Source organism: Nicotiana tabacum, chromosome 1 (genome assembly GCF_000715075.1).
Source record: "Nicotiana tabacum cultivar K326 chromosome 1, ASM71507v2, whole genome shotgun sequence".
In the NCBI taxonomy this organism is placed as follows: Eukaryota; Viridiplantae; Streptophyta; class Magnoliopsida; order Solanales; family Solanaceae; genus Nicotiana; species Nicotiana tabacum.
Window position 1 is genome coordinate 107,686,275 of NC_134080.1, and position 72,089 is coordinate 107,758,363.

The following is a 72,089-nucleotide window of genomic DNA, read 5'->3' on the forward strand; positions in this document are numbered from 1 at the left end:
GTGGTACTGCTCTCATGCAGTGTATCTACGGTCGCCTGAATAAGGAGTTGTATCTCATGTCTCCTTAATGGAATTTGGCATTTTGGGTCGCACCGACCACGTTGACTGGGAGAGTGATCTCTCTTTTTGTTATTTCTATCACCCTGTTGAATACGTTAAGGACTCGAGGGGTGGGCACAATTTAGTCTAGCAGTCTGCGCTGCTCTACTACCCTCGACCTGATAATATTGGTCGAGCTACTTGGATCCATGAGCACATGTTTTATTCGAAATGAATTATCAAGGAAAGAGGTTACCAGCGCATTGTTATGAGGTTAGGCGAGGTTTCGGAGTCCTCATCGCTGAATGTGAGGGCATCTTTAGGTACGTATCCCCGGGCTCGCTTTTCTGGTGATGGATATTTTTGTCCTTCTTATCACGGGTTCCTGGGGAGTGTCGAAGCCCACCAATATTGCGTGGATAACATGTTGTGGCTCATTTGCTTCATTTTTCTTGGTTGTGTGTGTTATGAAGTTCACATACTAAGTTGTGATTCCTCTGGGAAGGATCCAACTAAATAGGACTGGGCCATTTCTTGTCCCTGATTTTGCTGATGGCGAACACGATGTCTGACACTTCGACGCTGAAGTTGTATTCTGAATGGCGAGGTGCCCCTGTTGGCCCCGTGTCCCCATCGAATCAACCTCTGTTGATGAATCCCCGAGAGTTCCGTCCTTGGTTTACCAATCGAGCATTACGAGGCAGATTGCGTCTCGGGGCATTCCTCATATCTTTGGGGTACGGCTGATACCTCTCTCTGTTCGGTTTCGACTCCTTCTCTAGGAGTCTGCTCGGATATACTGAGCCCGAGGGGGGCTCCCAGCTGGTCATCCTCGACCTTGATCTTTGACCGACACCAGTTGTGGACGTCCGACCAGGTTACAACGGGATACTTGATCAGATTCTCTTTCAGCCTCCTTGAGGCCACTGAGCTTCGTTCATTTAGGCCTTGAGTGAAGTCCTGCACCGCCCAATCGTCGAAGACTAGGGGCAATTCCATTCGTTCCGTTTGGAAGTGAGATATGAATTCTTGCAGCATTTCATTCTCCCTCTGCTTAATCTTGAATATGTCAGACTTCCTTGTTGCTGCTTTGATGGCACCGGCGTGTGCCTTTATGAAGGAGTCTGCTAGCATGGCAAATGAGTCTTATGGAGTTAGGAGCTAGGTTGTGATACAATATCATGGCTCCCTTCGAGAGTGTTTCTCCGAACTTCTTCAGTAAGACAGACTAGATCTCGTCATCTTTTATGTCGTTACCCTTTACTGCGCATGTATAGGCAGTGACGTGTTCGTTGGGATCTTAGGTCCCATTGTATTTCGGGAGTTCTAGCATTCTGAGCTTCCTTGGAATGGGTTTCGGAGCCGCTTCCTCTAGGAACGACTGTTGCATGAACTTCTTCGAATTTACACCTTTCAGGATCGGGGGTGTGCCCCAGATTTGGTTGACCCTAAAGTTATAGGTTTTGACCTTCTTATTGTTGGTTGCTATCATTTTCTCGCCCGATTCTATCCGTTTGGTGAGGTCGTCGAACATTTTTACGATGGCAGGGTCTGCTATCGATCCGTTATTGCTCGATCTCTCAGGCATATGTTCATCTGGGGGGAGCTGTCCCCAGTGCTACCGTGTTGGCAGTCTTCGGGTGGCTTTCCAGCTAATCGATAGCCAGCTGTTGTGCCTGTAACATTTCAAAAATCATAAGAAGGCTAACTTCTCGTTCTTCCTGCTGGGCTTCCTGTTGGTTGCCGTGTTGTATGCTCTTGTCGACGTGTGAGGTTTCGCTGACTTGTTGTGCGTCTTGCGAACCTGCATCCGCTGGAATCGGTCTTGGTATGTTATCGGAGTTCTGTGGTGGTGAGCCAATAATTGGAACAGCCACACTATTTTCTCCGTGGTTTTCAAGGTCGTCATTCTCAACTATGTTCACTGAGCCAGACATTTTGACTTAAAATCGAAGATCTTGGACAAGAAAAAGTGTGAAAGATAACTTGCGTTGAGCCCCACGGTGAGCACGAAACTGTTTACCGTGAAAATGGTAATAACAATTAAATTTGTTGATGGGACTCTAAAAATACATGATCCATTTTTATGCTAGTTGTTAAAGCAGTTGATGCTAGATATCTGGAGATAAAGATGAAATACGAGCTAAAATGGAATTATAATCGAAACGGTGGGTTTAGCTATTCTGGAATCGGACTGGCCGATGAGGGGCCTCGAGGTCGATGCTTGGGCTCAGGCTCGAGCTATCAAGAATAATCGGGAAGGGCTAACAGTTAGGATATAATTAAAGGAGGCTCTTTATGGCCAATGATGACCAGTAAATGAATAACAAGTATGAAAGCAATAAGCAATAGCAATAGTGTTGGGAGAATATGTTAGAGAGAAAAGAAAGAGTTCTTGTATATTTCATGTAGAATAGTTGGAGCGCTAGCCGAACATTTATAGAATGGCAAGAATCCCCTTTATATAGTAGGGGAATCCAACATAGTACATATTGCATTAATTGTAAAGGTATGTAGATGGGATGGCTAGACATGACACCAGGCTCTGCCAGTGCTGTCTGCACGCCTTGGGGACTCCCCATCCTCGGCATCATCGTTGGGTCCAGCGTAAATGGACATCGAGAGAGAGAACTCGACCGCAACCTCACAGCCTCGAGATCTCGAGATGACTTCCCGAAAATACCTTAATGACGAGGAATTGGACCCTCCGATTTCACCGTATACATTGCTCTTACACCTTCCTTTATATTGAAAGAAGTTTTCAAATTTGTTACTTTTGGAAATTATATATTTGAACCAGAGTTGAATTAGTACTCAACTATTATCTGTTGGCTCGTACGTCTAATTGAAACATTGTGCATTTGATTTTCAGTGTTGCTTTCTGATGCTTTTTGTCGAATACTACCACAAGAGAAGGCTTACTAAAACTACAATGGTTTGTGCAATTATCAATTTTCAGAAAAGATGCATTCCTTTTGTTCAGTATGTCTCCAGAAAACAAGTTGAAGAATGCACTAAGAAATTGTCACTCTTTAGAAATTCTTTAGCCAAACTTTTATATATTATTTCACCAATGTCATATTCTTCAGTAACTCACAATTTTATCACCCATTTCACTGTATAAATTGAATAGTTGTAACATTTTTTCTTATTGTATTCTTTAACATTTTACTTAGTCAGCCAACAATCTAAGAGTGTTCCATGTTCTTATGAGAGACTTAACATGTTTGAGAAACAACAATTCAACAGCTTAGCTTTTTTAATTACTTTCTGAGAATTATATTTGAGTTTATTTTTTTGACATTTGGCAATTTGAATGGGAAGGAAAATAAGACAGAAGAATTTACAAAAAGCAAAAAAAAAAGGAGGGGAAAAGATGAACGAAAGGTATAGTTTCGCTGTATAGATTATGAAGAAGAGTATCAACTATCTCTAGAAAACAATAAAACCTCAAATTTTGAGAAATTATTGAATATATAAAATTCTATGATAGGAATAATGTGGAGTAAAATTTGAAATTAGATTTGACGTCTATTATACTTCTAATATTTATATATATTAAAAATATATTATTTATTTAACTATTTTATGACCGACGAAGCACGGATAAATTCTCTAATTAATATATTTTTTTGGCTAAACAGATGCATATTATAATTAAAACAAATTACCCGTTAGGGTTTACAAAAGAGTGTTTGTGGGTGGGTATGTGATACCCCCTGTAGCATGCTACTGATATCATTATTACAGTCCATTGTTTTTCTTTCAAACGCAGTTCCTGCGATGTCTGCCCAAAAGACAGATTGACAAACACCGGAGGAACTGTTGTTACAAAAACATCTTCAAAAAAAAATTCCTTGCCCCTTCCTTCGCCAGCATGTCAGCAACTTTGTTAGTCTCTCTGCAACTGTGCTTCACCACCACCACGCCTAGTCTTTGGACGATTGACTTGCATTTCATGAATAATTGACTCAAAATAGAGGTTTCCATTAATTAGCATTCTAATTACCTCTGTTGAGTCAGTGTTTATTTCCAAAGGAGTGAGTTGTCTTTCTTCTGCGATTTGCAGTCCTTTAAGGAGAGCTAGTAGTTATGCTTGTGTGTTAGTGGTGTGTTGGATTGAGCCCATATAGCCCAATACCCAGTTTCCACTTGCATTTCTAAAGACTCCCCCCAGTCCTCCCTTGCCCGGATTCCCTGTTGCTGTTCCATCAGTGTAGAGCTTGTAGGAGTTGTTGTTTGGTAGCTCCCATTTTACCCAGATATTCTTCATGTTTTTGGGTTCTTTATCCAGCATCATTGTAGCATATTCAGTTGCCTTTGCTATTGCACATTTTGAGTCTGCCCTATCTTTTCTTTTATTGAAGAGGTTATTATTCCTTGTTAGCCATATTTGCCAAAAACGGAAAGGTAGGAGCTCTTCCCAAGTAATAATGTTGTTGTAGGATTTTTTTCTTTAGAGATGCCCAAGTGGTTAGCCAATCAGTGGATGTGAACGTAGGGATAGGAGTATTTGTTTCCCCATTGCTTTGGGAGATGATATCTTGCCATAAAGTATGTGAAAAGGTACATTCAAAGAAGATGTGTGCTGATGTTTCTTTGGCTTGACTTCATTGGTGGCAACTGGGGTTTGATTGTACCCCAACATAATGTAGGTAGGCTCCAGTGGGGAGCCTTTCATGGAAAAGCAACCAGAAGAAGGATTGGAATTTTTTGGGTACTTTTAGTTTCCAAATCCATGTGTAATTGTGGGTCATGGTTTCCTGTCCTTGGTCCAATATTGAATAGGCAGATTTTGTGGAGTAGAGACCATTTATATGGCTCCCCATATCATTCTATCTTCGTTGACTGGGTTGGATGGGATGAAAGTGTTGGGGATGGAGTTTTGGATATTTTGGGGGATGGTGAGAGAGAGAGAGTAGAGAGGTCCCAAACTTCATTTTGATAGGCATTTACAAATGTTGTGGACATGTCTTCTCTTGTCAGAGGACCTTGAATTAGGGACCTTATAGAAGGGAGGTTATTTATTCAAGGGTCATTAAAGAAACTAACTCTGTTTCCTGTATGAACTACTCATCTTTCCGCTTGCATGCATGTTTCCCATCATTTTAGGATGCATTGCCATGTGTGGGACTTTGCTTTTTTGGGAGGGTTCCTCCAATTGCAGTGTTTTGCAATAAGAGTTTTTGCCCAAAGGGTTGTGGGGTTTTGGTATAGCCTTCAAGCAAGGCCTGAGTGCTGAGCTTTATTTTTTAATTCAGCTTTCTGAATCCCCAGTCCCCCCTTATCCTTAGGCTTTGTAACTGTGGTGCATTTTCTTCTTAGTAGCAGTGGTGCTCCAGATGAAGTTCCTCTGAACTTTATCAATTTCTTTGTTTGTTTTTTGATGGAAGCTTGATGTATTGCATGACATGATTAGGGATTGAGTTTAGTGATGCTTTTGTCAGAGTGGTCCTTCCAGACATGTTAAGCATGCTTGTTTTCCAACCTGCCATTTTTGAGTGGAGATTGTCAATAATGAATTAAAAATCACTGTGAGTGGGTATTTTGTGGAAAATAGGGAACCCCAGGTACTTCCCAAAGTTTGTTGATGCTTTTATGGATAGAGTGTTTGAGATGAGCTCAATTTGATGAGGTTGACAGTTAGCACTGAAGCATACTTTGGACTTGTTGAGATTGATCTTTTGCCCGGATGCTAGATTGAAGGAGTTAAGGGTATTCATGATTGTGTTGCAACTTGAGAGGTTTGCAGTTGCAAAGAGAGTTTAGTCATCAGCAAAGAAGAGATGGGATATTTTAGGGCCATGATAACTAGGGATTTTGATGCATTCTATGCTCCTTCGTGCTTGCGCTTTGATTATAAATTCATACAAAATAGTCCCAAAAGGCTCATAAGTTGTGCTTGATTGCAGGTTTGATCAACAAAGTGACAAGATGTCAAAGATCAGCTCAAAAGGAATGAAACTTGCACAAGTACCAAAGACAAGACAAACTCAAGAAAAACAGGCCTAGTGCGGCCGCACTATACTTTGTGCGGTCCGCACTAGAGAGGTTCAGAGACTCAGCATTTCAGGCTTCAAAGCAATGCGGCTGCACTACACTTTGCGTGGTCCGTGGTGGACCTCTGCGGTCGCACTCCCATTCTGTGCGGTCCGCAGAGACAAGGTTCAGAGAGATGCCAAGTTTAGAGGTTCAAGCCTGTGCGGTCCGCGGTCGAGTTTGTGCGGACTGCACTAGAAGACTCCGCGACCGTAGTCCATTTTGTGCGGTCCGCGGAGCCTGGGTTCAGAGAGTCAATATTGCAAGTTCAATAGCCTAGTGCGGCCGCACACCATTTTGTGCGGTTCGCACTAACTCCGCAGGGGCAATTTTGTCCAGTTTTTCCAGCTTAGTATAAATAGAACCTTTTTTCATTTTTAGGGTATCAGATATTATCAGACGTTAGCTGCGCTCGTGAGAAGACTTTTCTTAGCCATTTTGGGCATTTTTACTTAGTTTTTATCATTGAATCTTTGTATTTACCTTAGTAATTCATTAATATGTTTTTTTCTTCATCTATTTCTCTGTTTTTCTCTTCAAACATGAGTAGCTAGACCCATAAGCTAGGGTTGTGGCTCAACCCTAGTGTGGGTAATTGATGGGTGTTGTGATTTAAGGTTATATTGACTATGGGTGTTTGTTATTTGGGTCAATTTCATGGTTTAATCTAATAATTAGTGGTTGCAAACATTAGTTTGTGCTAAGTTGACTTAGATTCTTCTTGAGAAAGAGAGCCTAAGTCTCCGAAATTGACATAATAAGGAATTGGGATGGACTCAAGAGAATTGATAGTCCTAGTTAAAGGGTTAAACCTCGAGAGAGTAATACCCGACTTGAACCCCAGTTACTTGAGCAAATTTGCCTACCCTATTGGTCTTGAGAAAGTCAATTGGGCAAAATCACTTTCTCTACCGAGAGGTGTGAGAGTGGATAAAATTGTGCAACGGTTATAGCATATTCCCCAATCTTGTGAATCATGCCTTAGGTTCAATTACCCGTCAATTGGCCACCTAGGAGGATGCCACTACCCTAGTGTCTTTTAAACTATTAGATACAATTGTAGCAATTTACTCGTAGTTAATCTAATAGCAATTATAAGTTGTAGTTTTATAATAGTAGAATATAAAGAAAACCCAAAAATGATTAGAAGTGATATTTGGAACAAATACACAATTCCAACCTAAATAGATACTCGACTCCATTCCTAGCTCTCTATGGAAATCGATCCCGACCCACAAATCGGGTAAAATCTATTGCGACACTCTCTTCCTACTTTTTAGTAGTGTGGAGTAGGTTGCGATCACTTTTTGGTGCCATTGCTGGGGAGCTAACGGTTTTGGCTGTCTATTTAGTTAGTTTTGTGTATTGTTCTTCTTTCCTTCTTTGTTACTTACTTGTTTGTCTCACTACTCAGGTACCAATATTACTTTGAACAATGCTAATGACTCTCTTGGAAACGTGATTGCGGGGGAGGAGGTAGATGATGTTTAGCAAGATGAGGTGCCTCTTGTACCTCAAGGACAACGTAGAGGCCGCAATACCAATGCTAATCTAAATGACAATATTCCAGACCCTCCTCCGCCACCTCCAAGAGTGGCTCCTAGAGCACTTCCGAACCAGGGTTATGCAAGTGCTATTGTCCCACCCAGAATCCGGGCGGGCAACTTTCAGATAACCAATGTGATGTTGACCTTACTTGAGCAGCGTGGGTACTTCATGGGCGCTGCGGATCAAAATGCCTACAAACATCTCAAGGGGTTCGTAGATACATGCTGGTGCAAACAGACGAATATGTCCGAGGATGCTCTTAGGTTGAGACTTTTTCCATTCTCACTTCGGGGGAAGGCATTAGATTGGCTCGAGAGACTCCCCAACCATTCCATCACAACTTGGGATGAGTTGGCGGATAAATTCATTTCGAAATTATTTTCACCCGGGCATATGGAGGCACTTCGAGATGATATATTGACTTTCAAGTAAGAGCCCATGGAATCTTTGCATGAGATTTGGGAGCAGTATAGAACGATGGTGAAGGAATGCCCCAATAATGATATGACCGACGCTATGATCCAACAAAATTTCTACCGGGGCATCAATACAACAAATTAATGCATAGTGAACCAACTTGCTGGGGGAAACTTTATGAAGCTTTCTTATGATGAGGCAGGTGATGTACTTGATGAAATAGCGGACACTTCTTCAGCATGGCAGAGTAGAGCAAATATGCCTCAAGGTGACCCTACGGTTATCCATTTGCAGAAGGAATTACATGATCATGGGCAAGCGATAGCTGAGCTTACTACTACTATGAACCAATTGGCTAAGGTGCAGTTGCAACAAGTTCAGAAACCTCGCCAAGTGAATGCCATAGAGGGTGTTAGTATGCTTTCCAACAAGAGAAGGCAAAGGAGGCAACAAAATCAAGGGAATTCTGAGCAATATGATGATACATGTAATGGGTTTCAAAATAATGGTTATGATGATCAAAGTGAAGAGGTACAAAATTTCAATAACTATCAAGGCAATAGAGGCAACTCTTCAAACCAACAATGGCGACCCTAAGGAAATTGGGGCAATCAGCAACAAGGTGGTGGTAATTGGAACTACAACAACCAAAACAACAATTAAGGTAATCAAAACAACAACCAAGGCAATTGGAATGGAAATAACAACAATTGGGGCAACAATAACAATCAAAACGGGTGGAACAACAATGGAAACCAAGGCAACCGGGGGCAAGGCTTTCAAAGGCCCCAAATGTACCAACAACCGAACAATCCACCACTATTTCCATCTCTAGGTCCTAGTTCTTCGGGTAATAATATGGGTATAATTGAAATGATGTTCGAACAGATGATGAAGAGAACTGTGGATTCTAATGCACAGTTAGCTTCTTACAATACCTCTATCCGAAACTTGGAGATGCAATTAGGCCAAATCTCTCAATCATTGAATACTCGCCCGAAGGGTGCTCTACCAAGTGATAGGGTAGTGAACCCAAACGGTGGGAATAATCATGTTATGGCGGTCACAACAAGAAGTGGGAGAGGCGGTGATGTGAATGCCTCTAAGCAAAAGCAAGTCGTAGATGATGATGTTGAGTTGCAAGATGACGAAGTCCCTTTGGTAGTTGAAGATGTGGTTGATGAAAATGTGAACAATGAAGTGAGGATTGATATTCAAGAAGTAAAGGTGGAAACTCAAAATGATGTGAACCCGTCTAGGGAACACATAATTGACATGCCAGAGCCGGTTGTGCCAAAAGCCAAGGCTCCTTTCCCAAGGCCACCTCCACCTTATCTTCAAAGGCTCGCAAAGCAGAAGAATGATAATCAGTTTAAAAAGTTCATTGACACGATGAAGAGCTTATCTATTAATGTGCCTTTGGTGGAGGCACTTGAACAAATGCTGGGTTATGCAAAATTCATGAAAGACTTGGTTACAAAGAAGCGTTCTATGGATTGTGAAACTATAAAGATGACTTACCAAGTTAGTACTATAGTGCATTCAATGGCCCCAAAGCTTGAAGATCCCGGTGCTTTCACCATTCCTTGCACCATTGGGAGTGCGGATTTTGCCAAGGCTCTATGTGACTTGGGAGCTAGTATCAATTTGATGCCCTACTCGATTTTCAAAACTTTGGGTATCGGGAAACCTAGGCCAACCTCAATGAGACTTCAAATGGCGGATCGATCGATGAAGCGACCTTTGGGCATTATTGATGACGTACTTGTTCGAGTGGAAAAATTCATATTGCCAGCCGATTTTGTGATTCTGGATTGTGAGGTGGATGATGAGGTTCCTATTATCTTGGGAAGGCCTTTCCTTGTAATGGGGAAGGCATTGGTTGATGTTGAAGCGGGTGAGCTCACTTTCCAAGTGGGAGATGAAAAAGTCATCTTTCATGTGTGCAAATCTGTAAAGCCGCCCAACAGTACCGAGGTGTGCTTTTTTGTTGACCTCGTCACACCAGTGATAATTGATGACACCAGTGCAATGATCAATGTGGAGGACCCATTGGAAGTCATATTGTTAAATCTTGATGTCAATGAGATGCAAGCCGAGTGGAGTGCGTGAATGCTTTACATGGAATGGGCTCTTATTCTTATGAGCCTAGAAAATTGTCTTTGGATCTGATAGCTCATGGACTTCTCCGATGCAATGTGTACCGAATAAGGGTGGTATGACAGTGGTGACCAATGACAACAATGAACTTATTCCTACTCGGACAGTCACAGGTTTGAGGGTTTGCATGCACTACCGGAAGCTAAACAAGGTGACCTAAAAGGACCATTTCCCATTGCCATTCCTTGACCAAATGCTTGATCGTCTCGCGAGGCGTGCTTTTTATTGCTTTTTGGATGGGTACTCGGGGTATAATCAAATCATAATTGCCCCAGAGGACCAAGAGAAGACCACTTTTACTTGTCCGTATGGAACCTTCGCTTTCTCTCGGATGTCGTTCGGATTGTGTAATGCTCCAGTGACATTCCAAAGATGCATGATGGCTATTTTCACCGACATGGTGGAAGATATATTGGAGGTCTTCATGGATGATTTCAGTGTGATTGGTGATTCCTTTGAAGAATGTTTAAGAAATTTGGATAGAGTATTGGCCCGATGTGAAGACACAAACCTCGTACTCAATTGGGAAAAATGTCATTTCATGGTTGAAGAGGGTATAGTGTTGGGTCACAAAATTTCAAAGCATGGAATTGAAGTTGACAAAGCCAAGATAGAGGTGATTTCAAGGCTTCCTCCCCCCATTCCGTCAAGGGGTGAGGAGTTTTCTTGGGCACGCGGGGTTCTACCGGAGGTTTATAAAAGATTTTTCAAAGGTGGTAAACCCCTTGTGCAAGTTACTAGAAAAGGATGCAAAGTTTGTGTTCGATGAGGGTGTATGCAAGCATTTGAGCTCCTCAAACTTAAGTTGACCACTACCCCTATCATTACCGCACCAAATTGGAGCTTACCTTTCAAGCTCATGTGTGACGCAAGTGACGTTGCGGTTGGGGCTGTTTTGGGTCAAAGGGTTAACAAGATGTTTCATCTGGTGTAATACGCAAGCAAGACCATGAATGAGGCTCAAAGGAACTATATAGTCACCGAAAAAGAGTTGTTGGCTATTGTGTTTGCTATGGAAAAGTTCCGGCCGTATCTTATGGGGGCCAAGGTCATAGTGCACACCGATCATGCCACTCTTAAGTACTTGATGACAAAGAAAGACTCCAAGGCAAGATTGATGTGATGGGTGTTACTACTTCAAGAGTTTGATCTAGAAATTGTGGAGCGGAAAGGTAGTGAGAACCAAGTGGCGGACCACTTGTCCCGTTTGAAGGAGGAGGGGAGGCCTTGTGATGGCCTTGAGATCAATGATTCATTTCCCAACGAACAACTCCTTGCGGTGTCAATGAATGATATGCCATGGTTTGCCGATGTTACCAATTATCTTGTGACCGGAATAATCCCGTATGAGCTCTCTTCTAACTAAAGGAAGAAGTCAAGAGGGATAGTTTGGACTTTTATTGGGATGAGCCGTATTTTTCAAGATTGCACGGATGGTGTAATTCGTCGATGTGTCCCTGAGGAAGAACAATTGAGTATCTTAGAGGCTTGTCATTCCTCACCCTAGGGTGGCCATCACGGTGGGGTGAAGACCGCCTCGAAAGTTCTTAGTTGCGGGTTCTATTGGCCAACCATGTTCAAAGATGCAGGTGATTTTGTGAAGAGGTGTGATGAATGCCAAAGAGCGGGTGGAATTTCCAAAAGGGATGAGATGCCTCCCAATACCATTCTTGAATTGGATATCTTTGATGTTTGGGGCATCGATTTCATGGGTCCATTTGTTAGCTCTTGTGGGAATACTTACATTCTTGTGGCGGTCGATTATGTCTCAAAGTGGGTTAAAGTCGTGGCTCTGCCCAACAATGAAGCCCGGAGTGTTGTTGCATTTCTTAAAAAGAGCATTTTCACAAGGTTTGGCACTCCTTGCGCGATTATTAGTGATGGGGGGTATCACTTTTGCAATAAAGCTTTCGACACGTTGCTTTCCAAGTACGTCAATCACAAGGTTTCTACCCCTTATCATCCCCAAGCAAGTGGTCAAGTGGAAGTCTCCAACAGGGAAATAAAAAGTATATTGTCAAAGACGGTCAATGATAATAGGACCGATTGGTCGAATAAGTTGGATAACACTCTATGGGCTTATCGGACGGCTTACAAGACTCCAATTGGTATGTCTCCGTATCAGTTGGTGTTTGGGAAAGCTTGCCATATTCCGGTTGAGTTAGAGCAAAAGGCCATGTGGGCTTTGAGGAAGTTGAATTTGGAATGGGATGTTGCAGCTAATCTTCGTGTTGAACAACTTAATGAACTTGATGAATTTAGATTCCATGCCTACTCCAATTCGTCCTTGTATAAGGACAAGATGAAGTTACTTCATGATAAATATGCTCATGGAAAGGAGTTCAAAGTTGGTGATTTAGTTCTCTTATTCAACTCTCGGTTACGTCTATTTCCGGGAAAGCTCAAGTCCAAATGGATTAGACCGTTTGAAGTTGTGTTTGTGGCACCTTTTGGTGCTCTTGACTTGAAAAACAAAAATGGTGAAGTCTTTAGAGTTAATGGGCACCGGGTCAAGCATTATCTTGGAAAGTTTGATGATAGCCATGTGGTCGCACTTCTTCATCCCAAATGATGTGGTGGTAACATGCGTCATGTCGCGACGTTAAATCAGGCGCTTCTTGGGAGGCAACCCATGTGTTTTTCTTTTTGTTGTTTTCTTTGATTTTCTTTGTAGTATAGGATTGATTTTTGGGCTAACTGGTTGTGAGATGTTGCAAGGATTGTTTTGATGGAGTGCAAGACATAATAAAGAAATTGTTCAGTCTCTGAAGTTGCCAGTACGGCCGCACTACACTTTGTGCGGTCCGGTGAAGACCAAAGTGATACCTCTCTGAAGTTGGCCACTGCGGCCGCACTACATTTTGTGAGGTCCCTAGTGGACCACTGCGATCGCGGTCTACTTTGTGCGGACCACAGTGGGATAATTGGCCAAGTTTGATCATAATAGCTCAGTGCGGACCGCGGTCCATTTTGCGCGGTCCGCACTAGTAGGTGAGAATGGGCCCCAGGGGTTTTTCTATAAATAGACCCCGAGGGCCTCCTTTTACCCTTTTCGCAAAATTGAACCTCAGAGACTTTAAATATTGTTCCTCTTCTTCTTTGATCGTAATTGCTTGATTGGCACTGTTTAACTTCACTTCATCTCATAATCTGGTAACATTACACTCATTTCTTCTTTGTTTAATTTTGTAATTTTGTTTAATTTCCATTTTTCTTAAATTCTGTTCTTCTTCCTCCCGTAATTAGTTTGATTTCTAGGTTAGATTAGTTTAAATGTTGATTCCTATGGACTTAGTAGTTTAATGGACTGGGTAATCGATTAGGGCCTCTAATTAGGTGGAAATATGACTTTAAAAGCAAAATCTCAAGCCCTAACTTAGTGCCACTTCTGGGCGCCCTGTGCAAACCGTGATCATTTTTGTGCGGTCTGCGGTGCCCCAGTGCGGTCCGCAGTACCACTTTGTGCGGACCGCACTAATAAACTTCTGAAAGATAACCCCTGGGTAGTGTGGCCACACTGCGGTCCGCACTGGGCTATTTTCTGAAACTGTCTACAATTCTTCATGCCTGATCTGCAACTCATTTTGTAACACTGCTTTCAACTGCTGCAATGATATTAACGAGTTCGTTTGATTGTGCTTGCAGGCTAAGGTTAAACAACAAGGAAAAGGTTCGAAACAACCTGGCAGAGGTGAATCCTCACGGGGTGGAAAATAGAAAATGGTCAAACTCACTCCCTAAGATAGGAAAAACTTCAAAAACATGAGGAAGGCCCTAAAAGCGGCTGACAGAGCCATTGACATGTCGGGGAGTGAGTACGAGCCCTCTCGGGAGATCTCTTCAGACTCAGTCCTGGAATACATCCCGTATCTGGAGAGGGCCAGACATAGAGACACTCCTCCCTCTTCCTCCGATGCCCAAGCATCAGTGAACATTTCTTCTCGGTCGTTTGAGGGCTCAGGTGAAGGTAGTGGGGATACTCCACCTCTCCCACATCTTCATTATCTGGGGAGGGTGCAGTAGGACGTGAGGATGATATACAGGGATATGAGGGAGTAGCTAAAGGTGGTGAGCCTCAAGTGGGAGGCGTTGCTAGAACTAGGAAACCCGAAGCTTGGGAAGATAGATTTGTAAGTGAGGTAGCATACCATAAGTTTCGGGAGTGGTGGCCAGTAAGGAGGTTGATACCGGAGCGGAGTTTCATTGACAATAATCTACTACCCCACAACCCCAACGTGCAGAGACAGTTCAGAACTAGAGTGGGTTGGGAGCATTTCTTAGATAACTGTGTGGACGCCAATGAGCATTTGGTCAAAGAGTTTTATTGTAATGTAGTCCACATCAAAAAGGGCTTTAAAGTGACCAAATTTCGTAATTTGAAAGTTTTGTTCGATGGGAAGTTAATTAATGAATACTTGGACTTCGATAAGGTGGATGAGACTCTATATATGGTGAAGATAGAGATGGGCAAGAAGATCCGTCCATGGTTAACTCAGTACTTGTCAATCCGAGGTACCGTTCCTGATTGGTTGATAGTTGGGGTCAAAATATTGCGAAGGACCCTAAACTTTAAGGCGAGGGGTTGGGAGACCTTTGTTTGCAGCTGATTGGACCCGGCCATTCATGACTAGACCCTTCCTCTCCACCGGGTTGTTTTGGTTGCTTCTATTATGGCGGGGTACCCCATCAACGTGCGGAATGTGATGTCCAGAGTTATCACAATTGTGGGAGCAGAGCATGACCGGAACTACCCTTTCCCCAGCTTCCTTACTGAGTATTTCACAGATCTAGAGGTGGAGCCGAGGCCATATGACGTCAAGGTCAAGGCGACAGGCCCATTTTCCTGGTATAGCTTGAAGGGGAATGACAACCCCAAGGACAAGAACTACAAAGCCCCTACTTCTGGCCCAACTGGCCAGTCTAAAGAGCCAGTTGTGGTAGAGGTCCCTGCTGAGCCTACCTCCACTTCTGCTGACTTACCCCCTAGACCTTCCATATCTTCATCCATTCCTCCTGGCCCTTCCACATCAGCAGGCATGGAGATCCCATCTACCTGGGCATATCCCATTACTGCCCACTGGCTGAGCCAGGCCCTGCTAAGTATAAACAACTGGATGTAGACTGCCTCATCCAAGTTGTCCACATTGACTACTACTGTAGAGGCTCAGTCGGCACCTCAGCCAACACAGGTCCCACAGTCGATAGAGCATGCTTTGAAGGAGATACTTAAGAACTAGAAGAATATCCTCACCACTTAGGATGCATTGGCCAAGGAAGTTGATTCACACAGCAAGGCTCTCAAGGAGCTTGCTCGGGAGCACAAGAAGCTTAGGAAGATACGGGCCTCCAAGGAGTCCGTGAAGGAGCTGTGGGCAGATGTTGATAGACAGAAGGCAGACCAACTGCCTTTAGACCTGTTGCTTGATGATCCAGTCCCAACAGCTCATCCACAGCTGGAGCAGACACAGAGGCCTCCGAAGAGGAGGAGGATTCCTAGAGAAGATGATGCTATCATCAAATTGGCGCACCCACCGGAGACTTCCTCCAGTCAGCCACCGGATGTACCAGTTCCATAGCCTGTCGAGGTCCAGGCCCCAGTCCCAGTAGCAGCAGAGCAGACCACCAAGAACTAGTCTGAGGTTCCTGAGCACATAGAGGACCTAGGGACCACCCATGATCCTATGCAGATAGACACGGCTTAGGGAGTCTTCTATATCCTTTTTCTCTATATTTTTGGTGTTTTGTTAGACTAATTGGTATTGGGGATAATGCCAGTTTTCATTTAAGGGAGTGAGCCCTACATTTTTTTGGATGACTGTATATATTGATATTTATTTTATACTTTCTTGATTTTTCACATTTGGTTTGTGTATAATTTGATATTTAGTTACTTTTATCGCACTTTTTTATCTTTCTTTGGGACTGTATATAAAGTTACATCACATTGTATATATTCATCCCTTGTTGTATATTCAAACCCCCTATTGTATATATTCATTTTATTTTTCGCAAAAAAAAATTCGTTTTTAGCTTCTTATTTATGTTCGTAGTTTTTTGTTTTGTTTTGGACATTTTCAATAAGCCTTTGGTTTTTTAATACCACGGTTCTTTCCAAAGGTGGAGTGTTGTGTGAACCGGGTGGCTCTTCCCAATGATGGAAGGCGTGACAACCTTCTTAAGGGTTTGAGTCCATTTTTCTTTTTGTTTTAGTAGTTTGTAGTTAAGGGCACTTCAAGCAAAGCTTCACTTGGAACTAGCACATTTGCCTTTGATCCCATGGTCAAAGACAAACTGTTGTGTTTAGGATGGTGAAAGTCGTGACCTTGAGACTCTTGTGTTGACCAATAATTATCAAGTGTTTTTTCGGGATCATTGTGTGCTCAAATCGTATCTAAGGTCGTTATGGGCTCCTGACTCTATATCTTTAGCAATCCCTTAGCTTGTGTGGTGAGTAATTGAATTGCAAGTCCAAGTCCCGAGCCATTGGTCTAGAACTTGCCCTGAATGTTTGTTGAGGTGAAATCATAAGTGAATTTTGACTTGAGGCATGATTATAGGCTCTCCTTGATCCAAATGATAGTTTGAACAAATACATAGCCTACCAATGATATGATCCCTAGTTAACCATTTTGAGCCTTAGACTTTCATCTTTCAAAAACCATGATACAAGCATATACTCGTTCTAAAAGATACCCTCTCTTGGCACCCCGATATTTCCTTTAGCACATGAAAAAAGTATAAGTTTGGGGGGAGAGACGAGGATGGCAACAAAGTGATAAAAAGGCACAAAAAAATGAAGAAAAGAAATGGCAATGAAAAAGAAAGAAAAGCAAAAGACAAAAAGAATGATCAATGTGAAAAGGAATAAAGAGGGATTCAAGAAAAGCAAAAATGAAAGGTGTGGAAAAGTTGAAAAAGGAGAAAAGGTTTGAAAAGCATAAGAAAGAGTGACAATGTGTCTCTCTAATCCCTTAGAAAAGAAGTGAAATGACTCAAAGAGTCAAGAGAATGTTTGCCAAATGAATCAAAAGAAGTGCTTAAGGGAAGATGGAACCCACTTAGACCAAAACATTTGCTACCCTGAACCAAAAGCCTTCACAATGACTCCACAAAAGCCCTATATGATCTTGAGTTGAATGAAGCTTACATTAGTGGATACTCACATAAGGGGCAAGCATATGGTACTTAGAGCCGGACTTGTGATTTTTTCTTGAGAGTGATGAGTGAATTTCTATTAACCTCGATTTGTGTGCCAATATTCTAAAAAGGTGAGGTTTGCTTAGGAAGAGTTGAGGATGTGTGAGTTTGGGTTCCACAATGACCAAAGTAATTGAGAGAGTTCTTTGATGTGTTGCATCAACTCTTGATGTTCTTGTGTCACACTTGATCCATGGTTTTTCAAAGGTTAAATGTTGTTAATGATTCATTTGTATTGAGGGCAATTGTTAGCCCCAATTGATGCTAGTTGAGGTTGCTTTAAGACAGCTGAAAATTTCTTGAATTTTCTCTTAAGGGGTGGGACTTATTTTGTTTGCTAGAGGACAAGCAAAAGCTTCAGTTTGGGGGAGTTGATAACTAGGGATTTTGACGCATTTTATGCTCCTTTTTGCTTGCGCTTTGATTATAAATTCATACAAAATAGTCCACAAGGCTCATAAGTTGTGCTTGATTGCAGGTTTGATCAACAAAGTGACAAGATGTCAAAGATCAGCTCAAAAGAAGTGAAACTTGCACAAGTACCAAAGACAAGACAAACTCAGGAAAAACAGGCCTAGTGCAGCCGCACTACACTTTGTGCAGTCCGCACTAGAGAGGATCAGAGACTTAACATTTCAGGCTTCGAAGCAATGCGACCGCACTACACATTGTGCGGTCCGCGGTGGACCTCTACGGCCGCACTCCTATTCTGTGCGGTCCGCAGAGACAAGGTCCAGAGAGATGCCAAGTTTAGAGGTTCAAGCCTGTGCGGTGCGTGGTCGAGTTTGTGCAGACCGCGCTAGAAGCCTCCGCAGCTGCAGTACATTTTGTGCGGTCCGCGGTGCTTGGGTTCAAAGAGTCAAGATTTCAAGTTCAAGAGCCTAGTGCAGCCGCACACTATTTTGTGCGGTCCCCACTAACCCCGTCGGGGCAATTTTGTCCAGTTTTTCCAGCTTAGTATAAATAGAACTTTTTCCATTTTTATGGCATCAGATATTATCAGACGTTAGCTGCGCTCGTAAGAAGACTTTTCTTAGCCATTTTGGACATTTTTACTTAGTTTTTATCATTGAATCTTTGTATTTACCTTAGCAATTAATTAATATGACTTTATCTTCATCTATTTCTCTGTTTTTCTCTTCAAGCATGAGTAGCTAGACCCATTAGATAAGGTTGTGGCTCAACCCTAGTGTGGGTAATTGATGGGTGTTGTGATTTAAGGTTAGATTGACTATGGGTGTTTGTTATTTGGGTCAATTTCATGGTTTAATCTATGAATTAGTGGTTGCAAACACTAGTTTGTGCTAAGTTGACTTGGATTCTTCTTGAGAAAAAGAGCTTAAGTCTCCGAAATTGACCCAACAAGGAATTGGGATGGACTCAAGAGAATTGATAGTCCCAATGAAAGGGTTAAACATCGAGAGAGTAATACCCGACTCGAACCCCAGTTCCTTGAGCAAATTTGCCTACCCTATTGGTCTTGGAAAAGTCAATTGGGCAAAATTACTCTCTCTACCGAGAGGTGTGAGAGTGGGTAAAATTGTGCAACGGTTATAGCATATTCCCCAATCATGTCAATCGTGCCTTAGGTTCAATTACCCGTCTTTTTCCCCTAGGAGGAGGCCACTACCCTAGTGCCTTTTAAACTATTAGATACAACTTGTAGCAATTTACTCGTAGTTAATCTAGTAGCAACTATAATTTGTAGTTTTATAATAGTAGAATATAAAGAAAACCCAAAAATGATTAGAAGTGATATTTGGAACAAATATGCAATTCCAACCTAAATATATACTCTACTCTATTTCTAGCTCTCAATGGAAATCGATCCCGGCCCACAAATCGGGTAAAAGCTATTGCAAACCTCTCTTACTACTTTTTAGTAGTGTGGAGTAGGCTGCGATCAAGCCACTTCTGCTAATGCTGATTGGGTGACATTACTGTCAATGGCTCTTGAAAGCCTTTTCATACACATAATGAACATGTATGGGGAGAGGAGGTCACCCTGCCTAATGCCCCTGGTGGGCATGAAAGGGGTAGTTTGCTCTCCATTGACAATTACAGAGATGGTGGAGGAGCTAACACATGACATGATGAGATTGATAATTGTGTTCGAGAATTTGAAACCATGGAGGGTTTGCTTAATGAAAGACCATTCAAGTCTATCAAAAGCCTTCTCCAGGTTAATTTTTAGGATCATATTACTGGATTTTCCCTTCATTTTCCCAAAGTAGGAGATGTACTCTTGGATTATGATGGCATTATCTGAAGATTTTCTATTGGAGAGGAAGCTGGTCAAGTTAGTCCCAATGATGTGGGGGAAGTAAGGCTTGATCCTATTGACAATAATTTTTGTTACTGTCTTGTAGGCAGTGTTGCACAAGCCTATGGGTCTGAAGTTTTTGATCATTATATCTTGAGGGCATTTTGGAATGAGGAATATAAGGGTTTCATTCATGACTAGGTCCATAGTTGATGTGGAGAAACATTTTTTGCAGAAAGAATGACATCTTTACCCACTATGTCCCAGTATTTTTGGTAGAAGAAAGGGTGAAGGCCATCTGGCCCAGGGGCTTTGAATGGCTTAAAGGAGAAGATGGCATTCTTAATTTCACTATCTCTTAGGGTCATTCCAATTTTTCTTTGCTGAGTCTGGGAGAGGCAGTGCCCTTGGATTTCAGTGGAAGATAAACAATTTTGAGAGTATAGGAGGGAGGAGGTATAGAGTTCTTGGAAGAACTTTGAGATTGCCTACTTGATCTCCCCTTCCTCAAACATCCACTGACCAAAGTCTTTTTGGAGGGAAAGGATTTTGTTCCTCCTTCTTCTATTTAGGGTGGATGTATGGAAGGATTTAATGTTGGCATCTCCATCAGAGAGCCATTGGATTCTGAACTTCATCTTCCAAAAATCTTCTTCCTTTTTTAAGATTGAGTTAAGTTTCTCAATGAAGTTGTTTTCCAAGATTTGTAAAGGGGTGCTGGTGGGATATAGGAAGGATTTCTGGATTCCTGCTATCCTTGCTAGCAACCTCTTTTTTTGTGGAATATGTTTCCAAAGATATGCCTATTCCAATTGAGAGCATTAACCTTGAACAAGGAGGTGGAAGGGATTAGAGTAGAGTCAGGCTTGAAAGAGTCCCTCACTAGCTTTTGAAACATGGGGTGGTTGCACCACATTGATTCAAACCTGAAAGGTTTATTTGTGGGACTAGGATTGGTATTACTTAGATTGACAAGCATAGGGCAGTGATCAGACCGGGTCCTAGGAAGGTGAGTGGTGTTTGATTTAGGGCACTCTTTTAGCCAGTGGTTATTAGCCAAACATCTGTCAATTCTTTCAAGTATTAGATAGGTTCTTTTTTTATACCTCTTGTTGGACCAAGTATACTTGTTGCCTTTAAACTCTAGGTCTATAAGATGACAGTTGTTAATGCAATTCCAGAAGGAGTTGCTTTTGTGGGTGTTTATAGGGTTGCCTCCAAATTTTTCTTCTGCTTTAAGGACTTCATTAAAGTCCCCACCCACAAACCAACTTCCTTTATGTGTTTTTGAGATGTCAACAAGACTATCCCAGAGTCCTCTTCTATCCTTAAAGTGGTTACTGGCATAAATTGCAGAAAAAAACTAGGGTGGGTTTAAGGGTAATACCTTGACCATGACATGGATACCCTGAGAGTTGACAACTACCTCATCAACTTGGAGGGAATTTTCCCTCCACATAATCACTATGCCTCCATAGTGGCCAATAGCAGGGAACTAAATGTGCATGTCGAATTGAAGCTCCTCAGTAAGCTTTTTGTGGTCTGCCATTTTGGTCTCTAGGAGAACCAACATCATAGGCTTGTGTATCCCGACTATTTTAGAGCAGTGCCGTTTAAACTCCGCACTATTTTCACCCTCTAAAATTCCATATTATGAAATTCATTAGAAGGTTCAGTGTTGGAGGGCTGGTGTTCGTTGATGCTTTCTTCCTACCCTGGGGTTGCATCACATCTCGTCCCCTATATTGAGATTGTTGGGATCTCATCACTGGAGTTTGGGTTAGTAGGGGTTTGAGAGTACCTTGGTTCAGGTGAGATGAGAAGTCCAATCTGTAACGAACTAGATTCGTTGGGCACAGTAGGATCAATGTCTCGCTGTGGTCTACGCTAAATTCCACCGCCCTTACTGCTTCCAGCCACAATGAGTCCACTCTCACTAGATTGTCGATTGGTATTGCTCTATGGTCCATTGGCGCCTCGTTGTTCCTCAGTATATCCAGGGCTATTGAAATTCCTTTGGAGATGTTCCCCAAAGGCGATTGAGGTGGTTGTTGCTGGGGGTGGTTGTGACTGTTTCTCCTGCTTTGAAGGTGAAGTTTTCTGGGTTGATTCCAGTTGGAATATTTTGAAATGGGGTGTTGCATAGGGATCCTCTACTGTGAGATCTGTGAAGAATGGGATACTGTTGAAGATCTGTTGAGTCATGTCTTAGATAGACAAGTCGTTGTTGATGTTCATGTTGGTTGGGTGGGTATGCTCCATGACTGACTGCCACATTTGATCTCTAAGCATCCCCAAGCCCCTGTTTAGGGCTTCTGCTATTACCCTTGCGAGATGGGCTGGGTTCTGAATAATTAGGGAGATCTGTTGCTCGCCCATTTGAAAATCATAGCTTAGGGCTTGTCCATAGAGTGTCAGCTCCAGCCATGATGTTGGTAGGTGGTCCGGTGGTGGTGGGGTGGAGGTTAGGAAGATTGGGGGTGGTGGTTTGGTTCCATTTTTAGGTTTCTTGTTCCTATCTGTTTTTGGGTTGGTAATAAAGGATGAAGTATTGGGGTAATCAAGCGTTTTTGACGGTTGTGAATTGGGATCAATAATCATGTTTATTGTTTTGGGGTTTGTGTCTGGCTTACTGGGAATAGGATTAATTTGATATCCGGTTGAGTTGATGGGTTCTGTCAAATCACTGTAGATTTCTTGATTATACTGCTTTGGCTCTTGATCTTTCATGGAGGGATTTTTTCTAGTTGGTGTTGGTAGGGGAGATGTAGTGTTCTAGTGGTTATCATTGTGGTCTACCATAGGGTCTATTTTCCCCGTGGTGTATGGTGGCCCAGTCTGCCATTTTTGGTTTTTCTCTTGGTTTTTGGGGTGTGTTGACTTTGGTTGTGGGTTAGTGTCCATTTGATTTGGGTTAGTGGTCATGGGGTCCATCTTTGCATTTGTTAGAGTCATGGTCCCCGAATTGTAATTTGTGTGCATTTGGCCATTCCCTGGGTCCGCTTTCCGTTTAACACTTGTATTGGGCCGTTTTCTTCTGGGATGCCTAGTTGTATTTTGTTGCTCAACTTGTGGTCCCCTTGTGGAAGTGGGTTGGATCTGGTCCGTTTCTTGTAACGTATTAGATTTATTGGTGTAACGGAAAGTTTGTGTTTTAAGAAACTTACCGGATGTAGTATCGAACATTTTCACTTTGATGCCTTCTGGCTTTGTTGACGGTTTATCCTTTTTTGTCTTGTCCTTAGCTTAATTTTGCTTTGTGTTGAACTCTTTCTTACGCCTTCTGGGGAAAGAGACCACTTTCCATTCCTCTTCTTTCTCCTTGTTTGGTGTATGGCCTAGAACATCATTTTGCTTAGTATTTGAGAACTCTGGGCTTTCATGGTTTTGTGGTTGTTGTTGTCTTTGTCTGCGTAGCCATCCTTTCAAGATGTTCCCTATCCTTCCACAACCGGTGCATATAACAATTTCTCCTTCATAGAGCACCAACTGTTTGTGGTCCCCTATTGTGACTGAGGTAGCAACCGGTGTTTCCAAGGGTACCTGTATGTATATCCTTGCATATCTTCCTCTGAGAGTGGCTGAGGTGCATGTATCAATTTTTAGGAGTTTTCCTAGTTTCCTGCCCACTTTTTCTAGGACTTCCTTGTCATAGAACTCGGTAGGTAGTTGTGGTAGCCTTACCCAAATTGCAGTGAAGGATAGAGTTGTTTCCTGTGGGACAAATTTGGGTTCCCATCTTCTTACTGAAAGGAAATTCCCTGATATGAACCATGGTCCTTTTTGTATAGCTTTCACTAGATTCTCCTCTTTACCAAATTTGACTATGAAAAAATCTCATCCTAGGTCAATCAAGATTAACTGTTCGGATGGGTTCCATAAATCAGCTAGTTTAGATCGGACAAGGTAGTGTGGCATTTTTTTTTCAAACAGCTTTATGATAACTGAGTAACGCCATGGTTCATAGAGCCTGTTTTTATCCTCTTGAGAGAGTATTATAGGACCTATTGTTTCCTTGCCTTTTTCTTGTGTTAATGTGGATTGAATTTCTGTAGTGAAGTAGTCCGCTTGTGTAGTGCTTTGCTTATCAAGTAGCATTTCCTTGTAGGAGTGGATTGGGTTGCTTCTTCTTCTTCCATGACAGTGTCGTCCGGTAGTTCCGGTGGTATGTTGGGTGATTTGGGTGGGTTTTCCATTGGTTGTTTGTAGTGATGGATCAGAGTTTCTCTCACTAAATTTATATCTTTTTGATTTAGTAGAATATATATTCTCTAATTAATGATGTTGAAACACTATAGGAGTCTGAAAAATTAAATAATGTGTAACTGACCACTTAACAACTTATTTGAACCGTTATCCCACGTTTAGGGGAGTAATTTTAGGAGTTTATCAAATTAGTAATCTAATTAAAAAGTTAAAAGTTATAATAAATTGTATTTGCGAAATTTTCTGAAAATAATTGTAAATTCCTCATTTTTCTTAGCTGTTAAGGTATTTTGTACTTATTGGAGCACAGTATTTGCCTGAACTAATTTCAAAATCTTTAATCTGGGGTCTTAATGATATATTCAATATTTAAATACGATTATGAATAGAATTCTATTTAGAGTGAATGTCTATCTTGTAGAGAGTTTTACTTTGTGGCTAAGTCATTTTTTTCCTATAAATAGAGGGGTCTTGCCCCATTGTAAATCATCCCAAAACTCAATAAGAATTACTCTCTCTTACTCTGTAATATTGTTCTTCTACTTTTATTATTTTATTACACGTTATCAGCACAAGACTCTACCGTCTCAAGAAATCTAGAGCTGAAGTTTTTATTTTGTAACTGGCGAACTTCAACTCCAGAGCTGAAGTTTTTATTTTTGTAACTGGCGAACTTCAGCTCTAGAGCTGAAGTTTTAGCCTATTTACATCGTGAGTTTAATCCTCCCCTTGTTCATAGGTATTTGTTTCTTTCACTTTTTCGCATTCTTGGTTTTCTCCTCAAATGATGATATACACGATTTTTGTTTGTAACAGAACTATTATTAAGTTCAAGTTATTGTAAAGTTCTACACCAAACTGATTATATTCTATATTTTCTGGTTGAAGAGATGTTCAAGCTAGTAGTATCCTTCTCGACGATAAATTTGAAGTAAGGCTGGGAAGTTTGAGCCTAATTGGTCAAACATATGGAATGGTGGTAGTATTAGAGAATTAATCATAGTGTCTTTCAGTTGTTAATAGAAGAAGAAGAAGAAGAAGAAGAAGAAGAAGAAGAAGAAGAAGAAGAAGAAGAAGAAGAAGAAGAAGAAGAGGAAGGAGGAGGAGGAGGAGGAGGAGGAGGAGAAAGAGGAGGAGAAAGGGGCTGAAGTTATTTAAAAACTGGGTACAGGTTAAAAAAATTTTAAAAAATGGGTATAGATTAAATGAGGGAGACCAAATAGGCGCCGCATGTAATTTTTACTTATTTGCACGTAGCAAACCTTGAGTAGTGTTTTTATGTTTGGTTAAGACTCTGCTAGTTCACAATTGTAGTATTGTTTTAATAATCCATATCAAATGAAGATTTTCCAAAAGTACTACTACCATATTAGGAATCCAGAAAAGGCAATAAGTAGCCAACTAATTTCTTTACTCGTTTTACAATCCAATCATACATGCTTACTTGTTCTGATTAATGGTGATTGGTGAACCGTGCGATATTCTGATGTGGCCTCTTCATTCCTCATGTTAAAGGAATTTTACATTTGTGCCAACTTGTATATTAATAAATAATAAGTTATGGAACTTAACAAAACAAATTGTACTAGTTTCAGTGTATATAAAAATTCATTTTGACATCAGTATCTTCTACAATTTAACCTTGGCACGAGGAAACTAATGATGCATGAGATTTTATTAAGAATTATTTGTTCGTTTAATTATTGAGAAGACTAAGAAAATATGGATATCTCTCAAATCAAACATGGATCAAAGTTTAATTGTAAAAATATTTATTTAGTTGATTCATGTACGACACATACAATATTCAAAGAGAAGAAATATTTTTCTCATTTAAGTATGTGTAAGTCAGATGTTACTACAATTTTTGGTAGTAGTAAATTAATTGAAGGCTCTGAAAGAGCTATTATAACTCTGCCTAAGGGAACAATACTTATCATAGAGAATGCAATTTTCTCCTCCAAGTCCAAGAGGAACTTGTTGAGTATTAAAGATATCCGCCGAAACGGTTATCATATTGAGACAATAGATGAAAATAATCTTGAATATCTCATCATTACCAAGAATGTCTTTGGCCAAAAGAGGGTTATTGAGAGGTTCCCATCTTTATCTTATGGCCGGTATTGGACAAGTATTAGTGCAATTGAGGCACATTCTATTGTAAACCAAAAGGTTATTGGTTCCAATACTTTTGTACTTTGGCATGATCGATTGGGACACCATGGATCAATTATGATGAGACGGATTATAGAAAACTCAAATGAGAATCCATTAAAGAATTTAAATATTCTTTTAAATAATAAATTTTCTTGCACTTCTTGTTATCAAGGCAAGTTAATTATTAGACTATCACCAACAAAGGTTGGGATTAAATCCCCTGCCTTTTCGGAACGTATACAAGGGGACATTTGTGGACCTATTCACCCACCTAATGGATCATTTAGATATTTTATGGTCTTAATAGATGCATCTTCAAGATGGTCTCATGTGAGCCTATTGTCATCTCGCAACCTCGCGTTTGCAAAATTAATGGCACAAATAATTCGATTACGGGCACAATTTTCTAATAATCCATTTAAGTCTATTAGACTTGATAATGCTGTTGTGTTTTAATCCCAAACATTTAATGATTATTGCTTATCAATTGGGATAAAAGTGGAATATCCTATAGCTCATGTTCACACTCAAAATGACCTTGCAGAGTTTTTAATTAAACGTGTGCAATTGATAGCAAGACTGTTACTCATGAAAACTAAGCTGCCCACTTCTGTTTGGGGTCATTCCATTTTGCATGCAGCAATTCTAGTTCGTCTCAGACCGATAAATTATCATAAATATTCCCCGTTGCAATTAGTTTTGGGTCATAAAACTAATATATCTCATTTAAGAATTTTTGGATGCGCAGTATATGTGCCTGTAGCACCGCCATATCGCACCAGGATGGGTCCCCAAAGAAGGTTAGGAATATATGTTGGGTTTGAATCTCCCTCCATTATTCGCTACCTCAAAACATTAACGGGGGATTTGTTTACTGCACAATTTGCAGACTGTCGATTCGATGAGACACTTTTCCCAAAATTAGGGGGAGAAGTTGGTGAAACCAAATGGAAAATTTTGTGGAAAAATCTATTATTGTCTCATCTTGATCCACGTGCCTCTATTTGTGAAAATGAGGTGCAAAAGATTATCCATTTGCAGAGAATAGCAAATCAAATGCCAGACACATTTACGGATCTAAAAAGGATAACAAAATCACATATCCCTGCAGAGAATGTTCCAATCTGTATTGATGTCCCTGTTGGACAATCTTCTAGTGTCATAGCTAATGAGTCAAAAGCATGGCTAAAACGTGGCAGACCATTAGGTTCCAAAGATCGAAATCCTAGAAAAAGGAAAACAAATTATCAAAATGACACTACGAAAGAATCTCATGAAGAAATCCAAGATTTAATAAATTATGAGATTCATGAGGAAACCACTTAGCCCGAGACTCAAGAAAATAAGGAACTATCAATAAACCCAATCAATATTGAGACATATTTGAATCGATTGGATATAGTGGTGGATTATGTCTTTGCATATAATGTTGCATCTAGAATTATGCAAGATAGTGAGGACCTTGAACCTCAATCTGTTACAAAATGTCGACAAAGGCGTGATTGTCCAAAATGGCAAAAAGAAATCCAATCAAAGTTGAATTCACTTGCGAAACGTGAAGTTTTTGGGCCTGTAGTCCAAACGCCTAATGGTGTTAAGCCTGTTGGTTATAAATGGGTCTTTGTACGCAAGAGGAATGAGAAAAATGAGGTACAAAGATATAAGACACGCCTTGTTGCAGAAGGATTTTCACAAAGGCCTGGTATCGATTATGAAGAGACATATTCACCCGTTATGGATGCTATAACATTTCGTTATCTCATTAGTTTTGCTGTCTATGAAAAGCTTGACATGCGTTTAATGTATGTGGTTACAGCATACCTTTATGGCTCACTTGATAATGAGATATACATGAAAATTTTCGAGGGATTTAAAATTCCTAACACACATAATTCTAAGTCCCGGGAAATGTTTTTAACATATAAGATCTTTATATGGTCTAAAGCAATCAGGACGAATGTGGTATAATCGTCTTAGTGAGTATTTATTAAAGGAAGGCTATATAAATGATGCCATTTGCCCATGTATTTTTATAAAGAAAACAACATCGGAATTTGTTGTACTTGCCGTATATGTTGATGACATAAACTTTATTGGAACTCCTATAGAACTCCAAAAGGCAATTGATTATTTAAATAAGGAATTAGAGATGAAAGATCTCGGAAAGACAAAATTATGTCTTGGTTTGCAAATTGAACATTTGGCAAACGGAATTTTTATTCATCAATCTGCCTATATAGAAAAGATATTGAAACGGTTTTACATGGATGGAGCACATCCATTAAGTACTCTGATGGTTGTTCGATCACTTGATGTGAATAAGGATCCATTCTGACCTCAAGAAGAGAATGAAGAGCTACTTTGTCCTGAAGTACCATATCTTAGTGCAATTGGTTCACTAATGTATCTTGCTAATGCTACAAGGCCTGACATAACTTTTTCAGTTAATGTCTTAGCAAGATATAGCTCTGCTCCCACAAGTAGACATTGGAATGGAATCAAACACATATTACAGTATCTAAAAGGAACTACCGATATGGGCTTATTTTATGGCAATAATTGCAGTCCCGATCTTGTTGGTTATGCCGATGCTGGGTATTCATCTGATCCACACAAGGCTCGATCTCAAACAGGTTATGTGTTTACCTGTGGAGGCACTGCCATATCTTGGCGATCCACTAAGCAATCAATTGTGGCTACTTCATCTAATCATGCTGAGATAATTGCTATTCATGAAGCAAGTCGAGAATGTATGTGGTTAAGGTCTATAATACATCTTATTCAAGACAAATGTGGTTTGAAGTGTGACAAACTACCCACAATTTTGTATGAAGACAATGCAGCATGCATAGCCCAATTGAAGGGAGGATTCATAAAAGGAGATAGGACAAAGCACATTTTACCGAAGTTATTTTTTCACGCATGATCTTCAAAATAATGGTGATTTCAATGTGCAACAGATTCGTTAAAGTGATAATATGACTGATTTGTTCACGAAATCTCTACCGACGTCAACCTTCAAGAAGCTAATATACAAGATTGGAATGCGAAGGCTCAAGGATATTAAATGATGCTCTCATCAGGGGGAGTTTAATGCGCGTTGCACTCTTTTTTCCTTACAAGGTTTTGTCCCACTGGGTTTTCCTTGCAAGGTTTTTAACGAGGCAACCAAAAAACGTATTGTTAGATATGTGTACTCTTTTTCCTTTACTAGATCTTTTGCCCATTGAGTTTTATTTTAGTTAAGATTTTAACGAGACACATTACTTATTGAGTAGACATTCAAGGGGGAGTGTTATGAATAGAATTTTATTTAGAGTGAATGTCTATCTTGTAGAGTGTTTTACTTTGTGGCTAAGTCGTTTTTCCCCTATAAATAGAGGGGTCTTACCCCATTGTAAATCTTCCCAAAATTCAATAAAAATTACTCTCTCTTTCTCTGCAATATTATTTTTCTACTTTTATTGTTTTATTACAAATATATATTTGTCAGTTTATAGATTTTTTTTTCTTTTGACGGGAACTTGTCAACTCCTTCATTGATTAACTTTTGCTATAACTCGGCTTCCATTATATTGGGTAGGCCCGTATCCATTGCATTTTCTTTTTTGATTTTTCATCTCGCGTCCAACAGCTTCATTGAGGTTTCATTATCCCTTAGTTACTGTTGATTAACATTTTTATAACTATTTTTACCATTTTATAAAAGTTATGCAAAAACAAATAAATTCTATCATCTATTTTGTTAAAATAAAGGGAAATAGTGTCAAGGTTTCATCGAATCTTCTTGATGTCAATTGATTGCATTCTTATTACTTAGATTGCCCCTTTCTTTTCTAGCTATCCCGGGTATTGATTATTATTATGTTATTAAGTGTCCAACTAATTAACACTTGTGTGCTTGTAAATGTCATCCCTAATCTCTATTCTACATATCCTTTATTTGTGTTTCCCCATCGGTCTTCATAGTGTTCTTGGGGTTGGTTAAATTCATAATCCGTTCCTTGAATCTTCGTGGATCAATTCGTATCATCAGTATCCAAGGGGGTATGCTCTTATTAACTAAAAATTAACATTGTTAAGTGAAAATGTCATTTTTCTTTTTGCACTTTATCTTGGAGTTAGGGCATTACTTGTATATAGTGGCGGAGCCAGAATTTTCGTTAAGGGGTGTCAAAATATATAAAAGTAAACATACCAAGAAATTAAGGGGAGTCAATACATAGTATATATACATATAATTTATTTTTTTAGCTACCTACATACTATATTTTTCCCGCAAAGGGGTGTCATTTGACACCCCTTCGTATAAGGTGGCTCCGCCACTGCTTGTATAAGTCAAACATCGTTAAGGAAAAACAAGCATAATCCGACAACTAAGGTTGAAAAAATATATTTTGTCATGTGTTGGTGTTAATGCATTTTAATATTAAATTACACTTTTCTCGTGAGATAGTGGTTATAAGTTGGCAAGAAAGTGGTCATTATTTTGTGTAACTCATGAAACCACTAATGTCATGATCTACCACTAATTACCCACTAAAATTTAAATTTTGTAATCATTCTACAATTTTATTATCCACTACCTTATTATTTATTTTATAGGAGAGATTTTATACCTATAAATAGTGGTGGTTCTTCCTTGTGTTTGATATGAAAAAGATGGTAATGTATACGGAAAAAGTGAACTTGGTGGAGCTTTGGACTTAACAACTTGCCGAAAGTTTGTTCGAGTCATATGACGTTGTCGGGCTGTTGTATCCTGGAGGGGACAAGTCAAGAGTTATTACTGCTGGACCGGTGAAGATGCTACCGCAGTGGACTTGAATCTCCTTAAAGAGAGCGAGATATCCACGCCTCAGTCTGAAGATATTTTATTTTTTTTCATTTTATTTTTCAATTGTAATTGTATTTTCACCAACAATTTTAAGGAGATTCAATTTTTATGCAGTTGAAAAAATAGCGGATATCAAGATAGAAGTTCACTCTTTTTATGAGATGGAAAGGCAAAATCTTTTTTACTTGTTTAGCTCAAGCGGAGGAAAGGTAAAGCAATTTTTACCTTATATTTTTATGACTCTATAATTATATTATTTATGATTATGAATTTTAATAATTCTAGAAATAGTGGAGATAAAATAAATAAAATATTTTGAGAATAGTGGGGGTAAAATAAATAAAGTATTCTAGCATGAAAATTTTGAATATTAAATTATTAAGGCACAAGTGAAATTTGATTAAATCAAAAAGTGTGAGGGGTGAATCTATCACAAGTCTTGGAATAATTCACATGTTATTATTTGCATCTATATTGATGATTTATTAATATTTGGTTAACATGAATATAATTGGAGAAACTAAAAGCATGCTTAGCAGCCATTTTGAAATGAAAGATTTGAGTAAGGCAAATTTCATTATTGGATGAAAATTACTAGAACATGTGACAGAATTTTTCTTGACTAGTCACATTATGTTGAGAAAATTTTGAAAAAATATAATTTATTAATTGCAAACATATTGTAACTCTTTTTGATTTAAGCGTTCAGTTATTTCCTTTACAAAGTGTCAATGATGCGATGAATCAAAAGGAATATGTTACGACCCGGATATTTCACCCTCGGGAGTCGTGATGACACCAACTAGTGAAAGCTAGGAAAGCCAATCATTTGAATTATTTACCTTTTTCCCATTTTTAATTCTTTAACAATTAAGGGCCAACGTTATATAAACAGCGAAAATTAAAAACGGAAGACTGAAATGAAATATATTAATAAAGATGTCAATACCAATCCATATGTAAACTACCCAAGACTGGTGTCACAATTTCACAAACTGTGTAGGAATACTACAAATAAAGGTCTGAAAGAGTTATTACAATACTGTCTCTGAATTACATAAAAGAAACAAAATAAAAAGATAGAAGGAGACGCCAAGGCCTGCGGACGCCTGTAGGACTACCTTATATCTCCGAATGGACTGAAGGCAGCAACCCAAAGCTAAGATTCAAAAGTTGTTACACCGGGATCTACACACAGTGAAGAATGTAGTATCAGCACAACCGAACCCATGTGTTGGTAAGTGCCTAGCCTAACCTCGGCGAAGTAGTGACGAGGCTAGGACCAGACTACCAAATAAACCTATGTAGTTAAATCATATACAGGAAAAAATAAAAGCAGAAATGTATAGTTAAGGATGGGAGAGGGGAAACATTCTACGGGGACATCGAATAATAACAGAAGAACAACAAGTAAATATAAGGATCACCACAGTTCAATTGAAGATAGGAAGGAGGAATCATGGTGCGGGGTACAACAAATATCAACAAAAACCCAACAATTAAATGTAGAGAAACCATAACTCAGTTATCAATAAAAATCAGAAAATCAAAGACAAGTGCACAGCATCACCCTCCGTGCTTTAACACTCTCTCACAAATAACATGCACGGCATCACCCTTCGTACTTTAACACTCTCTCACAAATATCATGCACGACATCATCCTTCGTGCTTTACACTCTTCCTCACCCAAGAAACAATCACAAAGCAATTTGGGCAAGGGAATCAATAACATCACAATAAAATCAAGTAACAACAGAAAATCAGTAAATAAACGTAAAGAACACCATAACTCAATTATTGGCAAGAATCAGGAAAATCAAGGACAAGTGCACGGCAACACCCTTCGTGCTTTTACTCTCGTCCTCACCATAAAATCAATATAAATGGCACGGAATTGCACATCGTGCGGTACGGCATCACCCTTCGTGCTTTTACACTCTTACTCACAAAATCATACACGACATCACCCTTCGTGCTTTAACACTCTCTTACCAAAACAATGCACGACATCACCCTTTGTGCTTTAACACTCTCTTACTAAAACAATGCATGGCATCACTCTTCGTGCTTTAACACTCTTCCTCACCCAAACAACAATAACAAGCAATAAGGTCAAGGAAATAAATAAAATCACAATAAAATCCCGGCAAGGTAACAATAGTACAATAATCAAATCCCGCCAAGGGAGATAGCATTAAAAGCAACAACGTCCTGACAAGTGAGACAATATAATAATCCTATTCTCTTTTTCACATTTACATCACAACTCACTTCACAACTTGAGCAATGCTCTATAAGGTTCAATTGTCAATTAAACTTTCACAAAAGTTTACAACTTGAGGCAACGCTCTTCAATATTCAAATACCAATATTACTTCCACAAGCTTTGCTCAACAATAGAAATCATCACATAAGGCATGAACAATACAAACAGAGTCACATTATCATAGTATAAGACTCAGGGGCATGCTTGACACCAAGGTATAGATACTCGTCACCATGACTATACGTCGTACTCAACAAATAACACATAGCAAATAGAACACAACTTAATCCCTCAAGCTAAAGTTAGACCAAACACTTACCTCAAACTTCCACGGCGAACTCAAGCCTCAAACACTGCCTTTTCCTTTAGAATCCAAAAAGTCAAAAATTGACCCCGGGCCCGCTTGGTCAAAACTCGAGATTCGGACCAAAACCTGATCACCCATTCACCCACGAGCCCGAATATGAAATTAGTTTCGAAATCCGACCCCAAAACTAGGTCTAAATTCCAATTATTCAAAAAGGCCTAAATCTACCCAAAATCCCAAATTCTACCATGGAAGAACAATATTTAGGCCTAGAAATCTAATGAGTGTTGATGGAAAATGAAAGAGATGGGTTGAGGAACACATACCTATGATGGGCGACAGTGTTCATCGCATTCGCGAGGACACTGTCGCGATCGCGAAGAGCTGCCATAAGTGGACTTACGTGATCGCGAGTCCTCCTATGCGTTCGCAAAGGGTTGGCCCCCTGACCCTCGCGTTCGCGGACCAGAGTATGCGTTCGTGTAGAAGAACGACCACATCCCAGACCAGCCCCCATTTTACACTACGCGTTCACGGGGCAAGGGTCGTGTTCGCATAGAGAAGCCCCCTAGTGCTCCTCGTTCATGTCCTTTTCTTCGCGTTCGCATAGAACAAGTTCACCCCACTCCCAATTTCCCTTTCGTGATCACGTGTTAGGCTTTACGATCGCAAAGCACAGAATGTCAGTGCATCAGAGACATCATTTCTGCAACTTTTCCTAAGTATAAAAATCTTCCGAGACCTATCCGAAACTCACCCGAGCCTTTGGGGCTAAACCAAACATGCATACTTACTCAAAAAATATCATATGGACTTACTCATGCGATCAAATTGCCAAATTAACAGCTTTAATAACGAATTTAGCATCAAAATCAAAGAAGAATCTCAAGAACACTTAAGTTTCAAATTTCACAACCGATGGTCCGATTCACGTCATTTCAAGTCCGTTTCTTATAAAATTTTATAGGCTCAACTTAAATCATATATAAGATCTTTACCGGGCTCCGAAATCAAAATACGGGCCCGATACCATCAAATTCAATTACATTCAAATTTCCAAAAACTCTAAAATTTTAGTTAAATAATTTTCTTCAAAAATTTATTTCTCGGGTTTGGGACCTCGGAACTCAATTTCGGGAATATGCCCAAATCCCATATTTTCCTACGGACCCTCCGGGACCGTCAAATCATAGTTCTGGGTCCGTTTACCCAAAATGTTAACCAAAGTCAACTTAAATTAAATTTTAAAGGCCAAATTAATATTCTTATCACATTTCCACATAAAAGCAATTCGGATATACGCCCGGACCGTGCACGCAAATCGAAGTAAGGAAAAAGAAGGCTTCTAAGGCCTTGGAAAACAGAATTTACTCGTAAATCAAGTGATGACCTTTTGGGTCATCACATCCTCCACCTCAAAAACAACCATTCATTCTCGAACGGACATAATAAATAAGTACCTGAGTCGGGGAAAAGGTGTGGATAACGGCTCTGCATATCGAACTCGGACTCCCAGGTTGATGCCTCAACAGGATGACCTCTCTACTAAACACGAATCGAAGGGAAACTCTTCGATCTCAACTGACGGATCTGCCGATCTAGAACAGCTACCGGTTCCTCCTCATATGACAAGTCCTTGTCCAACTAGACATTGCTGAAGTCTAACACGTGGGATGGATCGCTGTGATACTTCCAAAGCATGGACACATGAAACACTGGATGCACGACTGATAAACTCGGCGGCAACGCAAGTCTGTAAGCCACCTCTCCCACTCGATCAAGAATCTCAAACGGTCCAATGAACCTAGGACTAAGCTTGCCCTTCTTCCCAAATCTCATCACGCCCTTCATAGGTGACACCCGAAGCAACACTCGCTCGCCAACCATGAATGCCACATCACGAACCTTACGGTCGGCATAACTCTTTTGCCTAGACTGAGCTGTACGAAGCCTATCCTGAATAATCATGACCTTGTCCAAGGAATCCTGTACTAGATCCGTACCCAACAACTAAGCCTCTACCGGCTGAAGCCATCCAACCGTCAACCGGCACCGCCTACCATATAAAGCATCATAAAGAGCCATCTGAATGCTCAACTGGTAAATGTTGTTGTAGGCAAACTCCGCTAAAGGCAAAAACTGATCCCACGAGACTCCAAAGTCAATGACACAAGCTCGGAGCATACCCTCCAAAATCTGAATATTACGCTCGGACTGCCCGTCCGTCTGAGGATGAAATGTTATGCTCAACTTGGCCCGTGTGCCCAACTCATGCTGAACTGCTCTCCAGAAATGTGAGGTAAACTGTATACCTCGGTCGGAAATGATAGACAAGGCACACCATGAAGACAAACAATCTCCCGGATATAGATCTCAACTAACCTATCAGAAGATTAGGAGGCTGCCCCAGGAATGAACTGCGGTGACTTAGTCAGCCTATCAACAATAACCCACACTGCATCGAACTTCCTCTGAGTCCGTCGGAGTCCAACAACAAAGTCTATAGTGATACACTCCCACTTCCACTCGGGAAGCTCAATCCTTTGAAACAAACCACCAGGTCTCTGATGCTCGTACTTTACCTGCTAACAATTCAAACACCGAGCCATATACGCAACCATATCCTTCTTCATCCTTCTCCACCAATAATGTTGCCGCAAATCTTGATACATCTTAGCGGCGCCCAGATGAATAGAGTACCGGGAACTGTGGGCCTCCTCTAAAATCAACTCTCGGAGTCCATCTACATTAGGCACACAAACTCGACCCTGAAGCCTCAAAACTCTATCATCTCCTAATGTAACCTGCTTGGCACCCCCGTACTGCACCGTGTCCCTAAGGACACACAAATGAGGACCATCATGCTGCTGATCTCGGATACGCTCCAATAAAGAAGAACGAGCGATTGTGCAAGCTAACACACTGCTGGGCTCAGAAACATCCAACCTCACGAACCGATTGGACAAACCTAAACATCCAAAGCAAGCAGTCTCTCACCGATCGAAATATATGCAAGACTGCCCATACTCGCTGACTTCCTACTCAAAGCATCGGCTACCACATTAGCCTTCCCAGGATGATATAAGATGGTGATATCATAGTCCTTCAATAGCTCCAACCACCTTCTCTGCCTCAAATTTAGCTCATTCTGCTTGAACAAATACTGAAGACTCTTGTGATCCGTGAACACCTCACATGCTACGCCATACAGATAATGCCTCCAAATCTTCAACGCGTGAACAATGGCTGCTAACTCCAAATATAGACCGGATAGTTCTTCTCATGAATCTTCAACTGACGCGAAGCATAAGCAATGACCTTGTCATCCTACACCAACACCGCACCAAGTCCAATACGAGATACATCACAATAAACTATATATGGCCCTGAACCTGTGGGCAAAACCAACACCGGCATCGTAGTCAAAGCTGTCTTGAGCGTCTAAAAGCTCGACCTGAACTGGGCACCCTTCTAGGTCAACCTGGTCATCAGGGCTGCAATAGATGAAAACCCCTTCACAATCCGACGGTAATAGCCTGCCAAACCCAAGAAACTCCGAATCTCTATAGCTGATGCTGGTCTAGGCCAGTCCTTGACTACCTCTATCTTCTTTGGATCTACCTGAATACCCTCTACTGAAACAACATGACCCAAGAAAGCAACTGACTCCAACCAAAACTCGCACTTTGAAAACTTAGAATACAAATGACTATCTCTCAAACTCTGAAGAACAACTCTCAGATGCTGCTCATGCTCCTCCCGGCTGCGGGAATAAATCAAAATGTCATCAATGAAGACTATCACGAACGAATCCAAGTAAGGCCTGAACAGTCGGTTCATCAAATTCATAAAAGTTGTTGGGGCATTTGTCAACCCGAATGACATCACCAAGAACTCATAATGCCCGTACTGAGGGTGGAAAGTTGTCTTAGGGACATCGGATGCCCTAATCCTCAACTGATGGTAGCCAGATCTTAAGTCAATCTTCGAAATTACTTTGGCACCCTGAAGCAGATCAAACAAATCATCAATCATCGACAATGGATACTTATTCTTGGTTGTAACCTTGTTCAACTGCCGATAATCTATACACATTCGCATCGATCCATCCTTCTTCTTAACAAACAACACCGTCGCACCCCAAGGTGAGACACTAGGTCTAGTGAAGCCTTTCTCAAGCAAGTCTTGCAACTGCTCCTTTAATTCTTTCAACTCAGGCGTGGCCATACGATACGGCAGGATAGAAATAGGCTGAGTGCCCGGAGCCACATCAATGCAGAAGTCAATATTTCTGTTGGGTGACATACCCGGTAGGTCTGAAGGAAATACCTTAGGAAACTCACGAACAACAGGCACAAAATCCATAGAAGGAACCTCAGCACTAGAATCATGTACATATGCTAAATAGGCCAAACACCCCTTCTCGACCATATGTTGAGCCTTCATATATGAGATAACACTACAGGTAGAATGACTAGGAGTCCCTCTCCACTCTAAACGAGGTAAACCCGGCAAGGCTAAGGTCACAGTCTTGGCATGACAGTCCAAGATCGCGTGGTAAGGTGATAACCAGTCCATCCCCAATATGACATCAAAATCAACAATGTCCAGAAGTAATAGTCTACTCGGGTCTCAAGACCCCCAATCACAACTATACAAGAACGGTGAACATGATCTACCACAATAGAATCACCCACTGGTGTAGACACATATACAGGAGCATGCAAAGAATCTCTAGGCATGATCAAATACGGTGCAAAATAAGATGACACATAGGAGTATGTAAACCCTAGATCAAATAGCACTAAAGCATCCCTACTAAAACCAGAACGGTACCTGTGATAACTACATCGGAAGCCTCAACCTCAGGTCTGGCTGGAAGAGCATAACATCGGGGCCGGGCCCCACCACTCTGAACTACATCTGTAGGACGGGCTGCTACTGGCTGGCCTCCACCTCTAGCGGCCTGACCTCCACCTCTAACACCTCTACCTCCATCTCTAGCACCTCTACCACCGACTCTAGCTGGCTGAGCGGGCTGAATAAGTCCTTCAATGAACCTCCTCACTCTCTCTCTCAGTGGAAAGTATAAGAAGAGCATGACGGGCCAAATCAATAAACCTGGTCTTGTACTGAGTAACAGTCATAGAACCCTGCTGGAGACACTCAAACTGCCTCCGATAGATCTCTCTCTGAGTGAAAGGAAGAAACTTCTCCAGAAATAGCTGAGAAAATTGATCCCAAGTCAAAGTTGGTGACCCAACTGGTCTAGCCAAACAATAATCTCTCCACCAAGTCTTGGCGGATCCAGACAAGCAAAAAGTAGCAAAGTCGACCCCATTGGTCTCCATTATCCCCATGTTCCTGAGAACCTCATGACAGCTGTCTTAATAATCCTGGGGATCCTCAGAAGATGCACCGCTGAAAGTGGTAGTGAAGAGCTTGGTGAAACCTATCCAACCTTCACAAAGCCTCCAAAGACGTAGCTGATCTAACACCGGTCTGTGCTGCTATTCGACTAAAGAAGCGATACGTGACCTCGCCATTCGCGAGAGGACAAGAGTAGAGATTTCAATTTAGCATTGAGAGAACAAAATTGCACGACAGGAAAGAATATATGTGAAGTTTTCCCAACTCTGTAGCCTCTGGGGGATAAATACAAACGTCTCTGCACCGGTCCCTTAGACTCTACTAAGCTTGTCTGTGAATTGTGAGACCTATGTAACCTAGAGCTCTGATACCAACTTGTTAGGACACGGATTTTCTACCCTCAGGAGTCGTGATGGCGCCTACTAGTGAAATTTAGGCAAGCCAACCATTTGAATTATTTACCTTTTTCCATTTTTAATCCTTTAACAATTAAGGGCCAACGTTATATAAACAGCGGAAATTAAAAACGGAAGACTGAAACGTAATATATTAATAAAGATGTGAATACCAATCCATACGTAAACTACCCAAGACTGGTGTCACAATTTCACAGACTGTCTAGGAATACTACTAATAAAGGTCCGAAAGAGTTATTACAACACTGTCTCTACATTACATAAAAGAAACAGAATAAAAGGATAGAAGGAGACGCCAAGGCCTGCGGACGTCTGTAGGACTACCTCGGATCTCCGAATGGACTGAAGGCAACAACCCAAAGCTAAGATTCAAAAGTTGTTGCAGCAGGATTTGCACACAGTGCAGAGTGTAGTATCAGCACAACCGATCCCATGTGCTGGTAAGTGCCTAGCCTAACCTCGGCGAAGTAGTGACGAGGCTAGGACCAGACTACCAAATAAACATGTGTAGTTAAATCATATACAACGGAAAATAAAAGAAGAAATGTACAGTTAAGGATGTGAGGGGGAAACATGTTGCGGGGACATCGAATAATAACAGAAGAATAACAAGTAAATATAAGGATCACCACAGTTCAATCGAATATAGGAAGGGGGAATCATGTTGCGGGGTATAACAAGTATCAACAGAAAACCAACAATTAAATGCAGAGAAACAATAACTCAATTATCAATAAAAATCAGGAAATCAAAGACAAGTGCACGACATCACCCTTCGTGCTTTAACACTCTTTCACAAATAACATGCACGACATCACCCTTCATGCTTTAACACTCTCTCACAAATAACATGCACGACATCACCCTTCGTGATTTACACTCTTCCTCACCCAAGCAGCAATCACAAAGCAATTTGGGCAAAGGAATCAATAACATCACAGTAAAATCAAGTAACAATAGAAAATTAGTAAATAAACATAAAGAACACCATAACTCAATTAGCGGCAAGAATCGGGAAAATCAAGGACAAGTGCACGGCATCACCCTTCGTGCTTTTACTCTCATCCTCACCATAAAATCAATATAAATGGCACGAAATTGTACATCATGCGGCATGGCATCACCCTTCGTGCTTTTACACTCTTTCTCACAAAATCATACACGGCATCACCCTTCGTGCTTTAACACTCTCTTACCAAAACAATGCACTGCATCACCCTTTGTGCTTTAACACTCTCTTACCAAAACAATGCACGGCATCACCCTTCGTGCTTTAACACTCTCATCACCCAAACAACAATCACAAGCAATAAGGGCAAGGAAACAAATAAAATAACAATAAAATCCCAGCAAGGGAACAATAGTACAACAATCAAATTCCGGCAAGGGAACAATATCAAAAGCATCAACATCCCGGCAAGGGAGATAGCATTAAAAGCAACAACGTCCCAGCAAGGGAGACAATATAATAATCCTCTTCTCTTTTTCACATTTACTTCACAACTTGAGCCAATGCTCTATAAGGTTCAATTGTCAATTATACTTCCACAATTCATTTTACAACTTGAGCCAACGCTCGTCAATATTCAAATACCAATATTACTTCCACAAGTTTTGCTCAACAATAGAAATCATCGCATAAGGCATGATTAATACAAACGGAGTCACATTAATCATAGTATAAGACTCACGGGCATGCTTGACACCAACGTATAGATACTCGTCACCATGTTTATACGTCGTACTCAACAAATAACACATAGCAAATATGACACAACTCTTAATCCCTCAAGCTAAGGTTAGACCAAATACTTACCTCAAAGTTCCACGGCCAACTCAAGCCTCAAACACCGCCTTTTCCTTTAGAAGTCGCCTCTAAATAACTCGTATCTAGTCCAAATTGATTTAACAACATCAATAAATGCTAAAGAATTCATATCCAATGCTTAATTATAGGTTTTCTATCATTTTCCCCAAAAAGTCAAAAATCGACCCCAGGCCCGCTTGGTCAAAACTCGAGGTTCGGACTAAAACCCGATCACCCATTCACCCATGAGCCCGAATATGCAATTAGTTTTTAAATCCGACCCCAAAATGAGGTCTAAATTCTAATTATTCAAAAAGGCCTAACTCTACCCAAAATCCCAAATTCTACTATGGAAAAACAATATTTAGGCCTAGAAATCTAATGGGTGTTGATGGAAAATGAAGTAGATGGGTTGAGGAATACATACCTATGATTTGGTGTTGATTTTACTCTTCAAAAATCGCCTAGGTTCTGATTTTGGGGAAGGAGATGTGAGAAAATGGTTTATTCCTGTTTCTGTTACTGTTTAAAAGAGTTGGGGGACAGTGTTCATCGCGTTCGCGAGAACAATGTCGTGATCGCAAAGAGCTGCCATAAGTGGACTTATGCAATCGTAAGTCCTCCTACGCATTCGCAAAGGGTTGACCCCCCTGACCCTCGCGTTCGCGGACCAGAGTACACGTTCGCGTAGAAGAATGACCACATCCCAGACCAGCCTCCGTTTTACACTACGCGTTCGCGAGGCAAGTGTCACGTTCGCGTAGAGCAGCCCCCCAGTGCTCCGCGTTTGCGTCCCTTTCTTCGCGTTCGCATATAACAAGTTCACCCCAGTCCCAATTTCCCTTTCACAATCGCGAAGCACAGAATGTCTGTGCATCATAGACAACATTTCTGCAACTTTTCCTAAGTATAAAAACCTCCCGAGACTTATCTGAAACTCACCCGAGCCCTCGGGGCTCCAAACCAAACATGCATACTAACTCAAAAACATCATATGGACTTACTCGTGTGATCAAATCACCAAAATAACAGTTGTAACAACGAATTTAGCATCAAAATCAAAGAAGAATCTCAAGAACACTTAAGTTTCAAATATCACAACCGAGGGTTCGATTCACGTCATTTCAAGTCCGTTTCTTACCAAATTTTACAGGTTCAACTTAAATCATATATAAGACCTGTACCGGGATCCGAAACCAAAATACGGGCCCGATACCATCAAATTCAATTACATTCAAATTCTAAAAACCCTAAAATTTCAGTTAAACAATTTTCTTCAAAAATTTATTTCTCGGGTTTGGGACCTCAAAACTCAATTCCGGGCATACACCCAAGTCCCATATTTTTCTACGGACCCTCCGGGACCATCAAATTACAGGTTAGGGTCCATTTACCCAAAATATTGACCGAAGTCAACTTAAATTAAAATTTAACGTCCAAATTAACATTTTCATCACATTTCCACATAAAAGCATTCCGGATATACGCCCGGACTGCGCACGCAAATTGAGATGAGGAAAAAGGAGGCTTCTAAGGCCTCGGAACATATAATTTACTCGTAAATCGAGTGATGACCTTTTGGATCATCATAGAATATTCTAGCTTAATTGGAAGATTGAGAATATGTGACTGATTTCACTTGGTCAGATATTGCATACGCAGTAGGAGTGCTTAGAAGGATTACAAAATAGCTAGGTAATGAACATTGGCATGTCATAACAAGAGTTATGAGGTATTTACTTATTACAAAAACCTATGGCTTGTATTATAAAAAATATCATGTTGTACTCAAAGGCTTTTCTGATACAGATTGAAACACTTTATCTAGTGATTCCTGTTCTACTACAGGTTATATTTTTACTTTGGGAGGTGTTACTATTTGTTGGAAATAAAATAAAAAAAGCAATCAATAATTGCTAACTCTACCATGGAGGCTGAACTAATTGTGTTAGCTTCAGCTAGTGAGGAAGCGAATTGGTTGAGAGATTTATTATTTCAAATTCCTTATTTTGAAAAATCAATTACTCCTATTTTAATTCATTGTGATAGCACCGTTGCTATTGGTAGAGTAAAAACGCGTTAATATAACAGTAAATTCAGACCTATAAGAACAAAACATAGTACTATGAGATCATATTTGACAAGTGATACCATTAATATTGATTATGTTAAATCTTGTGATAATCTTGCAGATCCACTAACTAAGGACTTAGCAAGAGAAAGGGTTCGGAGCACATCGAGGAGGATGAGATTGAAGTCCCATAAATTCATAAGTCATATATGAGGAAACACAACCTAAGGACTAGAGATCCTATAACCAGGTTCAATGGGAATGACGAATCATATGATGGCTTGGTTTGAAATGCACTATTATATTTATTATTTTTGTCCTATGGTGTGAGTACATTTATCCTGTAATGATTTGTGAGGTTGAGTTTTATTAACTCTTAATGAAATTTGTAGCTCGTATGAGTGGGGTGTTAGAGTTAGAGGAGCGCCCTTAACATATATCACCTATGTGAGTGTGGAAGTAGGCCGATTCCTATGAGAATTAGGCTTATTCTCAAAAACACTCATAAAAATCGGGATAGCACAAGCCGTAATGTGATGGCTAATAAAGCTTATGTCAACACCTTGATTATTATGTGCAAGCAGTTATACTTTATTTCCCTAAAGCAGTCATAGATCAAGATTGAGACCACTACTGACTCTGGAGTAGAGATCGTTGTTTTACTAAGTGGAGGTTCAATGTAGAGCACACCTTTATTATGCATAATAGTCCCCCTTTAACTGATAAACTCTCTTATTTTAATATTAAAATGATTGGGGGAAAGTTGTGTTAGTGCATTTTAATATTAAAATTATAATATTAAATTATATTATTTCTTGTGAGATAATGATTATAAATTGGCAAGAAAGTGGTCATTACTTTGTGTAACTCATGAAACCACTAATGCCATAATCTATCACTAATTACCCACTAAAAATTAAATTTTGTAACCACCAACCATGTTCTACAATTTTATTATCCACTACCTTATTATTTATTTTATGGAAGGGATTTTACACCTATAAATAGTAGTGTTTCTTCCTTGTGTTTGGTATGTATGGCAGTGTGTATGAAAAAGTGAACTTGGTGTAGTGAAAAAGAGAGTTAAGAGAAGGAGAAAATCTAAGTCTCCAACTTATTCTCTACAAAAGAGAATATATTATTTTTGTTGATGGAAGGTGTTCATTCTAGTGAGACTTTGGACTCAACAAATTGTCCAGAGTTTGTTCGAGTCATACGAAGTTGTCGGGCTATTGTATCCTTGAGGGGACAAGTCAAGAGTATTACTGCCGGATTGGTGAAGAGGCTACCGCAGTAGGCTTGAATCTGCTTAAAGAGAGCGAGATATCCGCGTCTCAGCCTGAAGATATTTTATTTTCTTCATTTTATTTTTCAACTCTAATTGTATTTTCTCCAACATCATGAAATAAAGCACGAATACAACATATTGAATGGATTTGACAAGGAAAATTAAACAAACACACTACAAATAACATGTTTTATCATGCAGAAAGCAGTCATTATATTGTTGCACTTTACAAATATGTCTTAATTAATTAGCTTCCATCATCTAGTTGCTTATCAAATTCTTGCTATAGATCAAAGCAAATAAGATCAAGCGTGCAATGGCACATTTCTGAAATTGGTCATGTTTACTTGGGGAAGATGGAGTTGTTGAGGGAGAAGAGAGTACTTGATGTTAAGGCTCTCAAAGATCTTCTTCAACTCAAGGATGAGCTCTGTGATCCTGTTGCTTCTATCCCCGTAATTCTGATGGTTAATGGTATGTTGAACACATAGAGCCATTCTCATTGTGTGCACATTCTCTATTCCTTTCACTATCACTGAGTGTTTTGGATTCCAATACTTTGGCTTGCTCTCTATGTACCTATATATTTCATTAAACACAAACACATGATCATTATGTTGATTTGAGGAGTTATATAAATGAACTTGAATTATTCCGAAAAAAAAAACAAAAAGAAAAAGAAAAGGATTTGTAGTCGTCCTAGGCAATGGTGCTTCTAAACATCAGGTATCGTTTGGTTCAGTTCTGGGATTATAATTCTTGGATATCCCATGAAATAATTTAGTCCCACATTCTATATGGGATAACTAATATCATTATTTTGATAAAATATTTATACTGGTATTAGCAAATACCCACAACCAAATGCAGAATAACTATAATCCCTAATTTTATATCAGGATTAATATAACCAAACGACCACCTAATGTTTAGGAGATTTAAAATCACTCTAGTCTGGGATCGAGAAAACAAGAAGATATTAATCAGGTTAACTAATAGATAATTATCTATAAAGAGCAGGATTAGTATCCTGAAAAATAAGACAAGTTTAGAGGGGAATATAGCTAGTTTTTGTGAGTTTAGCTGAACCAATATTTCAACATTGAACATTGATATATAGGTAAAAAATCACAAAATTGCACCCAATAACCTAGTGGTCAATAAAGTAACTGAAAACTCATGAGGTTTCATGTTCAAATCTCAGGGGAGATAGAAAAATAATAGGTAATTTCTTATTATCTGCCAAAGCCTTGATAGATAAAATTACCTGATATTGATGGGTCATAGGCAGATAGGCAAGTGTCTGCCGAAAAATAAATTCTTAATTAAATAAATGAACGTGGGGTGGGCAGAAGAGTTCTTACATTTGAATGGCCTTTTTGAGGGCAATGATGGCGTCCATATAAGTGTTGGTATCAATATCAAAAGAAATGGAGTCGCACATTTCAGGGCTTCTGTAGAAGTTGCTAATCGGCTTTGTGATCAATACTGCATTGGGGTAGTAGATTTTTTCATTGTCGTAACGGAGGAAAACTGTGGTCAATATATTCATCTCTTCCACTATCAGCTGCATATAAAATTTTTAAATTAAAGCAAATTAATTGAAACGCAGAAATTGACATATGTCAATAAATTAAAATTAGTTGTAACATATTTGCGCCAAGAATCAATATTCCACTAGCTAGTGTTGCAAATATTGACATGAAAATTGTTATTGAAAATTAAGTCTAGATAGAAACACCTTCTTCACAAATCAATACCGAAAAAAATAATTTAAAAACAAAAGGAAACCAAAGGGTATTCTTTAGAAAATAAGACAGATTATTTGCTACAACATATTAAAATTATACGTGGATATTTTGAAAATTCTTTACCCTGCATGTGTCGATAGTTTTATATAAGAAGGTTAATAATTAGTGTTGAGTAATATTAAAGAACAAAGATATATACCTGAACTCCGTCGATAACACAACGATCACCAATGTCAAAAGGATGGACAACAAAGACGAAGATAATAGATTCGAAGATAGTCTTGCAAGTGTTTTGGAAGGCAAATCCGAGAAGTACAAGTTGTGAAAGAAGGAGAGCAAGGATTTGTGTGGACAAAAGTCCCATCACTAAGAGTGAAATCACAAGTATTATAAAACACACTATCCCACTTGCTAACTTGTGAAGCTGTTGCACTGCCGTCTTTGTATCGTTTAATGAATGTGCCAAGTACTTCCTCTCATAGTATGCTCGTACCTAACAATAAATCCCAAGAAAAAAAAAAGAAAAAAAAAGCCTTAAATCAAAAGATGCTAGTCTTTGAATTACAATTCATAAAGAACCTTCACATCACGTTTTAGCATGTAGGTTACTAATCCCAATTTTTATAGGTGATTACCTAGTAAATTATTTAGGTGATTTGATATGCGTGGAACTCTTTATTCTCCACCCACAGTTTATTCTCAAAAGATTATAAATGTTGTGTGTAGTATATTGTATATATAATTACCACCCAATTTCTGAAGGCAGATTTGGTGATCCTTCCGGTCTCAAGAGCTCCTTCAAAGAGTGGGAAAATGGTGTGTATCTCTACTCTATTCAGGAACCTCATTAAATCTTCCTCCTCTATGTACCTTCACAATAAAAATATAAAATTAATTCCCATATGTTGCAACTCATTAGTTATCATGCAGTCTTTTGGGTGAAAAGTGCAACTTAATTCTGATACATACATATAATTCTGTACTCCATATAATTAGTGAAGTTATAAATATATTCTGTTGGTACTTTTCTGTTTATACTTAATTAGATAGAGTAACGTTAAGAGTTGAGAGTGACCATGCAGAGATTTTGACCTTACAATTATTATATACATTCAAATAACGGCAAAGGGCTAAATATACCCCTTTACTTTCAAATATTGTTTACCTATACCCTCTGTTATACTATTGGGATATCCATACTCCTACCGTCATACTTTGGAACAAAATTACCCCTATTGTCATACTTTGAAACAAAAATACCCCTATTTTGGATGGAGTGCCACATGGCAACATCATATTAAAATGACCCATTTTTTTTATTCGATCCGTTTTTAAAAAAACCCACAACACAACCCCTATTTTCATTTTTTTCAGTTTTTTTTTTAAAATTTCAGTTTTTAAAAATCGAAAATATTTTGTTAAAAACAATTTTTTTTCTGTTTTTACAAATCCGTTTTTCCAGTTTTTACAAAACAAAATTCTTTTAAAAAACTGAAAAAAATTGTTTTCAGTTTTTAAAAAACAAAAATATTTTTTTTCTGTTTTTACAAATAAAAAATCTAGTTTATAAAAATTTGTTTTTCAGTTTTTACAAAAATAAAATCTTTAAAAAAAATGAAAAAAATGAAAAACAAACATTTTTCAAAACAAATTTGTATAAACTGATTTTTTTTGTATAAATAGAAAAAAAATATCTTCGTTTTTTAACAAAATATTTTCGTTTTTTAAAAACTGAAAACATTATTTTCAACAAAATGTTTCCGTTTTAAAAAATTATTTTTTTTTCATTTTTTCAGTTTTATAAAAGAATTTTGTTTTGTAAAAACTGGAAAAACAAATTTGTAAAAATAGAAAAAAAATTATTTTTAACAAAATATTTTCGTTTTTTAAAAACTAAAATTTTAAATAAATAAAAAAACTGGAAAAAAATGAAAATAGAGGTGGGGTTGTGGGTTTTTTTTAAAAGGATCGGGTAAAAAAAAGAAATTGGTCGTTTTAATCTGGTATTGCCACGTGGCACTCCATCCAAAATAGGGGTATTTTTGTTTCAAAGTATGATAATATGGGTATTTTTGTTCCAAAGTATGACGGTAGGGGTATGGATAGCCCAATAGTAAACGAAGGGTACAAGTAAACAATATTTGAAAGTAGAGGGGTATATTTAGCCCTTTGCCGTTCAAATAATATATACTCATTATGTTTCAATTCAGATGACACATTTCACTTATCGAAAGTTAATTTGATTAAATTTTGAAGTTAAATTAAATTAGATCAACTTAATTAAAATTTGGATATTTAAAACTACACGAAAAGTAATATAAGTTTCAATTTTCTCATGTCAATATGACAATAAAATATATTTTAAAATATTTGTCAAACTTCACATAATTTGACTTTCGATAAATGTAATACGTTATTTAAATTGAATCGGGGGAAATAGCACTTTAATAATAATAATAATAATAATAATAATAATAATAATAATATATATATATATATATATATATATATATATATGTATGTATTATTTGCCCTTCTTGATGGATATCATGTCTGAACTACAGAGACATCAAGGACAGTTGTCAACTTTCAATTCTTAGTATTTGCTGTTGGGAATTCTATTAGTCTTTCTCTCTGTTTATGTGATATATTGATTCTGTGTGGAGTCTACTTACGTGCTCAACTTGACTTTTCTATTATATTAGTAGTTGTGAACAATATAAAATAATTATTGAGAAATCAGTATATGTACTATATTGGAAATTAGTATAATATCCAAATCTCAAATAAACTGATTTTAAAAAAGTTAATCAAGGTAAGGAGTATAAAATAAGAAATTAGTGGAACTGAGCCACGCTTAAATATCAAATTAAAATGATGTCATACAAATCGGGATATATAAAGTAACATGGCATGTTTGTCAAAATTTAAATTCATTTGATAGTTAAATTTGAAGTATAACGTGATTCTCTTTTAATCAAATTAGAGTTTACCACTTATATAATACATAAATTGAGTAACGTCTTAAATTTCGTGCGCAGCTATATATATACAGAGAGAAAAGAAGTTGGATAAAAAATAACATGTGCAACTCGGACTATATGAGCATATGCATCCTCCACGTATTGTATTTACTGATTTTTTTTAATGGACGAAAAGAAAAGTATCGAGTCACAGATGACTCGCTTTGACCTTAACTAAGGTGGTCCTTCCTAGCAACAAAATTAATGGCTTTCAAATGTTGGCAGGCATGTTGAAACGGACTTTACTCCCCAACCAAGTAACAGCAAGACCCCATAAGTAGGGAATGTCTATTCAAACTTTAGTGCGTTTGGTACGACGAAAAGTATGAAAAATATGTGTTATTCGATATTTATTTTCTAGCATATTTTGGTTCAAAAAATATTTTCAAATGATCTAATTGTGAAAGAAAAAGTTTATAGTACTAATTAACCTCTAATGATTGATTGTTATTGGGTGTGTGTGTTACACAAAATCTCTAGAATACTTACTTGGCACCAGGATTGGCAACGTTCTTGAAGATCTTTCTGGCACAATTTTTAGCCTCCAATTCACTGGTAATCTCAGATTCAGTGTTTCCAAATTCATCCACACTCTTAGAAATAGTTGATAAACCAAAGAACCTTACATAATTAGCCAATCTCTTCACACTCCATGCAGATGACTTTCTTTGCATACTCAGCTTCTTTAGCTTCAATAATTTCCTCGGTTCTTTCACTTCTACCACTTTTTCATCAACTGGAGGGCCAGAAAAGGTGTGCAGGACATAGTGATGAAAAACACTTTCCTTCATACGATCAAAGTAAGTTGCAACAAAAAACGAAGAGGCTAAAACTTTGACCAAAATGATCTTAACGGGCCAAATTGTTGCACCAATAAGTAAGGCAACTAAAGCTTCACGTAATTTTGTTAACAACTTGTTTTGTTTGTTGAGTTTTGTGTTGAACATGAAAGTCAAAGCTAAAAGGACAAGACCTAACCAAACACAATTTTGGAAGCTCTTTCTAAGACCATAGACAAAATATAAGACCTTTTCACGAAGCATGAAGTTTCTCTCGATGAGAAAAACGAGGAATCTAATTACGCAACTTGAAACAAGGCGACCACTGAATATGACAAGGATCACTAAGCACCATTTCCACAAGTCAAGACCCCATAAGGGATTGTTCCTAAGAGGTGAAATTGTGAGAGCACATATTAAACAAGAGGTTGTGATTAAAAAAAAGCACCACTCAAACAAAAGTCTAAAAGGGATTTTTGTCGTCTTCTTTCTACACTTTTCTTTAGTAATCCCAAATCCTTCATCATTTTCATGTTCTTCATCACTATCTCCATCCTTTTCACAGGGCTTGAAGGACTCGAATTCGTCGTCTAAGTTGAAAGATTTTTGCTTCTTTGGAACACTATTGAACTCAAAGACTCGAGCTTTGGGCTTTGAGAAAGTGAGGCGGCGTAGTGTTTGAAATTTTGTAGGAATTCGGGTAAGTTTTGTTTCTGCCATGTAATTAGCATCATTGGTGCTCCTAGGTTGTGAATTATTGTTCTTGTGATCTTCTTCATCCATGAACAAAATCACATGATCAGAGGCTGGTTTCTCCATCTTTTTTTTTTGAAGGTACGTACTTCACTTAGTTTCATCATCGTCCTATATCCCTTATATAGAATGTGAAAGTGTCATCAAACATTACCGTGACGTTCCACTTTCCACATAAAACTAATTAGCCTAAATCATTATAATGTTTGGTTTGAATTTTGAAGAATTGCGTATAGGTGTTCGTAACACGCAGCGAAAGACAACAACAATCCTAGGCAGATCTTTTTATGTTTAAAATTTATTTACAAGTCAATAGATCAGATCTAAGACGTACCTGGTGAAGAGAGTCTCGTTTCAAAATTTCTTCGATAGTGCGAAGACTCTATGCGTATCCACACCGAGACTGATCCTTGCTGTCAACTATTTGATCAATGAAACCCGCGAACAAATTGAACAAAATATTGTGTTGAAATTTTTCACAAAAATCTCAACTCAATGTTAGAAGAACAAGAAACACTTTTCTTGCAATTGTATTTTCTCTCTTGGCTTTGTATTGCACTCTCACTTTCACAAAGTGGGTTTTCTTCTCAAGAATCAGTTGGTAAATTTTCTTCCATCACCCTTTATATAGCATCACCTATAAACCATTTTTCTATTTGGTTGAGGTAATGATTTACTTAGGGTAAAAGTTTATTCATGGAATATTTTATATGGAAATTCGTAATTCCATCTAATTGGCATCATGACTGCCGATTTCAAATCCAATTCCAATTGGAATTGAAGTATCATTTAATTTAATGTATTATATTAAAAAGGAATATCAATCACATTCTTAATGGGATTGAAACGAGCTCACAACGTTCTTTGGCAATCCAATCCTAAATTGGTTTTTCCAAGTAAGTCTTCATCATTAATATATTATATACATCCCATATAAATAAATAAATAGTAACTATATATATCACATATATATTTTGACCAAGAGATAATTTAATTTTCTATTCCAAATAGAAAACTTCAACTTGTTCACAATATTAATTATATCTTCTGTGCTAGTAAAAAATATAATTAATATTTCATTTGGACTAACTAACTAAATTTATTTGACTAATTAAATTCTTTAATTTAATTAACAAATAATAAAGTAATTAGTCCTTTAGCAAAGATCGGAACACTCGTTAGTGTGCGACCCCATAGGTTCAATACTAAACCGGTAGTAAATTGACCACATCAATATACTAATCAAGGGTGGCGTCTAGCAACACTCCTTAACGACCGGATAGCATGAAGTATACAATTTACTCTCAAGAACCAGTAGAAGAATAATGTAGTAATTCCTTCTGTCCTTATAGCTCTGGATCACCCTAGGATATGGTTCAACTGTCAAATCCTAATAGGCGACCAACTATGTGTTCACGTCAAATATAATCGACTATCGAATGACCTAAGAAACTCTTTTCTTCTTTTCATTCAATTGCCCTGGCCAAGGTCTTAATTTGGTCGTTTATAATTCATGACAACATGGAGCTTAAACTCATTACCAAGAGTTGACAGATTCCATCTTGATCAATCACTAATTCTACAAGCATTTAATCATACCCAATATCCTTTCAACTATCGCCCTAGGGCCATAGGTGTCTGGTATCAAAGCACAATAAATAGCTTGTCAATTCCTATGATGATCTCAGGTCAAAGGAAACTTTTATATCACATTCTTCAAGAGAATATCCTATTGACAGTTTATGGTAATTCTAACCATTAGGAATTATCAAATGAGTCGGTTCAATGATCATAACTTTACATGCATCATCTATCTATGTAATTTAGTTAATGAGATCAACTAATCTTTATCCCATAAAGATGATTACATAAATATTGATCTAACCGGATTACTAATGTCCAAATTAATAATCCTACGATCAAGAACAAATTTAGATTAAATTATAAGAGACTTTGCTCTTATTATCATGATCTCTATCACGATGACAAATCCCAAAATTTAATCAAGGACCTTATCAAATTAATCAAACAATTGATAATAACTATGACAAAAGAATGCCATATATTTTTATATCAAATAACGTTCACAAAAATATGTTCAAATCATCAAATATGATATTGGATCTAGGGCATATCTACTATATCTCAAACAATCTCTCACTTGCACTAGAGCCAATCGCTCTTGTACTTCATTCCCAATTTCCACTTGTGCTTATCAAACTCCTTTGCGCCAAGAGCTTTAGTGAATGGGTCTGCAGCATTTTCTTTTCCATCAACCTTTTGAATCTAGACGTCTCCACGTTCAATGATTTCTCTTATCAAGTGATCCCTTGGCAGAACGTGTTTGGATTTTTGGTGTGCTTTTGGTTCTTTTGCTTGAGAAATGGCTCCAGTGTTGTCACACAACAATGAAATTGTACCTTCTATTGAAGGAACCACACCAAGTTCAGTTAAGAACTTTTTCATCCATACAGCTTTCTTAGCAGCTTCACTAGCTGCTATATATTCTGCTTCAGTCACTGAATCAGCTACTGTAGCTTGTTTGGAACTTTTCCAACTTACTGCACCACCATTTAAGATGAATACATAACTAGAAATAGATTTGCTATCATCTCTATCTGAAGAGAAACTTGCATCAGTATAACCTTCAAGTTTCAACTCAGAATCCCCATAGATGAGAAATTGGTTTTTAGTCCTTCTTAAGTACTTTAGAATGGTCTTCACCACCTTCCAATGTTCCTCATCAGGATTTTCCTGATATCGGCTAGTCACTCCAAGTGCATAAGCCACATCAGTACGTGTACATGTCATGGTATACATGATAGCTCCCACTGCACTAGCGTATGGGATCCTACTCATGCGTTCTCTCTCTTCAGGTGTTTTAGGACAATCCTCCCTACTGAGAGAAATTCCAGTGCCTATCGGTAGATAGCCTCTTTTGGAATTATCCATGTTATACCTCTTTAAGATGGTATCAATGTACAAAGACTGGGAAAGTCCAAGCAGCTTCCTAGATCTATCTCTATAGATCTTTATTCCTAATATATAAGCTGTTTCTCCCAAGTCTTTCATGGAGAACTGTTCAGATAGCCAAATCTTGGTACTTTGCAATGCTGGTATGTCATTCCCTATGAGCAATATATCATTAACATACAATACTAAGAATATAATTGTGCTCCCACTAACCTTTTTCTACACACAAGGTTCTTCTTCGCATCTAACAAAATTGAACTTTTCAATTGTCTTTTTAAAGCGAATATTCCAACTTCGAGAAGTTTGATTTAGTCCATAAATGGATCTTTGTAACTTACAAATTTTATTATGATCAGACGAAGATGTGAAATCTTCAGGTTGTGTCATGTACACATCCTCTTCTAGCTCACCATTAAGGAAAGTTGTTTTCACATCCATTTGTCGTATTTCATAATCATAGTATGCTGCTATAGCAAGCAAAATCCGAATAGATTTGAGCATTGCCACGGGAGAGAAAGTCTCGTCATAGTCGACTCCTTCTTTCTGACGATATCCCTTGGCAACAAGACGGGCTTTGTAGGTCTCCACCTTTCCGTCTGCTCCAATCTTTTTCTTAAAACCCCATTACAACCAATAGGTTTTATATTTTTTGAAGGTTCAACTAAAGTCCATACTTTATTTTCCTTCATGGATTCCATTTCGGATTCCATGGCCTTTTGCCACTTCTCATAATCGGAACTTTGTATAGCCTCTTCATAGGTCTTAGGGTCATCATCATTATGATCAACCTCATTTGATACATCATCTTGTACCAATAAATTTAATCTAGTTGGTACATGACGTTCTCGTGTAGACCTTCTAAGAGGTACTTGTACAACCTCTTCGCCTTGTGCTGGATTTGGTTGTTGTTCAATTTGGTTTAGAACTGGTTCATTAACCTGTTCTTGAACTTCAACCGTTGAAGATGACAACTTCCTTGGCAACTTCAAAACATCCAATAAAGGTTCTTAAACTTGGGTCTCATGATCTTTATATTGTGTTGATTCATTAGTTTTTTGAACTTCATCAAGTTCTATTTCTCCATTATAATTTCCTTCTAAAAGAAATTCCCTTTCCAAAAAGGTTGCTCCTCTGGCCACAAACACTTTATGGTCAGAAGGGTGATAGAAATAATATCCCATTGTTTCCTTGGGATACCCAATGAACCTACACTTATCTGATCTTGAGTCAAGTTTATCAGACTGTAGTCTCTTAACATAAGCTGGACAACCCCAAACTTTAATATGTTTAAGGTTAGGCTTACATCCTTTCCATATCTCATATGGTATTGTAGAGACTGACTTAGTGGGAACTTTATTAAGTAAGTATGTTGCTGCTTCCAAAGCATATCCCCATAAATTTATTGGAAGATCAGTGAACCCCATCATAGATCTCACCATATCTAATAAGGTTTGATATCTCCTTTCAGACACACCATTGTGTTGTGGTGTTCCTGGAGGTGTCCACTGTGAGAGAATCCCATTCTCTTTGAGATATCTGGTAAAATCTTCACTAACCTCTATCAGACCTTAGTACTTTGATACTTTTACCAGTCTGCTTCTCAACTTCACTACGGAACCTTTTGAACATTTCAAAAGATTCAGACTTGTGTTTCATAAGATACACAAATCCATATCTTGACATATCATCAGTGAAGGTGATGAAGTAAGAATATTCACCTCTAGCTTGAATTTTCATGGGCCCACAAACATCTGTATGAATTAGTCCCAATAATTCAGAAGCTCTTTCTCCACTTCCAGTAAATGGAGATTTGGTCATTTTTCCTTTGAAACAAGATTCACAAGTTGGATATGATTCAAAATCATACTTGTCAAGGTACCCTTCCTTGTACAACTTGTTAATTCTTTTCTCTCCAATATGACCAAGCCTACAATGCCAAAGGTATATTTGATTTACATGATCATCTCTTTTCCTCTTAAGACTTGAAACATGCATAATCGAATTAGCATTCACATTAGGTAAGACATAAACGTCATGTTGGAGATAGCTATTCATATATAAATTATCACTATAATAAATAGAGCAAATACCATTGCCTATATTTATGCGAAAACCACGTTTGTCTAACATAGAAGCTGAAATTATGTTCGAAACAAATTTAGGAACATAATAACAATCATCCAACATAAGTACTTTGCCCGTAGCATTATTAAAGAAATTGATCCTACAGCTACGACCGCAACTTTTGCACCATTTCCAACTTGTAGATTAACTTCTCCTTTCTTTAGCCTCCTACTTACCTTGAACCCTTGCAACATATTACAGATGTTATAACTACTGCCAGTATCTAATACACATAGTGAAGAATTAGTAGTAGCTAAAGAAACCTTGAAAACATTTTTCATTAATGTCTCACCTTGTTTCTTGTCCTTTAGTGTTGCAAGATACTCCTTGCAGTTTCTCTTCCAATGCCATTTCTTCTTACAGTGAAAACATTCAGCATCATATACTAGCTGCAAGATCAAATCTTCAGAAAGCTCTTTACCAAGCTTGTACCCCAACTTCTCATGTTCTTCAGTAAGAACGGTCATATGATTGACAAGGGGTCCAACTGTGTATCAATCATCTTCTTAAGATATTCAATGATTGCTGTTGGATCCATATTCTGATGTTTCCTCTGGAGTTCAGAATTCATAGAAGCGAGAATGATGTGTTTAATAGCAAGGCATTCTTCCAAGTATTTCTGATAAACCTTGGTGCCTTGAACATCATTCTCTGGTGGGATTATCTTTGCAGGCTTATCAATCACATAAATGAGCTTTTCATGCATGAGAACAATTCTCAAATTTCTATACCAGTCATCAAAGTTTGGTCCTACCAACTTGTTGGTCTCAAGTATTTCGCGCAGTGATATAACAGACATATTGAGAAATCTAAAATATAGAAAAGAAAAGGCAATAATATAAGAACATATTTGCATATATCATAAAGACATGGACTTTTATCTAAATGATATTTCCACTAATTATTTTAAACTATTTACCCTCATTATAGTTTATGAAATCTTTATTTATGTTAGTGGAGTAAAGGAATCCTTTAACAATATGTATGAGCCCCTTGGAAGTCAAGTCGTTTCTCACATATATTTTAAAGGTAGGTACTCTTACCAATTGTATCACCATACAATTTCCTTAAATAGCTCTATGTCAAATAGTCCCCTGGTAGTCAGGTCGATCTTATTGGCATAGTTGAGTTCAACCATCATGATAGCAAAGAACTTATTAAATTTTATACTCCCCCGGGTGGTCCAGGCGTCTAGTGTAAAATTGAATAATTCTTTCAATCCATACATCTAATGCAATAAATAATTTTAACATATTCTCAAACTATAAGTCTCCTGGTAGTCAGGTCGCTCCTTATAAACAAGAAATAAGTGAAATCATTTACCTTTATTAGCTCCATAATAAAATATTATTTTATTATTTAAGAACTCAAATTTTAGTAAGAGGAAATTGTTACTAAAATAATTTTTTAATAACATGAAGATCAAATCTTTTATAGCATGTGAATTTTGTTCAAGTTGTCTACACGCTTAGTCCTGAATTAATTTACATCACATGTAATAAATAATTCAGAATTATGTAATGAACAAGCACATGACATAAAAACGAAATTCAACATCCTCTAACATGTTTATCTTATATATCACATAAAAAGAATTCATGCCAGAATATTATTATTAATTAACATCTCATGAATTAATAACAATTAAAATAACAGTAGAATCCAATAACCTATTATAGATTACCATCGTATCTAATACAAAATTTTAAATGTAAGTTACGAACTATCTCAATAGTTTAACTTATATGTATATGTATTTTATTCACAATAAAATAATATCAATCCATATGCATTCGAACAATTTGACTATAGCACAAGACACATGTATTATGGTTTGAACGCTTCAAATATAATCTTAAAATATTTCGTAAATAAATTTTAGATACAATAAACCACGACTCTGATACCACTACGAGGATTGCTTAGTCCTAAATTGATTTTTCCAAGTAAGTCTTCATCATTAATATATTATATACATCCCACATATAAATAAATAAATAGTAACTATATATATCACATATATATTTTGACCAAGAGATAATTTAATTTTCTATTCCAAATAGAAAACTTCAACTTGTTCACAATATTAATTATATCTTCTGTGCTAGCAAAAAATATAATTAATATTTCATTTGGACTAACTAACTAAATTTATTTGACTAATTAAATTCTTTAATTTAATTAACAAATAATAAAGTAATTAGTCCTTTAGCAAAGATCGGAACACTCGTTAGTGTGCGACCCCATAGGTTCAATACTAAACCGGTAGTAAATTGACCACATCAATATACTAATCAAGGGTGGCATCTAGCAACACTCTTTAACGACCGGATAGCATGACGTATACAATTTACTCTCAAGAACCAGTAGAAGAATAATGTAGTAATTCCTTCTGTCCTTATAGCTCTGGATCACCCTAGGATATGGTTCAACTGTCAAATCCTAATAGGCAACCAACTATGTGTTCACGCCAAATATAATCGACCATTGAATGACCTAAGAAACTCTTTTCTTCTTTTCATTCAATTGCCCTGGCCAAGGTCTTAATTTGGTCGTTTATAATTCATGACAACATGGAGCTTAAACTCATTACCAAGAGTTGACAGATTCCATCTTGATCAATCACTAATTCTACAAGCATTTAATCATACCCAATATCCTTTCAACTATCGCCCTAGGGCCATAGGTGTCTGGTATCAAAGCACAATAAATAGCTTGTCAATTACTATGACGATCTCAGGTCAAAGGAAACTTTTACATCACATTCTTCAAGAGAATATATTGACAGTTTATGGTAATTCTAACCATTAGGAATTATCAAATTAGTCGGTTCAATGATCATATCTTTATATGCATCATTATCTATGTAATTTAGTTAATGAGATCAACTAATCTTTATCCCATAAAGACGATTACATAAATATTGATCTAACCGGATTACTAATGTCCAAATTAATAATCCTACGATCAAGAACAAATTTAGATTAAATTATAAGAGACTTTGCTCTCATTATCATGATCTCTATCACGATGACATATCTCAAAATTTAATCAAGGACCTTATCAAATTAATCAAACAATTGATAATAACTATGATAAAAGAATGTCACATATTTTTATATCAAATAACGTTCACAAAAATATGTTCAAATCATCAAATATGATATTGGATCTAGGGCATATCTACTATATCCCTAACAAATTTTTCTTTTTTTGCATAAATAATACCCGTAAAATTATAGAAAAATATACGTATTATTTTATGTTGTATATAATATGGAATAAAAATGTAGAGATTACCAATATATATATGAAAATTACAACAAAACTAACTCTTTAGGTAGATCAATATTATATTCTGGTAAAAAGATACTTAAAACTTATTTTAAAATACATACAATGTATTATAATTTTTAGTAGAATATGCCAAATATCTAATAATAAATAATTTTTGTATTATTAATTCTGCATTGCTGCTACCATCCATAAAGTATAATGTTGTTTTGCTTACTTCCAACCAAGTGTCTCTTGTGGTACAATAGCATTGGGCCCCATAACTTTCAGGCGCGTTAGCTTACCTCTTCATCCTATAGTGAAGGACGCATAGAACATACTAGATGGATATCTCGATTTCATTCGGACATTAAATCTATGTTATAATCTTGGAAATTAGTTGGACTATGTTCTTTCATAATAGTAATAGGATTTTAGTTCATACAGCCTGTTGCGACAAAGGCGTGTCAAAAGGAAATTCGGCGAAGATGTAGACCACCATGCATTAATTTCCTTCTCAATTATTTTATTTTATTATACGAGTTTGAATTTGCTCACATTTCATCAATAATGAATTCTTGTCTTGAGAAAGATCATATACGTGACATGGACGTCCAACTCAACTTGGTCCATCAGTTGGCCCATGAGCATTTTTGATCGATCTTAAATTTAAATAAAAAAAAATTATGGTAGGCTGACAATCATCATAAAATTAACTAATACATAAATTCTCGCAATACAAAAAACATTAAAATAATAAATATGGTCAGATTATAACCAATCCCAAACTTATCTGAATTCAAAACGTTATTATTGTTATAAAGTGATTTTAGCAAGGGCTTGGTAAGTGGAGCATATATGAAATGAGAAATATTATGCAAGTTCAATTGTTAAAATCCATTGTCGGCCAACAGATGATAGTTTGGACGTTTCTTCCAAATGGTGGGTTGATCATTTAGCCTACCTGCAGCTTTCTACGTTGAATGCTGATATCAAAGACCAATCACTTCGAAGAAACACTTAAGTGCCTCATTTGTGCTTTCGGACAAGAGTCACGATTCAACTCCTATTACTGTACCATTATTTAGCTCACGGTACAGCTTTGAGTAGAGATGGCAATGGGGCGGCGGTTACGGTGCGGGTTAGCCATAACCCACAAAGAGTTCAATCCTCACCGTGCTTCATCGCATAGAAAAATATTTTATTTTCAAGCCGTCCCGTTCCGCAAAGCAAAAATTTCCTTTTTTATTTTTATATTTAATGAGTAGTTTCTCTTTGAATTTTGTTATTTAAAAAAAAATTAGAAATGGCTTATGGCATTCTTTTCTCTTTTTCTTGGACGTTCCAGCTATGCCAATAATGTATTCCATATGCTACTTAATTTGGTTAATGATCATACTTATATATATATTAAAGCAAGAAAGTTTGTCTTCTCATTTAGTCAAGTGGCAAGTAAATATACAGCCACTTGGCAATTTGGGACAATATTTGTTATACTATTTAATTTAAATTGAAAGATAAGATATTTCTTTAATTTAAATAGAAAGATAGTAAATAAGATTCCTTTGAATCTAAATGGAAAGAAAGTTAAATTTAAATTGAGTGTTTAATTAATCACACATAAATGTTCCAATTCAAACAAGAGGCTCAATGAGTGATGTGAATTGTTCTAAATAATAAGAAAGAGTTCTTTGAAAATTTTTCACAACAAAAACAATAGAATAAATAAAAAAGTGTTTGTTACTAGAAATAAAACTAAAAAATCTAGGTTTGAACCCATAATCATAATTACCGAGTTGTTGGATCAAAACTTAACTTTCGTAACTACCTTAGTTGATCAATAACGTTCGCTTCTCCCTGTGCCCTAAGACGTTAATTCAATAAATTTAAGTATAAAAAATATGAAATTAAGATTTATATTATATTAGTAGTGATAACATAAGAGTGAAAATACAAATTGAAGCATCAACTTGTATGGTGATTAATAAAGGAAAATTTGCTTTGGTGATAGCGCACTTTCTTCATCAATCAGTAAACTCATTGTTCAAATCAATTATATATATATATATATATATATATATATATATATATATATATATATATATATATATATATATATATATATATATATTGTGTCACATCCCGATTTTCTCATCTTCGGAACCGTGATGGCGCCTAACATTGTACTCGCTAGGCAAGCCAACGTTACAGATTATTAGACCACTTTCCTTTATCCTCTTATAATTAAAGTTTAACAAAACTAAATAAGCGGAAATAAAAGTGGAAGTGCATGATTTAACGAATTACTCTTATACTATTAACGAGAACAGAAGTAAATACCACCCAGAAAATGGTATCACAACTCACGAACAGTCTACGAATACTACAAGTAATGGTTTGAAAGAAAATACATCTATCACGGAGAAAGTAAAACAGAAATGAAGTAAATATAGGAGCAGGCGTCAGGGCATGCGGACGCCTACAGGACTACCTTGGGTCTCCTGAATGCAGTAACAACAACCAACCTCTCGATTAGCCACTGGCTCCGAAATCTGCACGGGAAGTGCAGAGTGCAGTATCAATATAAGCAACACCATGTACTGATAAGTTCCGAGCCTAACCTCAACGAGGTAGTGAAGAGGCTATGGCGGGGCATAACAACATATATAACCTGCAACAGTTGATACTAAAACAGAAAAGAAATACAGAATGAAATATAACAGTAACTTTCATTAAATAAATACGGAACCCAGTCTTACACCAATACTCAGCTATAACCAATCCTTAGGGGAGTTTCAACATGACGATAATGAGTTTTAGTAGAAAAGAATACATAAATAACACTTGATGGTGCGCATCACAATCCCACCATATAATCAATAACGATATAAACATTCACCCTTATTACTTCTTGTTGCGGTGCGCAACCCGATCCCACCAGTCCACCCTTATTACTCCCCAACACATTTCACCCTTATTCCTCCTGTTGCGGCGCACAATCCGATCCTACCTGTCCACCCTTATTACTCATTATTGCAACGTGCAACCCGATCCCACCAAACAATCACATTTCACCCTTATTCTTCCTGTTACGGCATGCAACCCGATCTCAACATATCAGTACCAATCACGATACAAGAACAAGTGTTTCGCAATTTAACTTAAAACCTTCCACAATATTTATACCTCAAATCATAATAACGGGAAGTCTATGCCATTACGAAACATCAACAGCTAATACTACACAGCAAAACCAACCAAAGTATACCATGAAGCACCAACAACCAACTTCAACCAACAAGTTAATAAAATGAAACTATGAAACAATTTATACTTCAACAGAGAAAACAAAACTTTATATGAAGCAATTAGATATGGAAACATTTATGAGAAAGTAGCAATTAAGAGAAGAAACAATATATTAGGAAACGGGGAATAGAACAGGCAAAAATGATTATTTGATGGCGCATAAGTACTCGTCACCACATCTATACGCCACACACATGGAATTTCGCATAGCAAATAAGTCGGAGATTTCTAATCCATCAAGTCAAGGTTAGACCAAATACTTACCTCAAGCCAACATGTATTTCAAAGCTCAATCACCGTTTTACCTCTTGATTCTACAACCAATTTGCTTGTATCTAGTCATAATTAACTCAATAACATCAATAAATGCTAAAGAACTCAATTTTAATTCATAATTATAGGTTTCCCAATATATTTTCCAAAAAGCCAAAATCAACCTCGGGTCCGCTTGGTCAAAACCCGATTACCCATTTACACCCAAGCCCGGATATACAATTGGTTTTGGAATTCGACCTCACCAAAAACACCCAATTCCACCATGAAAAACCCTAGAGGATGAAATCATGTAAAAAGATGAAATAGATTGAAGGAAATAAGTTAAGAATCATTTACCTATGATTTGGGGACGAACTTTGTGCACGGTGAAATCAGAGGGTCCAATTTCCTCATCATTATGATTCCCCGCGAACATACTTCCCAAGGCTCGAGACTGGGGTCGAGGTTCACCTTTGAGGGCTGTTGATGGTCGACCTCAGGGCAATGCAGACCAACGGCTATATTGGAAAAAAGGGGAGTTCTCAAAGGGTGCAGCTAGAGCCGGCAAAGTCTGTTAGGCTTGTCTAAGCCCGCACAATGACGTCGACTAGTTGTCCCATCTCCATATCTTTTTAATAAATGCGTTTGTACTATGATAATATCCCCCATTTTGCTATATAAAGGGGGTCCTTACCACATTGTAAGGATTGATTGCTCCATACAAAATGAACAAGAACATTCTCTCTGCTTGCTAACATACTCTCTTGATATTATTGATTCCATTTATTATCTTCATTATTGTTCATCATTTATTGCTTATTATTTGCCATAAAATGCCTTCATTGATTTTACTATAACTGTTAGCCATACTTAGACCACCTTCGACAGCTCCAAGCCGAGCTCCAGAATCGACCTCGAGGCCAATCGACAAGCTCAAGGCCCCGATTTTTAACCCATGGTTTGGTTATCACCTCATTCTTAAATCTTATCTCGTTTCTAAGTCTCATTCATAGCATCATCTGTTTAACAACTAGCATAAAAAAGATCACGTATTTTTAGAGTCCCATAATCAAATTTAATTATTATTACCATTTTTACGGTAAATAGTTTGGCGCCTACCGTGGGGCTAAAAATAATAGTGATTATTTTCTTGCTGGTTTCATCACATAACACATATTATCTTTCACACATGTTCTTGTCCAAGATCTTCAAATTTCAGGTCGAAATACCTAACTCAGTAAATAGAGATGAAAACAACTACCTCAAGAACCAACGAGAGAATGGCGTGGCTATTCCAGGTGTCGATATACCACCACGGAACCCCGTGAATGCACAGGAGCTGACCTCCAAGGGTACAATCTCACACGATGCCCAATGCATTGGCATCACTCCTCACTTTCACCAGAAAGCGCGCCGAAAAGTTTCGCGAGAAACCTGGCAAAATCTAACCTGGGCTCAAAAAGAGATTCCTCGGCATGTCGTTCATATGATTATTGGAGGGACCGACGTTCCCCAATGGCCTATGATCAAGCGGACAAAAATATCCGCCGCAATAGAAGGACCGATCCGAGACCACATGGCCGAAGACACCCTCGCATTCAGCGAAGAGGATCTCGAGACCTTGGCAGAACCACACAATGACACGCTGGTAATCTCATTTATTTTAAACAACATTCAAGCTAAACGTGTGCTCGTGGATGCAGGAAGCTCGACCAACATAATCAGGTCAGGGGGTAATAGAACAGCTTGGGTTGCTCGATCAGATCATACCCGCTTCTCGGGTCCTCCACGGCTTCAACATGACCGGCTAAGTAACAAAAGGGGAAATCACCCTTCTAGTTGACACGTCCGGCACGGTTCTGAACACCAAGTTTCAAGTCATTAATGGCTACATACGGTATAATGCATTGCTTGGCAGGCTATGGATACACAGCATGAGGGCAGTACCGTCAACTTTGCACCAGATGATTAAATTTTCGACAAAGGATGGCATAACAACCATATATGGATAACAACATGCAGCGAATGAAATGTTCGCGGTTCACCAGGAGGAGTCGACCCCCGTACTCCCGACCTTGGATGTGTCTAAGAGCATAGAGACCCCCGAGGACGACGAAGAAGATTTCGTCGCTCCTCAAATTTTTGTTTCCCCTGAAGAGTCGGATGCAATGAAATCGACAATTGAAGATCTGGAGCAAGCTGTTTGATTGAACACCTCCCCGATCGTAAGGTATACCTGGGAATGGGATTAACCCCCGAACTCAGGAAAAAATTCATTAAATTTCTTAATGATAATATTGACTATTTTGCTTGGTCCCACTAGATATGAGAGGTATCCCGCCGAAAATAACCTTTCATCGACTGAGTGTCGACCACAGGTTTAAACCGGTGGAGCAAAAAAGAAGACCCTATCCGAGATAAAACACGCATTCATCAAGGATGAGGTAACAAAACTCATTAAAATAGGGTCCATTAGAGAGGTAAAGTACCTCGAATTGCTGGCCAATAGTGGTGCCCAAAAAGGGAAATAAGCTAAGAATGTGCATAGATTATAAAGACTTAAATAAGGCGTGTCCCAAGGATTCGTTCCCATTGCCTAACATCGATCATCTAATCGATGCTACGGACGGCCACGAGACGCTCACCTTTCTCGATGCCTACTCGGGTTACACTCAAATTCAGATGAACCCCGAAGACAGGGAGAAGACTTCGTTCATCACAAAGTATGGTACCTACTGTTACAATGTAATGCCCTTCGGACTAAAAACGCAGGGGCTACATACGAACGTCTAATTAATAAAATGTTTGAGAATCAAGTAGGTAAATACATGGAAGTTTATATTGACGATATGCTAGTTAAGTCCCTGCGCACAGAGGACCATTTAACTCATTTGCAGGAAACATTCGACATCCTCAGAAGTTACAACATAAAGCTCAACCCCAAGAAATGTGCCTTCAGAGTGGGTTCGGGCAAATTCTTAGCCTTCATGGTATCAAATAGGGGGATCGAGATTAACCCCGATAAAATCAAGGCCATCGAAGAAATCACGGTGGTAAACAATGTAAAGGCCGTGCAACGACTAACAGGGCAAATAGCGGCTCTGGACAGATTCATATCAACCCCGATAAAATCAAGGCCATCGAAGAAATAACGGTGGTAAACAATATAAAGGCCATGCAACGGCTAACAGGGCAAATAGCGGCTCTGGACATATTCATATCAAGGACACCGACAAGATCCATCATTTCTTCTCTTTACTCAAAAGTAAAAACAACTTCGAATGGACTCTAGAATGACAACGTGCCTTAGAAGAGCTGAAGCGATATCTGACTAGCCCACCTCTACTTCACACGCTGAAAGAGCACGAAGCACTATATCTATACTTGGCCGTATCTGAGATAGCGGTAAGCGGCGTGCTAGTTCGAGAAGAGCAAGGTACGTAATTCCCTGTTTATTATGTAAGCTGGACCCTAGGGGATGCTGAAACTAGGTACCCATACCTTGAAAAATTAGCTCTTGCGTTAATAAGCGCATCGCAAAAATTGAAACCCTATTTTCAATGCCACCATATTTGCGTTCTAACGACATACCCCCTCCAAAGTATATTGCACAAACCCGAACTATCGGGTCGATTGGCCAAATGGGCCATCGAACTCGGGGGGGTATGATATCGAGTATCAACCTCAAACGACCATCAAGTCCCAGATTTTGGCAAACTTCGTAGTTGATTTATCGCCCTCCATCATGACTGAGGTAGAAAAGGAACTTTTACTGAAATCAGGCATGTCTTTTGGGGTATGGACCCTGTTCACTAATGACGCCACAAACGTGAGAGGTTCCGAACTCGGTATAGTCCTAAAGCCGCCTACGGACGGCGTGGTCAGACGATCTATAAAAATTGCAAAGTTGACTAACAATGAAGCCGAGTATGAGGCTATGATTGCAGGTTTAGAACTGGCCAAAAGCCTGGGTGCCGAGACCATCGAAGTAAAATGCGATTCACTCCTGGTAGTAAACCAGGTGAATGGGAGATACGAGGCCCGAGAAGACAGGATGCAGTGGTATTTGGACAAAATCCAAGTCACATTACGTCGCTTCAAAGAATGGAATTTAGTCCATGTACCTCAAAAGCAGAATAGCCAGGCCTATGCCCTCGCAAACCTGGGATCATCTGTTGAAGAAGATGACCTACTCCTCAGGGCTGTTATTCAGCTATATAAATCAGTGATCGAGGAAGGTCATGCGGAGATTAATTCCACCAGCCTAACATGGGTCTGGAGAAATAAATATATTGATTATTTGAAAGATGGAAAATTGCCCGCGGATCCAAAGGAATCGATGGCCCTGCGAACCAAAGCAGCCCGATTCTCGCTCGATGAAAACAAGACTCTGTATAGAAGAACTTTCGATAGCCCCCTAGCAGTATGTCTGGGGCTAGGGGATACAGATTATGTACTCCGAGAAATTCACGAGGGTACTTGTAGAAATCACTCCAGCGCTAATTCCTTGGTCCGAAATATAATTAGGGCAGGCTACTACTGGGATAACATGGAAAAAGATACTAAGAAATTCGTCCGAAAATGCGATAAATGACAAAGATTTGCCCCTATGATTCACCAACCCAGCGAACAACTACATTCGATCTTATCACCATGGCCATTCATGAAATGGGGGATGGACATCGTCAGGCCCCTGCCGACGGCAGCAGGTAAAGCTAAATTCATTTTGTTTATAACTGACTATTTCTCAAAATGCGTGGAAGCGCAGGCCTTCGAGAAGGTAAGAGAGAAAGAAGTCATTAACTTCATCTGGGACCATATTATGTGCCGATTCGGGATTCCTTCCGAGATAACATGTGATAACGGGAGGCAGTTCATCGGGAGCAAGGTAACACAATTCCTTGAGGACAAAATCAAGAGAATCCTACCGACGCCTTACCACCCGTGTGCAAACAGCCAGGCCGAGTCCACAAATAAAACCATCATCCAAAACTTAAAAAAGAAACTGGAAAGCGCCAAGGGAAAGCGGAGAGAAATGTTGCCCGAAGTGTTGTGGGCATACCGAACAACTTCAAAGTCAAGCATATGGGAAACACCTTTCACTCTAGTATACGATGCCGAGGCTTTGATACCAGTGGAGGTCGGGGAGCCGAGTGCCAGATTCCAACACACCACTGACAGCTCGAACAACAAGGTCATGACAACGGCCCTCGAACTACTAGATGAAAAACGAGAAGCCTCGATGGTCCGGATGACCGCCCAAAAGCAAAGGATCGAAAGATATTATAACATGAGAACAAACCTCCGACATTTTGGAGTTGGGGACTTGGTTCTAAGGAAAGTCACCCTTAAAACTCGAAACCCTAATGAAGGAAATCTAGGCCAAAATTGGGAAGGACCATACCGCATCCTCGGAGTAGTCGACAAAGGATCTTACAAGCTCGATACCATGGAGGGCGAACACCATCCAAGCAGCTGGAACATATCAATGCTAAAATGATATTATTGCTAAGGCATCCGATTGAAAATTTCGAAAACACCCTCGAGCATGTGTTGCACTCATTTCCTTCGACCGGAACCTAGAAGGTTTTTACCGGCAAGGTTTTTAACGAGGCAACGGCCATACGGCACCTAAGGAGACTCAACAAGTATTCAAGATTTATTTTGCAATCCACCTCGAATACTGGGGGGCATCCCCAAGGAAGGTCACCTACTCGGGAAAGACAAGATACCCCAAATGGGACCTCGATAGGAGAAGTAATGTACAGGGCCAAACGGTCGAACGAACCGTGCCCATATAGAGCAACCAAGCTTTTAACGGCAAAAACGTGCATACTTGTACCAAGTAATCGAAGAACATTTTTCATCAAAGCATTTCACGCTTCAAAAGAAACTCGACGTTTTAGCGAAAAGGACTTCTCTATCAAAAATGTCCCGAACACTCGGAGTCTGGCGTCAACAATTCGATACCTGAACGACCCCCGGGTCAAAACTCCAAACTCGTAAGCCCTCAACGAGGCAACATAAAGATCATAAAACATCTCCAAAACTAAAGGTGTCCCGAACACTCGGAGACTGACGCCAAAATCTCAAAAATTGCATGACCTTAGGGTCGGAATCGCCAAAATCGTAAGCCCTCAATGAGGCAAATACCAAGTTTACAAGTAATGGCTCCTGATTCAAGAAACCCTCGACGATTCGGGGACTGCCGTCAAGCGCCGCCTCCATCGACTTGTCAAAACCCGAGGTCGTAAGGCTACATGCGGGCAACCTCGGTCTTGTAAGACCAGTTGATACCCAATTTTTTCCTGTATAATTTTAATATGCAAAATACTTTCAAAATAACATGAATATGCATATATAAGTATGTCCCAAGGTTTTAATATTTTTTCTCTTAATTTTAAGGATTTTTAAATTAATTTATTGCCTTATTTTAGCAAGAAAGACCCAATAATTATTCCCAAAATTATCATTTTGGTGATTCATCGATTGGATTCTTATATTTGCATTAAATATACCTAACATAATTTTTTCATATTTCTTATAAATTTATTTAGTATTTTTAAAGCTAAATTGCACGTAATTGCGATATTAGCCTTTTTTAAGATTTAATGGTGTTTATATTTATAAAATTAACTTTAGTATTTTTAATTGGATAATTATGTATTATTAATCATTTTAGTGCTTTTAATTTATTTCTGGAAATCATTTTACTATTTTTTATAAAATAAATAATGGAAAAATGGTTATTTAAATGATAGCCCATTTGTATTTCAAATTTTGCCAGATTTCAACCCTTAATTAAACCCAATCTCAAACCCAATTACCCAGCCCAAGTCCTAAATCTACCCGACCCAGAACCCATTTGAATAAACCGCCCGGATCCCCATTTAATCCAGGCCGTTGATCAAAATGATCAACGGCCACCATTCACCCTTCCTAAATTAAACCAAACGACCCCCCAAACCCCTCCCATTTCCCTCACTCAACCGACTCTCTCTATCTCTCTATCTCTGGTTCTCTCTAGAACCTCCCCCTTCCCCCTCATCTCCGATGAGTCTCATCCATCTTCTTCGGCCATCTCCTGGCCTGAATCTTTGGTGGTCTCACCACCTACCAACCTTCCATGGTGCATACACGCTCGTTTGCTGAGGTTTCATGGCCTGACCACAAAGAAGCTTCATACAGGCCTCGTTGATTCAAGTTTAATGGCCATCTCCGGCCTTGCTCCGGCAAGCTATGTCTGTTTCGAGCCTGGCTTCGATTCCTCCTTCTTTGATCCAGGCCTTTCTCACCGTTTGGATTCTTCTGAAACCCTAGCTTTTGAGGTTTTGCTGATCTCTTTAGATCTATTTCAGATCCATGTTTTCTCTACGTTTTAAACGATTTCTTGATATTTCTTTCAAAGCTATATTTTCAAAACCCTTTATTTTTTTCCGACCTAGGGTTTTTTAGTTATTTAGAGGCTTCTCTGATTTTCTTTTTCTTTTGTGTGTTTCTTTTACTACGTTTCTTCTACTGTGTTCTCTGTGAGTTTCTTATTAAGTTTCTTCCATTGTGTTCTTAATTAGTTTCTTCTACCATGTTTCTTTATATGTTTCTCCTACTGTGTTCTGATTAGTCTTTTTCTACTATGTTTCTTATTAGCTTCTTCTACTATGTTTCTTTGATCTCTTCTACTGTGATTCTCATGTTACTCTTTTACTATGTTTCTCATGAGTTTCCGTTACTGAAAAAGCATGTCGAAGGCCCCAGTTCCCTTCTGAGATCTTTGAACTTGTTTTCGACTAGTATTTTCTTCTTGATTACTTGTCCTCTCATCTCAGCACTCGATTGATGGTAAAACCCTAGAATTTGTGGTTCATCCGAGTTTGAGAACATTGGCTATGTGATATGTTTGTTCTTCATCTTTAAAACCGTCTGATTTCAGAAACCCTAACTATTTCGAGTTTCTGAATTTGTTTCTCAACTGAGTCTCGAAATCTTTGTTTCAACCTTTGTCTCTTTAAGCAATTCTGGTTTTCCACTAAACTCTTCTAAGGTCTTTGACACCGGACCTTTTGTATGCTATTTGATGCTACTTCTCTTCTACATTGCTAACCTATGTGACTACCATGCTCCTGTAGTCTATTATCTACTGATTTTGCAATGACACGTCATTTTCTTTTAGCTTAGCATGTTAGTATGCTCTTTATATGTGTTGAACTTCCCTCTAAAATGGCTTTCAAATTAGTGATTAGTTCAGACTTCCTTCTGTATAGGTTTGATTGATTTCTTTCCTTGTTTGCTGATTTTCCTGTGGCTCGACTTAAGTTAAAACTTTTCTCAGCTTTTTTGACTTGGTTCATTCATGGACCAGTGATTACAAAAATTTTTATCCTTGATGTACTAGCTACTAATTGATTTTTCTTACCTTATTTATGTAACCGTGTATTTCAAAATTCTGCCCTTAAGTAACTTCTTATGTATTTACCCCTAATTGCATGCTTTGCACAAGATGTTTATTTGATTTCTTCCCTTAAATAGTTTTCCCGTTTGAATCTAAGTTCCTCAGTTAAGGGAAATCTTGTATTGATTGATTTTTAATTGATACACCAGTCCCTTAATTGTTTTCTCATCTTATTTTTGCCTATTTTTCACACTACAAATACACTACTCTTTCATTAGCACAAGGAATCCATCCCTCACTCATAGTTTTCTTCTGAAACTACATTACACACAATAGTATTCTCTCTTTTTGCTTGCATCGTGGCCTGTTTACAAGATCTACTACTTTTCTCTATTTGTTTCTTTGAAACTGGTATTTTCTGATTTAAGCTTTAACACCACGACAATGTGTTTATTTACTGTTTTTGTATCCATGCCTACTTACTGTTTCTGTATAGTTCAACACTTAAATTAGCATGCTGATTTCTTTCGGCCTGTTTCTATTATGAATCCCAAACCCCCGCCCCCTATGTGTTTGAGCTATGGCTTAAGGCATGACAATATGCAAATTATTGTCCATGAATTAAGCTTGATCCCTTGGGATCCTAGCCTCTAATAGTGTGTTCTAACAAGCTTATGGGTGTGCTAGCATTCACCATTACTAGGTATGCCCACATTCTGCCCTTGGCTCCTTACAACCTCCTCGTTCCCCTGTACCCCTATGTGTACTTACTTGTAGCTCTTTCTCTTCCCCTTTCCCTCTCTTAGAATTCTTTTCTGCACTTGCACTCCCTCTTAGTCTTTAAGTTCTGCTCCCCTCTTGTGAGCCTTGCCTTGGGACCTTGAGTTCCCTCTGAACTTGGACACTTGAGGGCTGACCCTTCCACACTGCACTTGTCCTAATCTGATAATACATTTGGGTGTGAGCATTACCCGGAGTCCTTTTGAGGCTCTTAGGGAACTTTGACACACTCGAATGGGAGAAAGGCTTTGGATATTGATCTTGTGGAGTTGGTTTACCTCATATTTCAG

At 38.5% G+C, this 72,089-nt stretch overlaps 1 protein-coding gene across 1 annotated transcript; it reads right to left on the reverse strand.

Annotated features, from left to right (window-relative positions):
• Positions 1–44,551: 44,551 nt before the first annotated feature.
• LOC107814674 (mechanosensitive ion channel protein 10) lies at positions 44,552–50,867 on the reverse strand. The gene is made up of 5 exons (XM_016640123.2): positions 49,654–50,867; positions 46,888–47,011; positions 46,341–46,634; positions 45,755–45,957; positions 44,552–44,969 (listed from the first exon to the last, which is right to left on the reverse strand). Exons 1-5 carry the CDS (start codon positions 50,760–50,762, stop codon positions 44,696–44,698), a joined length of 2,004 nt encoding a protein of 667 aa, XP_016495609.1. The 5' UTR covers positions 50,763–50,867; the 3' UTR covers positions 44,552–44,695.
• Positions 50,868–72,089: the final 21,222 nt, after the last annotated feature.

Excerpts from the sequence above, each read along its gene's own strand:
- LOC107814674 (XM_016640123.2), bottom strand. The coding sequence starts at position 50,762 with ATGGAGAAACCAGCCTCTGATCATGTGATTTTGTTCATGGATGAAGAA. Across the intron at positions 47,012-49,653 it reads GTTGCCAATCCTGGTGCCAA|GTACATAGAGGAGGAAGATT; the intron begins GTAAGTATTCTA and ends TTTATTGTGAAG. Across the intron at positions 45,958-46,340 it reads GTGTTATCGACGGAGTTCAG|CTGATAGTGGAAGAGATGAA; the intron begins GTATATATCTTT and ends TTTTATATGCAG.